The 72089-nt window shown below is 37.5% G+C and overlaps 2 protein-coding genes, 3 long non-coding RNA genes and 1 other non-coding gene across 7 annotated transcripts; 3 read left to right on the top strand and 3 right to left on the bottom strand.

The window, feature by feature from the left end:
* Positions 1-438: 438 nt before the first annotated feature.
* LOC135156662 (uncharacterized) lies at positions 439-8932 on the bottom strand. Its single transcript, XR_010295718.1, has 4 exons — positions 8606-8932; positions 3326-3463; positions 2590-2735; positions 439-2128 (listed from the first exon to the last, which is right to left on the bottom strand). It is a non-coding gene; the product is annotated as an uncharacterized LOC135156662 (long non-coding RNA).
* A 4464-nt stretch (positions 8933-13396) lies between these two features.
* On the top strand, positions 13397-40135 carry LOC129276156 (spermidine synthase-like). The gene is made up of 8 exons (XM_064109289.1): positions 13397-13543; positions 15557-15677; positions 18129-18221; positions 18997-19150; positions 24868-24951; positions 32086-32231; positions 33851-33973; positions 35376-40135. Exons 2-8 carry the CDS (start codon positions 15633-15635, stop codon positions 35421-35423), a joined length of 693 nt encoding a protein of 230 aa, XP_063965359.1. The 5' UTR covers positions 13397-13543; positions 15557-15632; the 3' UTR covers positions 35424-40135.
* Positions 40136-40850: 715 nt separating this feature from the next.
* Positions 40851-44868, bottom strand: LOC135156614 (uncharacterized). The gene is made up of 2 exons (XR_010295663.1): positions 42594-44868; positions 40851-41390 (listed from the first exon to the last, which is right to left on the bottom strand). It is a non-coding gene; the product is annotated as an uncharacterized LOC135156614 (long non-coding RNA).
* Positions 44869-49797: 4929 nt separating this feature from the next.
* On the top strand, positions 49798-49959 carry LOC129276958 (U1 spliceosomal RNA). Its single transcript, XR_008586149.2, has one exon. It is a non-coding gene; the product is annotated as a U1 spliceosomal RNA (small nuclear RNA).
* A 1278-nt stretch (positions 49960-51237) lies between these two features.
* On the bottom strand, positions 51238-64279 carry LOC129275752 (uncharacterized oxidoreductase YrbE-like). 2 transcript variants are annotated; one of them, XM_064109401.1, is made up of 7 exons: positions 63901-64279; positions 62541-62611; positions 61963-62071; positions 60120-60247; positions 58891-59114; positions 57139-57304; positions 51238-56296 (listed from the first exon to the last, which is right to left on the bottom strand). In XM_064109401.1, the coding sequence occupies exons 1-7, from the start codon at positions 64122-64124 to the stop codon at positions 56175-56177; spliced, it is 1044 nt and encodes a 347-aa protein (XP_063965471.1). In that variant the 5' UTR covers positions 64125-64279; the 3' UTR covers positions 51238-56174. The 2 variants fall into 2 exon arrangements, with proteins under 2 accessions (XP_063965471.1, XP_063965472.1); XM_064109402.1 differs by having other exon boundaries at positions 56234-56296; positions 57054-57304; positions 63901-64177.
* A 1242-nt stretch (positions 64280-65521) lies between these two features.
* On the top strand, positions 65522-70771 carry LOC135156626 (uncharacterized). The gene is made up of 4 exons (XR_010295680.1): positions 65522-65630; positions 68920-69009; positions 69377-69597; positions 70115-70771. It is a non-coding gene; the product is annotated as an uncharacterized LOC135156626 (long non-coding RNA).
* Positions 70772-72089: the final 1318 nt, after the last annotated feature.

Genomic DNA, 72089 nt, shown 5'->3' with positions numbered 1-72089 from the left:
CCTTACTATTTCTTTTTTTTTATTGTTTGAAAAATACAATATTTCATTTATTTGACAATAATGACCAACTTGACTAAACCAATGCTAATTCTACATGTTCAGGGAGGAATTAATTGTTGTTTCTCTTGACAATGAGAAGAAAATTACATTTCATATTTCATATAAATAAAATACAAAATAAATAGTGAGCGAATGACGTTATCAGTCTCCTCATTTGCATACCGATCAGGATGTGTATATAACTGTTTTGTGAAAATTAAGCGAAACTTTAAAATGTCATAACTTTCTTATTTTACATCTGAATTTGATGATATTTTCAGTGTTATGCTTGTTGGATATTTCTCTTTTGTTCAAATCAACTTTGTTGTTGGGGTGGATTTGTTTTTTAAAAGCAATACCAAGTGAGGTCTGGCCCAATAAATAAGAGCAACACTGGACTTCATTTTGTCGACATCTTTATTTTGAGTTTAGTTCAGCTCCAAATATATTTTAGGTTCTTCAGCAATCTACATTATATTTGTTGTTGAAAAAAAAGTGATGCTCATTAATTTATTACAGAAAAAAATAATACGAGATATATAAACAACAAAAAATGCATGGGGTGTCAAAAAATTTCTTGAAGATGAATGTATTCTTTTTATTTCACAATCAACTTTCTTTTGTCAGTATTCTTCATGTCCAGGGGCCCATTTCAAAAGTACTTTAACATTATGGCAACTACCATGGAAACCACAATTATAATTGGATGTTGCGCCATATTAAAGACAAAGTTATGATAGTTGTACCTCTCTATGAAACAGGCAACAGGAGTGTCATTGCCATTCTGTTTAGAGATGAAATTTTGTTTCTAACATTTTGTCATATTTCAAACAATCCTAGATCTCTGTTTCCAAAATAAAACATTAGTCCAGAAACGTTCCGTCCAGTACCCATCATTTTTATTTTCACAGTAACTGGTTTCATGTGTTGATATTTGATAGTGCATTACTAGTGATCATGTTAATACATGTATTTGCATGAACCAAATTTCTGTGATGTGCAAAATGCTCAACTTCTCTTATCTGTGAACAAATCCTGAATTTAAATTCAAGTATAATTTAAGAAATAAATATATTTTTAATAAATGGTGAACATGCTCAGACGATATTTTCCAGATCTACAAAAGAGGAAGATCATAATCCTTCACAATCGTAATTTCTGCAAATTGAGACTGACTTGCAACTGTAACAATGGGAGATGTACATTGGCGGTGGAAGCCAAAAAATAAAAAAAATGTTATCAACTAAAAATTTAGGGGGGGACCTGTCCCCGCTTCCGCTGCCTATGGAGATGTCAAAGTGAAAAATTCAAGTGGAAATTAGAATAACACATTTAATGGTGTCGTTGTTTATAATACGATATCATTAAAGTTGTAGATTTCCTGCAAATGATTTATTTCATATGGATTTATCATAAGTAATTCAGATGTAATCATATATACACCGCTTTTAATTTGTTGGTGATGCTGCATGTCTGACATTGCATCTTTTATGTTACAATCGAAAGAGTATTGAGTGATGTCAGAGCATAGAGCTATTAGCTCCATGGTCAGAGGGAATAAGATATCAGCTCTCTTTTTAGCGGTGGAGCATAGCAAGTTAGAGCATTTTCTGTTAACTTTTTTTTAAATCTACGAAACATATTTGGATTCTTAAATTGTGAGATGTTTATAACATCAATAAGAATCGACTTGGAGTTAGATGACACAAAAACTTTAATTCCTATAGTAGTATGTTCAATGTTCAGACGACCGAAATTTAACCTCATAGCAATGGAGCTGGCATTGAGGGAACTTTTACAGTGTGGGACAATGGGGGACAAGCTGGAGAAAAATTTATCTACAGTTATGTTGTCACCATGACTATCAGTGCTTTGAAAATACTGCAACATTGTGTCCTCGATTTGAAGTGAAGTTGGGACTTGAAGACTGGACTGATGTTGCGGACGTGCCTGAGGATGATGACGAGGAAGCCTGACCCACGTTGTGGACAGATGTCACCCACCATTCTCCTGCTCAGTTTTTTTCTGCTTGGTACAGGCTTCTCCTGGTGTGTCCACATCAAACACAGGATCCAAGATTGAACTTGTTCTGTTGACAGAAAAATCATATATTCAAATTTATTTCATATGTTTTACTCAGAATACTGAATACTAAAAAATCGTGACAAGTCGATACAGTCTGTCTGTTCTTCAATTCATTAATATTCTTAACGTCTGTAGTTTGATTCTATAATATTATTTTTTTAAGGGGCGGGTTATTTTTCAGAAGGCAAATGGCTTTCACTTCAAGGAAATGCAACACCCAATAACCTGTACTATTTCAGTTTGCACAGGTAGTCAGGTACAAATATGATCAATCATATTGAATGAAAATGTAGATGTATATAATAATTACAGGAAACGGGTTGATGTAAACATGAGAGAATGAGCCAAGCATCAATAAAATTGATTCGTATAGTTTGTACGAGAGCTCTCATATCCACCCTGCAGAGTGCACAAAGTGCAAATTAATACCATAGCTGTTGCCTGACCGTCTTCTGGCTAACTTACTCTCGATTATGTAGGTGAGGAACTAGGAATTCCATTGCCTCACTGTACTTGTATTTACGTGCTGTGTTTGAGGGAGCTCCGTCACCACTCTTCCTCTCCATTTTCTGTCGGTTTTTAGGAAGTTGTCCCTCACCTCGCTACGTCACCTAAAGATGATTTTTTAAAAAAAACACGAAATCTAATTCCTATAACCTTTGAAAATTTTCTTTTCTGTTTATGACTCATCTCAAGCCACACCCCCCCCCCCCCCGAAATATTTTAATGGGAAAATGGACAACGTGCTTTTGAAAGTAAAGAATTTTGCCTCCTTCTTTTTTTTTGCTTGTAAAAGTGACGTGATATTTATATTACGTATTTGTGAGGAGGGGTTGGTATAAAATTTCTGGTCCACATCACAAAGCAAGGTCTCTTTCTGCATTTACACACCCTTGCTCTTATGTCTCATTTACTTTCCGTTATTTTTTTTAATTAAAACACTATAGACCATCTTACACATGTGGAAACAATTTTTGAAATAGCCATAAAGACCAAAACTTACTATTGATATTCATTGAATTACAACAACCGGAAGTTAGCTACAGTTGTTAGATTGTGAACTTGATTTGCTATCAAACATCCACATACAAATATAACTCTTTTCTAAAGATGTACATTGTACAATATTTTTCTTCAAATTGATAGTGAAAAAAATCGTGAAGTTTGAAAAAAAATTAATATGACGTTAAACAATACCAACCTGAGATTACAAGCTGACGCCCAATGTCATGTCATACATCGTTTTTTCTTCTGTATCCTTGAACATCTCCAATCTCTTGTCATACAGGATTGGATTTTCCTACACTTCTAGGATAAGGGCTTCCTCCATGTCGGTTATCTGTCATGCAACACATTCCACATAAATTTTATTAGCAAATAATAATAATAATAATAAAGGTTTTAAGGAAGAATTGCAAAAGCGATTAGGGAAAGGCCAGTGTCCAATAAGCATTTTCTTACATTTACATTGTAACTGGATGGCTTGCTGATCAGGGTCCCATTTTTTTTAATGCACAATAGAAATTCTCCTAATCAAAATGATTTTGTTGTAGAGAAAAGTCATCGTCTAGAAATTTCTTCAAGAGCTTGAAATAATACATTTTATCATTTGAAAAGTACATAGGGTCATGCTAAGAAAAAAAGATAGAAGCACAATTTTTTGCCTCCATGAGGGCCTATAACTATTATTTATAAGCTAAGTCATATAATGTTTTTTTTTAGGCATAAAATGTTTGTTGAATAAAATGTCAACAAATTATGTCTTCTCTGTAAGGTATACATACCCAATCACTTCAGCCCCACCCCCCAAAAAAATATAATACTAAATAAAATAAAAACCAATGAAAAAATGAAATTACACAAATAACGCAATCAAATTTTGGGACAGAAATGTGCAGATTAATAAGTTATGCCAGCACACAAAGGACATATTTCATATTGAAAAGGGGTCACTTTTGTTCTGGGGGATTTTTTCGGGCAAGCCACACTGTAAAAAAATGAAGTGCTAATTTAGTACTTTCAGTGCTTGTATAGTGACTGCACTAGTGGTGATTTTTAGTTCAAATTTAAACTAGAAAATCAGCACTCGTAGTGCAGTCACTATACAAGCACTTTAAGTGCTAAAATAGCACTCCGTTTTTTATAGTGCAGTGCCAACCCAAACCCCTTCCCATCGCTCCCAATTGAGCTGCCCCTGGATAAAGCCTTAATTAAAGGAAAGTGCGCTCATTTTAATTTCACCACTCAATTATCCATATCCCCTCTTATTCCTTGCCACTCTCCTATCTGCCACTCTTGCTGTTGACAAAACGACCCAGTGCCTCTCTCAAATACTAGGCTAGGCTAGTCTATATATCTTAAAATTCATCTTATTCGTTCAGAGCCTGAGGTCTAACTTACTTAGCCTCTTAGGTCTAACGTTAGATCTAGAGACTAGACTAGACTAGGCCTAACAACGTACAGGTCTAACTTTTGTTAACGTTATAGCCTAGGTCTAACCTTAGAATTTTAGATCTAACTCTAAGTTAGGATCTAGTTCAGCCTAATGTTAGTTAGATGTTGTTGTTGTTATTTTAAATAGGCAAACTAGTCAGTTTTGACAATTGTTGCCTTGTAAATTTGTAAGATTCCAGTCTAATCTAGATCAAGTCTAACTTTCTCTAGTCTAGGTTAGGCCAATCTAATGCCGTATCGAGTCCAACATAAACTTCATAAAGCCTAACGAGTAACGTTAGACCTTACATTAGATGTGACTTAGGCTATAGCCTAGGCTATAGGATAAATATCTAGCCTATCTAAAGACTAAGTTAGATCTTAAGTTAGGCCTGAGTTTTAAGTTTAACAGTTCTAACGTCAGACGTACCGGTACCGTACCGTACTACTACTACTACTACTACTACTACTACTACTAGTAGATCTAACTAACAACGTTAGACCTAACCCAGGGAGCTCCCGCCCGCAGGGCTTACCGTGTATTTTACCATACTCACGGGACTAGGGTGATTTATGGTCTAAATATTTCTCCAAATGAATTGTGAAAACAGAAATTATGCACTTACCACGATTATATGGATGAAGGTCTAACGAGTGGCAGTTTCCTGACATCTGGGCACAAACTGGAACCTCAAAAAAACGAATAGTTCTCTCCTTCTACCCCAGTCTCGATCGGCCATTTTGTTACAATTCATAACAAAAATGGCCGATCGAGACGAGGATAGAAGGAGAGAACTTTTCGTATTTTGAGGTTCCAGTCTGTGCCCAGATGTCAGGAAACTGCCACTCGTTAGCAGACCTTCATCCATATAATCGTGGTAAGTGCATAATTTCTGTTTTCACAATTCATTTGGAGAAATATTTAGACCATAAATCACCCTAGTCCCGTGAGTATGGTCAAATACACGGTAAGCTCCTGGCACGTACGTGCATAGCGCCAACTTAATGTGTTCCGCCATCTTGCTTGTTGGTTGCCGATAAAATGCGCATTTTCAGATTTTTTAACGCTCAGTTATTATCCATGACTGAAACATTGACCAATCAAAAACTAAGATTCTACAAGAAATATGAATATTCATATACGAAAGTATAAACATAGATAATTCAGTTTTATGTGAAATTTAAACCCAATACTTCAAAATATGGTTAGTTTTATGTCTCTAAAATGACCCTTAAAACCAGAATTTTATTAGTAAAAAATAAAGGTTTTCCCAAGTTGCCATGGTAACGCGGTCTGAGATATAAAAGCTTAGCAAACACTTCATTTCAGTGATCGAGGATGTATTTGTTTACGGTATACGTCTACATGAATTATAACATTTTTTTCCAGACCATGGATGAACTTTCAAAAAGAGACATTTTAGGCAAGTTTTTACGATTTCCGGCAATTTTCTGACACAGGCACTTTGAAGAGGTAATTTTTACAGAATTAGAAGAAGACATCATGGATTTTCCTAATTATCACGACGGATATGCAACTTACTTGTAAACAAATCAAACAAAGTCTATGATACATTTTCGATAATGCAAAAAGAGACATTCAAGTCTCTGATTGAGAGCCGCAGATTGAACATTCGCACGGCGCAATGGTAGCGTTTTCGCCGAATTCGTCGGGGCGAAAACTCCAAGAGAGCCGTACCACTCACCAGTCCCGAACGCTGCGCTGTATGTTTGATGATTTATCTGGTGCCATTTCGTGCTTATAAATTTGTTTTTTCTACAATGCCACTATCTCATTAAAATTGTTTGTCATGATAACATTGGAAATATTATCGTTTAATGGCCCAAAGGATCGACTGTAATAAAAGATACTTTGAAATATTGTCAGAGAGTGATTAGTTGGGTGATGTTTATGGTCAGAATTTAGTCATGGCTTCGGGTGAACTTACGCGAACGCGGTCACTTGCTCACGGGGCGAGTCGGCCTGGCCCTTTGGTGGAAGGCCGTTAGGCAACGTGCAGTGCAGCTAGAGCAGAGTTGGGGAGTTATAGGTATAAAAATACTTTGAAATAAGTAATCTGCAAATATTTTTTATCCCTTTGGATTACTTAGATAAGAAATTCAAATTCTCAAAGATTAAATCAAATTTTAGACAGTGACAACAAAGAGTGGTGCTGTATGGGGGGGGGTGGGGTCTTGCATGCCCCCAATTCACGAACAAGAAAAAAAAGGAAAAGGTAAGAGAATCTTGCGAAATTGTTCAATTGGATTTTTGTAACCAAAAGTCAAAATTATGCTTATGTCGCTTGCTTGCAACTATATATTTTATAAATTTTGCCTGATACGCCATATCGTAGCACCCTCAATTATTTTCACTTGTTACGCCACTGACATGACTGATATAACATCTACTAGTTTATATGATAACATTATTTGGTTGCGGGATCAAAGCATCAGCTATATAGCTAAACATTTATACTTTATGCCTGTTCAACTTCCAATACAGGTTTAGGCCTGTATTTATGAGATGTTAAGATCTATGGGTGCCTTTATTATTTTCATTTTCAATTAAAACAATTATTAATTATGTATTAATTTATATAGTATTAACCTCGATGATACATTTTATTGTATTAAATCGTACAATTTCTGTTGTATTAAGCCCCTTATTAAGCCCTTTTAAAAACATGCTCAGTAGCAGACCCCCCCCCCCATATATAAAGACAATAGAAGTGTATATAGAATTAATTGAACCCCCCCCCTTATTGAGGACAAAATGAAAAAAAAATACTCAAAATAATCGACCGCCCCCCCCCCTTTGACGAGGCAGCTGTCGGTGGCCTGATGTCTTCATTGACTTCTTTTTGCTTGTAAAAATAATATTAAAGAAATAGGGGCTACTCTAAGTGTCCCCTGTGAAAATTGATTTGGATCTGCAAGTGCATGAGGCTGCGCCCCCTCCAACGTCATAGCTACCCCATATCTTTAGGTTCTAGCTCTCATATTTTTCAGCTCCCTGGTTTTTTGGAAGAAAAAAAAACGAGGCGAAAGAAAAGAGTGAAATAAATGAAATACGATTAATCAAAATTTGAGTTGTTTGAAAGAATTATACTTATCAGAGAAACTAAATTAAATTCTACAACCATGAAGAATAACAGCAATCTTGATAAATTCTGTTTTTTTTTTCAAAATCAGAACCAATCAACCTTTTTCTGATTATTCTGTCACTTTCCATATTTTGGAGAAAAAAATAAAAGTGTTCATCGACGCCCTGTACTGCATGATGAAACTGTATCCCCACTCGGCCCTCGTAACCCCCCCCCCCCCCCTCTCTCCCTCTCCCCCTCCCCCACCACAATGCCCCTTGCTCATTTCTCTTATCTCACCTTGACCTTAATTAATTAATCTTAACTATTTGGCGGTACAGTCAAACGTGACTGGTCGCCATCATAGTTTCATCCCCAACAAACAAGGAACAAACAATAACAATTCTATTTTTCGACCCAACATCATTCCTTTCAATACGCGTAAGGCTATACGTGGGCATGCACAAACAACGTGGGTTAACAAAAACTGACCCGCGTTTGGACTAAAATTGTGATTAAAATAAAAATGTTATAAATATGAAAAAAATATGTGTATAATGAAGGATATCTGATAAACGGAAAAACATCAATCGCTAATTCATAAAAATGCTGGAAAAGATTTGACAGAGGTTTTTAACAACGGTAATCAAGGGGAATTAGTGTATGGGTGAATGGCGTTCGAGCTTTAGCCGGAGAGGGCGCGGGCCAAATCTGCCTGAATCTGGCAATATGGCGTCGTCCATTAAGCTGACGTTAGCCAGCGGCGACTGCACGTACGTGGGCCTGGCCTGAGTTCCCTGGGTTAGGTTAGACCGAGTCTAACTAACATAGATCTAACGTTAGGCCCTATCCCAGATTATCATTTCCGGCCTTATATTACTTGCCCTTTATCTTGTGCTCTACTTTCTGGGGCTCAGTTCTACAGTATGCGAAATGACACTTGTTCTTAATTAGTTGCTTACCAGACCAAGAATGGCAAGTCCTCCTTCACCTCTCTTCAGCAGGTAATACACGTAGACCTACGTGTACGTGCGAGTTTGCATTTAACACGTAAACTCCCATAGACTATCACCGCAGGCGATTTGTCGCTTGATCAGAAAATATGTGGGCAATGACGTAATTTATCTGGACTGTGATTGGCCAGAAGTGAAAAAACCGTGTGCCGTGCTCTGAAAATGGCTTGCTGATCGATCTGCAAATCCGGCAAATTACGCCGTGTTGTACAATACGGCACGGCACCGTTGAAGTGGAAACAGTTTCATAGGATTTAGTGGGGATCGATTTTGTTTGCCGTGCCGGATTGCCGTGGTGCCGTGCACGGTCGCCGTGCCGGATGCGGTGTAAACGGGCCTTTAACCTGAGGTTAAGTTTTTGAAATGACATCATAACTTAGAAAGTATATGGACCTAGTTCATGAAACTTGGACATAAGGTTAATCAAGTATTACTGAACATGCTGCTTGAGTTTCAGGTCACATGACCAAGGTCAAAGGTCATTTAGGGTCAATGAACTTAGACCATGTTGGGAAAATTATTTTCAAAATCTTAACCGAAGGTTAAGTTTTTGAAATGACATCATAACTTAGAAAGTATATGGACCTAGTTCATGAAACTTGGGCATAAGGTTAATCAAGTATTAGTGAACATCCTGCTTGAGTTTCAGGTCACGTGACCAAGGTCAAAGGTCATTTAGGGTCAATGAACTTTGGTCAAGTTGGGGGTATTTGTTGAATTACTATCATAACTTTGAAAATTTATGGATCTAGTCCATGAAACTTGGACATAAGGTTAATCAAGTATTAGTGAACATCCTGCCTGAGTTTCAGGTCACATGACCAAGGTCAAAGGTCATTTAGGGTCAATGAACTTTGGCCAAGTTGGGGGTATTTGTTGAATTACCATCATAACTTTGAAAATTTATGGATCTAGTTCATGAAACTTGGACATTAGGTTAATTAAGTACCACTGAATATCCTGTGCGAGTTTCAGGTCACATGACCATGGTCAATGGTCATTTAAGGTCAATGAACTTTGGCCGTGTTAGGGGTATTTGTTAAATTACCATCCTAACTCTGAAAGTTTATGGATCTAGTTCATAAAACTTGGACATAAGAGTAATCAAGTATCACTGAACATCCTGTACGAGTTTCAGGTCACATGACCATGGTCAAAGGTCATTAAAGGTCAATGAACTTTGGCCGTGTTGTGGGTATTTGTTGAATCACCATCCTAACTCTGAAAGTTTATGGATCTAGTTCATAAAACTTGGGATATAAGAGTAATCAAGCATCACTGAACATCCCCTGTGAGTTTCAGGTCACAAAACCAAGTGAAAGGTCAGTTAAGGTCAATAAACTTAGGCCATGTTGGGGTAATTGTTGAAGTGCCATCATAACTTTGAAAGTTTATGGATAGAGTGAATGAAATGTGGACATGGGTGTAGTTGACAGTCTTAAGTCTCTATTCAAATGTCATTTATGGTCAATGAACGTGGTATTATGTCATTATATGAATGATGTTTTTGTGAATAATTATTTTATAGTAGTTTTCAAAGTTAGCACTGCTGCTATATTAAATTGCGTAATGCAGGCGAGGCTGCCAGAGGCGTTCCACTTGTTTATTTTAATTTTTCCTTCTAATTTTTTTTTCCGTATTCCTTTTTTCCCTCCCTTCCTTCAATCCTTCCTGTTTTTCTTTGTTTCTTTCTTTCAAAGAATGAAGGAAACACTTTTCTTTCCTCTTTTTTTCTTACTTTCTTTTCCCTTTCCTTTATTTCTTCCATATGTTTATTAACCTTCCCTTTCTTTTTCTTTCTTTCTATATTCATTTCAAAGAATGACAGAAACCTTTTTTCTCTCCTTCATTCTTTCTTTCATCCTTTTATTCTAACTTTCTTTTTCTTTTTTTCTTATTTCCTTCATTTTCCCCTTCATTTTTGTCTTGCCTGCATAGCAGAGCGAGACCATAGGCGCCGCTTTGAAATCTTAACCAAGGTTAAAGTTTTGAAATGTCATCATAACTTAGAAAGTATATGGACCTAGTTCATGAAACATGGACATAAGGGTAATCAAGTATTAATGAACATCCTCCCTGAATTTCAGGTCACATGACCAAGGTCAAAAGTCAAATGGTCAATGAACTTAGACCATGTTGGGGGAATCAATATCGAAATCTTAACCAAGGTTAAGTTTTTGAAATGTCGTCATAACTTCTAAAGTATATGGACCTAGTTCATGAAACTTGGACATAAGGGTGATAGTGTATAACTAAAGATCCTGCCTGAGTTTCAGGTCACATGACCAAGGTCAAAGGTCACTTAGGGTCAACAAACTTTGGCCATGTTGGGGTTATTTGAGGAATTGTCATCATAACTTTAAAGGTTTATGGATCTAGTTCATGAAACTTGGGCATAAGAGCAACCATGTATCCCTGAATATAATGTGCGAGTTTCAGGTCTCATGACCAAGGTCAAAGGTCACTAAGGGTCAACGAACTTTGGCCATATGGGGGTATTTGAGGAGTTATCATATCTTTGATATTTTATGGATCTAGTTCATGAAGCTTGAACATAAGAGCAATCAAGTATCCTTGAACATCCTGTGCTAATTTCAGGTCACATGACCAAGGTCAAAGGTCATTTAGGGTCAACAAAATTTGGTAATGTTGGGGGTATTTGTGGAATTGTCATAACTTTAAAAGTCTATGGATTTGGCATGAAACTTGGACATAAGAGCAGCAGTGTATCCTTGAATACCCTGTGTGTGTTTCAGGAACATGGCCAAGGTCAAAGGTCAATGTACTCTGTGTTGGGAGTATGGGTGGAATTGGCATCATAACTTAGGAAGTTTATGGTACTTGCTCATGAAACATCGACATAAGGGTAATCAAGTATGAATGATAGTTTTGCACAATCCTTGGGTCACATGATCATGGTGCTACATAACTTTTTTGAAGCACTTGCCCAGTCGGGCAAGTAAATTTTCAAATAGTTCGAAAATACTTGCCCGAATATAGATTTCACTTGCCCGAAAAAATCCTTCAAAACAAAGTTTTATTGCTTCAAAACAAGTTATAGCCTTATAGTTTTACATACCATACCATTGGCGGCTTTAAAAATACATTTTTCAACCTGACTTCTGATGTACCTTGTAGTAGTATTTCTTTTTTTTTATGATTTTTATCTTGAACATCATGACAAAATATATGGTAAATATGCTCTTTAATTAATTTCCTAATCTCATATATTTTCCATATATTTTTGAGGGGACTTGGACACACAATAAAAAAAGGGGAAATCACTGAAAATAACCAGAGAAAAAAAAATAAGAGAGGGGGAGAGAAAAAAAGGAAGAAGAAAGACAGAAAGGACGAAGAAATAAAGGAAGGAAGAAAGAAAGAAAAAAGAAATAAAGAAAGAAAGAGAGAGAATGGCTGCGGGGAAGAGAAAGATGGAAAGAAAGAAAGAAAAAAAGAAAGAAAGGAAGAAAGAAGGGAAAGGAGAATGGAAAAAAAAGAGAAAAAAAAAAGAAAAAAATGAGAGGAAGGAAAGAAAGGAATGAATAAAAGGAAAAAAGAAAGAAAAAAGGTAAACAGAAAGGAAGGAAAAGAAAGAAAACGAGAGAAAGGAAAGAAGGAAGAAAGAAAAGGTATAAGGATAGATGGAAGGAAGGAAAAAAAAGAAAAGATAGATACAACGAAAGACAGAAAGAAATGAAGGAAGGAATGAAGGAAAGAGATGAAGGAAGGCAAAAAGAAAAAATAAGGAAGAAAAGAAAGGATGGAAAAAAAAAAGAACAGAAGACGAAAAAAAAAGAAAATCAGAAAGAAAGAAGGAAAGAAAGGAAGAAAGAAAGAAAGGAAAGAAAAAAAATAGAAAAAAAAACTGAGGGGAAGAGAAAGGAAGGAAAGAAAGGAACGAATAAAAAAAGAAAAAGAAAGAAAAAAGGTAAAAAGAAAGTAAGGAAGAAAGAAAAGAGAAAAAGAAAAGGTAAAGGATTGATGGAAGGAAATGAGAAAGAAAGAAAACGAGAGAAAGGAAAGAAGGAAGATAGGAAGAAAGAAAAGGTACTAGGATAGATGGAAGGAAGGAAAAAAAGAAAGAACGATAGACAGAAAGAAATGAAGGAAGGAATGAAGGAAAGAGATGATCGAAGGAAGGCAGAAAGAAAAATAAGGAAAAGAAAGGATGGATGGAAAAAAGAAAGATTAAAAGAACGAATGACAGAAATAAAGAAAGAAAAACAGAAAGAATGAAAGAAGGAAAGAAAGGAAGGAAGGAGAAAGAAAGAATGAAAGACAAAAAGAAATGAAGGAATGAAGGAAAGAAAGAAAAGAAAGTATGAAAGGGATGAAGAAAGTAAGGAAGAAAAGGTAAAGAATGGATGGACGGAAGGCAGACAGTTAGAAAGAATGAAAGGAGGGGGAAAAAAGAAGGAAGGATTAAAGAAATAGGTAAACAAAGGTTGGATGGAAGGAAGAAAGATAAAAAGATAGAAAGAAAAGAATGACAAAAAGAAAGACAGCTATAGTAACAGAAAAAATGAACAAAAGAAGGAAATTTAAAGAAATAAAGAGAGATTCAAAAGAAGGAAAGATAGGCAGAAAGAAAGAAAATAGAGAGGAAGAAAGCTCAAACTATCCAGTCATGAATAAAGAAGAAAATTTATCAATTTCCTTGGCTAAAAAAAATAGTTACGAAAGAAGCCACGTTTTATCAACATACACACAAATGCATATGTGAGACTGTCAAACAATGTATTTCAGTGTGTGCGATACAGACGATCATTCGAAACCCGATCTTTTTTAAGCATAACAGAAGTGAAAATTTCTCCTTTTACTGCTTACAAATGACAGAGCTACCCTCAATTTTTAGGAAATATGACACTACAAGAATTTTCATTGGTAAGAAATGTGAATTTTGACAGTTCTGTGGGAGATTTCTTCCAGAGCAAACTTTGTTCGTGCAGCACCGTACTCCGTTGAAACTTAACTACATGCATCGGCTGCGTGGACTAGGTGCTAGCTAGCTAGGTATGCTAGACTGCCATTGATTCTGTGTGTGTGTGTACGTCTCTGAGCTGTGTGTTTATTGCAGAAAATGGCGCAAATTTTGCAATTCGAAAGAAGAAATTAATTATATTGCTTTTTTTTTGTCTCTTTTTCTTTTCTATATTTTGATGGTGAAATATGGGGAATCTTTCTAAAATATAATTTCCATAGGAGAATTTTGCTTGCCCGATTCGGGCCCGGGGGGGGGGGGGGCACTCGACCAAAAAAGTGGTAGGGGTGTGCCGCGGGCGAGGCAAAAAACAGGGGCCTTGGAGCGGGCTTATTGTAAAAAGGAGGGTCCTCGGAACGGGCTTCGGAACTACAATGTTTGTGAAAACGGGGGTCCTCGGAACGGATCTCCGTATCTCTGTGAGTGCGTATGCATCCCTATGGAACGGGCAATCGTGCATGACGCAGCTAGCGCGGCCTCCGCCGGGTGCGCTCGCACTTAGGCGATGGTCGAAAAGCGCTCTACGGCTGCTTTTCACAAAAATTGCAGCTCCTTGTAGCAGATCAATGCGACCGGAACGGCGTAACGAAAAATATGCGAAGCTTTGGAACGGATTTCTTTCTTCTTTTTTTCTCGATAAGAAGGAAATGCTATGCCTTGGAGCGGCTTTCTTTGTTCTTTTTCTCAAAAAGACAAAAATGCTATGCCTTGGAACGGAAATTTGAGTGTAAAAATGGGGGTCCCCTCCGCGGCACATACCCACTATGCATTATATACTGAGTGCCCCCCCCCCCCGGGATTCGGGCAAGCAGTTTTTGTCTTTGCTTCAAAACACTTGCCCGACTCTAACTTTTACTGGCCCCGGGCGATCGGGCAAGCGCTTATGTCGCACCCTGATGGTCCAAGGTCATTTTGGGTCAATGGACATAATATTTTAATATCTTATTAATGTTTCTTCTGTGAATAATTATTCATAGCTGTTTTTCAAAGGAAGCAATGCTGCTATATCGAATTGCATAATGCAGGCGAGACTGCCAGAGGCGTTCCACTTGTTTATAGATTTGACAATAAGGACCAACTTGACTGAACCATATAGCATTAAACAATGCTAATTCCACATGTTCAGGGAGGAATAAATCGTATCACTTGACAATGAGGAGAAAATTAGAATATTTCATATAATAAAAGACAAAAAAAAATAGTGAGTGGATGACATAGTCTCCTTATTTGCATACCAGCCAGGATGTGCATAAAACTGTAACTATGAAATTAAGCGAAATTTTAAAATGTCATAACTTTCTTATTTTACATCCGATTTTGATGAATTTTTCAGTGTTCTGCTTGTTGGATTTTTCTCTTTTTAGTCAAATCAACTTTTTGTTGGGGTGGACTTGTCCTTTAAATATTGTTACCTTAGACATATGGTTATGTTTTGGCATTGGATGCGGCATTCAGTGTACAGAGAGTGATGAGTTTGGCAACGAAGAAACTATCACATTTCATGACATATTATCTTTTCAGTAAGACGTATGGCAATGTTTTGGTGTTGGATGGTGTCATTCAGTGTACGGAGAGAGATGAATTCAGCTACCAAGAAATTATCACCTTTCATTATTGGTATTGGTGGTGATTTTTTACCTGATTGCTAAGAGAGCATGAATGCTTGTAAGCAAGCAACCAGAGGACCGACGGCTTAAGGTCCTCTCCGAAGGACCTGGTACTGACGATTAATGCCTTACCAAAGGGCACTAGCGCACCAAGTGGGAATCAAACCCGGGTCACCGGAATACGAGTCCCCCGCTCTACTGACTGAGCTAACGCGTAATGTTTTGGCGTTGGATGCGGCATTCAGTGTACAGAAAGTGATGAGATTGGCAACGAAACTATCACATTTCATTAACCTATTATCTTTTCAGCAAGACGTATGGCAATGTTTTGGTGTTGGATGGCGTCATTCAGTGTACAGAGAGAGATGAATTCAGCTACCAAGAAATGATCACCTTCCTTGCCCTGAACTCTCACCCATGCCCTGAGAAGGTAAGTGTGAACTTTAAAGGGGAAGCTAACCTTGGTCATCAAATGTTGTATTGGAAAACATAAAAATAAGAAAAACAGAATAGTGAAAGTTTGAAAGAAATTAGACAAGCAATAAGAGAGGCTGCTTTGAAATTGAGATCCCTAAGACTATCTAAATTCCAAATTGGCAACTGGGTAAGTAAATAATGACAAGGGGCAAGGACAACTTTCCCATAGGCCATGTACTTGATAATCAGGATTTTGTGGTTTTCTCCTAATTACCTATTCCAATGGGGCAGTAATCTAAATATAATCAAGGCAGCATACTGTTTTATGTCCTCATGAAAGAAAAAATTAATTTGAAGTAAAACTTATGAAAAAATTGACATTTTGGCCATTTTATACATTGGAGTAAAAGGAAGAGTAGTCCTTGCCTTACATCAGTATGACATCATAAATGCGGCCAATTTGAAGTCTCCGTGGGTGTAGTAATTACCGCTTTTTACAACTTCAATACATTCATAACTTTCTTATTGTTTGTCCGATATTGTTCAAACTTTCAGTTTCACGTGTCAACTTGTCTGATTTTTCTTTTTCTTCTAAAAACAACTTTTTATTTGGGTTGGATTCCCCTTTAAGATTTGTGCTTTAAAGGGGGAGCGAACTGTGTCTGTGTGTGGTCTGTCATTGACTGTATGCATAAATAGTGTAAGCTGGTAATTTTGTCTTTTTCTTTATACATGTATCTTGTGTTTTCTTCTCATGCGGTTTTACACTTCAGTTTAAATTGTCTGAGACTTTTTATTATGTTTCATCAATGTTTCATTTTTTCATACATGTGTAAATGATGTGTCTCCATTATGATGAAATGAGTTGCGGCAATAAATAACTAATGCACTTAATCAGTTGTCAATTCAATTGTTTAAGTTCTTGGTAGAAAATTTTTGAATAAACCTAACTTCATATAATAAAATACAAAAGAACAAGTGGGGATATGACATTAGCCCATCTAATGAATATTCATAAAGACGTGCCTAGAACTGTTTCACCGGAATAATGCAAATTCAATAACTTTGTTTTTTGTTATCCAATTTTGATCAAATTTTCAGCATATTGCTCTGTGAAATTTACTCTATTTATTGAGATATAAATATTTCCAGCCTGGACCATCCCTTTTAAACACTGTATCACATATGCTTTTCTGTATTTGTGATCATCAGAATTATCGATTTTGGGATAAGATTTCATGATTTTACAATGATAAGTTTACATTAATGTACCAGATCTATATGTATAATAATATTTTGGCAATTAAACCTGGATTTAATAGACTTTCTCATGAAATAATTGTTTGCTGCAACTACTGTCTTTTACCTTTAAAAGGGAAAATCATCCTGATAATGAGTTGGTTTTTTTAGGGATGATCCGGGCTTAAAATATATTTATCTGAATAAATAGAATAAAATTCACAGAGCAAAATGCTGAAAATTTCATCAAAATCGGATAACAAATAATGAAGTTATTGAATTTTAAAGATTTGCATTATTCCGGTGAAACAGTTCTAGGCATGTCTTTATGAATATTCATTTGGTGGGCTGATGATGTCATATCCCCACTTGTTCTTGTGTATTTTATTATATGAAATTAGGTTTATTCAAAATTGTTCTACGAAGAACTAAAACAATTGGATTGATAACTGTTTCAGTGCATTAGTTATTTATTGCCGCAACTTATTTCATCATAATGGAGACACATCATTTGAAATGAAACATTTATGACTTCATGTAATAACATAAGAAAAGGGAAAGTGGGGATGTGACATCATCAGCCCACCTAATGAATATTCATGACGATGTGCATATAACTGTTTTCACAAAATATTGATAAACTTTAAAATTCAACAACTTCATTATTTGTTATCTGATTTTGATGAAATTTTCAGAATTTTGCTCTGTGAATTTTACTCTATTTATTTAGATATAAATATTTTCAGCCTGGACCATCTCTTTAAGTGAAAATATTGAAAGATAATATCGAAAAAGATGTGATCAATATCCATCAAAGATTAAGAAGAGAGTTTTTTTTTTTGGGGGGGGGGGGATTTGGGGCAATTCTAGAAATGATGGTCACCCCAAAGGATTCAATTTTGGGAATTTTAACGGCGAGTGGGATGCCATAAGGGCGACATTGCCCATCGCCCTCATGTAACCTGATTTCTCACCAGACGCATGAAAGTCTGTAGTTTGATCCCCGGCCATGGCACTTACACCAGTAAGCAAGGCATTTAATCAACAGTACTCTTATCCTGCATTCAAATAAATGGAAATGTACGCATTCTGCATACATGTAACTATCTGTGCATTTGCTTAAAAATAAAAATCCTACTCTGCATCTGAAAGAGGGTCTGTAGTTTTCATTATGACCTACTAGGCTACATGTATGCATATGTCCATCTTTCCTTGCTACTTTCAGGTTCTGGTAATAGGCGGGGGTGATGGAGGGGTCATCCGGGAGATCGTCAAACATCCAGATGTGGACTCTGTTACACAGTGTGAAATTGATGGGGTAAGGAATTATCATGGAATAAAAATTCATATCTTATGTCTCCTTCCATTCCTAGAACATGCATTAATGATTCTTAAAACACAGCCCTAAGTCTGGTGAGGAATTTTCAAAAGGCCAAATGTTGCAATCCAAACATTAAATGCAGGATGTTAAGAAGGGGCTGCATAATACTACAAAAAAAAGATTATTTAGATTTTTTTTTATTTTGCAATTTTCATACCTAAAACAGATTTTTTTTTACAACAGATTTATATTTCGGATGTTTGTAATAACTTGTTGACAATAGAAGATTTTAAGCTTTAAACATATTTTCTGGCATGATGATTTATATACTATATTGTTTTCACATGAACAAGGTCAAAGGTCATTTAGGGTCAATGAACTTTGATAATGTTGGGGATATTCGTTGAATTGGCATCATAACTTTGAAAGTTTATGGATCTACATATGTAGTTCATCAAACATAGACATAAGGGATATCAAGTATGTTTTGCACACGTCTATTGGTCAAGGTCACACGATTATGGTCAAAGGTCGTGTTTGGTCAGTAGACGTAGTATTATATCATCATATGAGCATTTTATTTTGTGAATAAGTATTCAAAAGCTGGTTTCAAAGTCAGCACTGTTGCTATAATGAATCGTGTAATGCAGGAGAGACTGCCATAGGCGTTCCACATGTTTAAATTAAAAACCCTGTTCACTTGTAAAATTTTGAATTATCATTTTTTACTTTTTGTCATTTTTATCCATCTCGATTTTCTTGAAAATTTCAGTGTGTTGTAGAAGTTTCCAAGAAGTACCTACCTAACATGTCTGCAGGATATGACAGCCCAAAGCTTACACAACATATAGGTGACGGGTTCGCCTTCATGAAAGAGAACAAAAATGCCTTTGATGTCATCATCACGGATTCATCAGATCCTGTCGGTGAGTGACTTTGAGAGAAATCTTTTTTTAAATGTACCCTCAAAGACTCCCCACCCACCCCTCGGGGGGTGGGGGGGGTAGCATTCCTGCAGGGAACCAAAACTACTTGGGGGTGGGGGCTAGAGGAGGTGGTTGAAACTATAAGATTCCTGAGTGAAGTGTGTTTTCTTGATATCTTGTAACTATTCTTCAAGTTGAATAACAATAACATCGAAAGCATATACATGCCTATCACAAAGACATTTATAAAATACAATCTATATTGATAAAATGGCTAAAAAAATATTTAAAAAAAAAGATTCCTGAAGTGACGCCGGAATGCAAGTAATTTCCTGAGGGGCACAGCCCGTATGGAAAATGGTAGCATTTTGACTCAGCCATATCAATTGGTCAAGCTACAATTTATCACATGGGTAATTTTATAAAATATGTACATGTATGATGGGGTGTCCAAACTTCGCGCACTTTTCAAAAATATTCATCAGGCTGATTTTTTTTCACAAAATATTCATAATTCATACAAAAAGAATTCAAGAAATAGTTACCACATTGACGGCAAGATCGTAAAGTATAAAATCATGGACGAAAATGTGAAGTAGGTCAAGGGCTTTCGCCGGTATCGCGATCTCAAAATTCTATTCCGATCGGCGAATGCGCGCTGTGCTGGAAAACCGTTCAGAAAAAGTGTGACCTAACTTCGCGGACCAAAGTTTTTGTGGAGATTTAAACAGAAACTCAAGCTGAAAAAGTGAAAAATTTATATCAGATTGATGGCAAAATGCTATAGAATCGGTTAGTACCATATTTAACTCACATTTTTGATGATTTATGCTTGCAAAATGGTGATATCGTGATGCTTGTTGAGAATATCAGATTTCTTCAAAACGGGCGCTAACGGCGACAAATTTGCCGATCTTTTGCCAATATTTTCATGAATACTGAACTCATCCTAAAGAAACTTACACCAAAGGGTAATTTTAGGTCGCTTTTCACGTTGGTGATGTCAGATTTTAAGGACATTGGCTAGTTTTTTAGATAATGACCTTCCGCGAAGTATGGACACGCGCGAAGTTTGGACTCACTGCCATACATCTCTGGATATAATCATTAGACCATACAGGAAATGCTCCAATTCAAATTTCATAGCTTGAGCAATTTGTGAAGGGAAGGAAAAATGGAGAATGAGGATTGAAACTGTGAGATATATATATATATAATCTAAAAAAGGTTGATATTTTTTGTTGGGGGGGCAAGGAATTTCCCACACGTTGTATTTTATTACATCGCACAGCATAGATGTAATCTTCTCTAAGCCACACAAATAAATTACCATGGCTTTAGCAAGAAGTAGTAAGTGGTGGATGGGAGTAGGAGAGTAGAATTGAGGGAGGAAGATGCACCAAATAGAGAAATGTGGAGTATGGAGTCAGGGTGACTACCCTCAGACTACCTATTGTTTACAAGGGCTCCCACTTAGAACTAACCATGATTTTGAAGTTGCATATCACTCATCATCTCCTTTTTTGTTCAGTTCAGTTGCTGTTTCATAAAGTTCATAAGCACTAAGCCTGTCCTTCCAATTTGTAGCAACATTTCCTTGGAAGCTAAGGGGTCCTGGGGGTTTCAAGTTCAACCCTGCCATTTTTGCTAAGAAAAGTTATCACTAACTCCTGACACCATGTGAAGTATTCATATACTTATTAGACACTGGTATCAGCCACGTGTCTGTAACTATAAGAGGCACAAAGAAGACGTCTGACTCAGGAGATGTGCAGAGTAAGAGTGAGGGTTTATTGATACAGCCTCTCTGGGCTTTCCCTGTTTCCAGTAGACAAAGAGAGTGATTGTTACATCATCAAGTTCGGGAAGCATGCCTATGAGCAAGCCCTGTGGTCGGGGTAAAGTCCAAATCGGCTTCAAATCTCAGCCAATGATGACATCATTACGATTTGGAATTTAATTTTCTTTTATTCCTACGGGGAGGCTCGAACTAGACTGAAGTTTTATATTAGTATAGTCCTACAACTATATTGAATTGCTAAGATTTTATTTATTGGAATGCTCATATCAAATGTTATTACAATTTCTTTGAAATTTTGATCACAGCGAATGGCAAAGTGTGCACTAGGCTTTAGTTTGAGTTGCTATTCAGTGCATTTTTAGCATTATTCCTGAATAGCCCCCCCCCCCCCCCATTCATCTTGCCAGGGTTCAGTGCAAGAGTGTCATTGAGGAATGATTAGCTGGCATTAAAACCCCAGACTCTCTGTCTGTTCAAAAGGCAAAACAGAACCACTCAACTGTAGAGCTGCCAAGAGGTTTCCTGTACAGCGCCTATTAAAATATACAGACGAATCCGGGGACCGTTTCATAAGTTTAGAGCGGCTTTAAGAACGACTGGTGATCCTTTCTTGCGTGCTGAATCATCGCCAATGGTGTGTACCATTTACCACAAGAGAGGATCACCATTCTTAAAGTCGCTCTTAACTTACGAACAGCTTTATGAAACACCCACCCGATCTCTTTAGTTCTCTGCTATTAATGGCGGTGAAAATCGGGGGAGGGGGACTTCCAAAGAAGAATAAAAGCACTTTAGATGGGTCATGCAATGAGCTAGGTGCATTTATATGTCAATGCATACATTATCTTTTGTTAGGTATACCTGCTTGAAGCCCCCCCCCCCCTCCAAAAATTCACAAAGCAAAATGCTGAAAATTTCATCAAAATCGGATAACAAATAACGAAGTTATTGAATTCTAAAGTTTATCAATATTTTGTGAAAACAGTTATATGTACTTCGTCATGAATATTCATTAGGTTTGGTTGGCTGATGATGTCACATCCCCACTTTCCTTTTTCTTACGTTATTACATATTTTCTTATGTTATTACAATTGATTTATTTTTTCATACATGTGTAAATGATGTGTCTCCATTAGGTTGAAAGAAGTTGCGGCAATAAATAACTAATGCACTTAAAAAGTTGTCAATCTAATTGTTTTAGTAGAAAATTTTTGAATAAACCTAATTTCATATAATGAAATACAAAAGAACAAGTGGGGATATGACATCATCAGCCCACGTAATGAATATTCATGAAGACATGCCTAGAACTGTTTAACCGGAATAATGCAGATCTTAAAAATTCAATAACTTTGTTATTTGTTATCCGATTTTGATCAAATTTTCAGCATTTTACTCTGTGAATTTGACTCTATTTATTGAGATATAAATATCTCTAGCCTGTATCGTCCCTTTAAGGGTTCCTTTAAGGGTTGCCTGACATAGTGCTATATTGCCACTTGGTCTACACTCACTTTGTCTGCTTTCTTTTGATCTCATCCAGCATGGTCCAAGCCTAGTTCGTCTAACCATTTGGTCTGAAAATGCCATGCAGCCCATTTTTCATTTTGTGCACTTGCCAGCAGGCAAAAAAAACCCAGCCGATTTTGGGGGCTACTATTCACAAATTACTGCCAGTCTGCTACATTGGATGAGCGTTAACATTGCAATGAAATAAATGGGGATTTTCTGGGGCTCTGTACTTGTAATGTCCAGGGCTGGAATTCAATTGGAAATATTGATTTTGTAAGTTTGTTACTTAAATGCTTAAACTCATATTAGGGTCTTATCTACGTCATGAGAGCCCGTCGGACTAATGCAATGAAAGTCTGGACAGCACAAATTTGACCGAACTCGTGATCGTTATTTACTTCGGGTCGTCGCAGTTCTAGTTTCCAACAATCCCAATTCCTAGACTCTTAGCAGGACTCATGATTGCTAAACCAAAATGAATAACCTCTGTGAAGTTACACGTTTCAGAGTGAAAACGTGCAGTTTACTTCTGGTTGGTTAGTTACTGTCTACTAACTAGTGCTCTCCTATATTAGACCTCCCAGACATGCCAACGTCTATTACATACCACCCCCAGGCATGCAGCCAAGTGAAAGACTTGAATTCCTTCTCTGGTCTGAGATTATTTGATTTCCCCATGATTTGTCAATGGAAGGTTGCTTTAACACATAGTGCATCCCACAAAAAAAAAAGGAAACCCATTTTCAGATAATCTTCTTTACTATTGATACTCATGGCAAGAGTGGAATCTCATCTCTAATTAGAAACTAGCCACTCAGCAAATCATTCACACATGGCAGATTACAAATGGTGAATACTGGGGCATATCAAAAACGATTTGCACAGAAACTCACGTGTGAATCTGAATCCTTTCTCATTTCAGGGATTAGTGAGAGAAACTTTAAAAAAATACAAAAGAAATGCTAATGAATGAGCCAGTCGCCGAATAAGCATGTTCATCGTATCACAAACCAATCTTGTCCAATATTTCTGCGCAACCTGGTTTTGACGTTAAAATTTAAAACTTGTTTTGCTCATTAATGCGTGATGTGTTAGTCACATATTAGGTATCAAAATATAAAAGAGGAATAATTGAATCTTAATTAATTTGCCCGGTTTCCTTTTTTTCTGGGATGCACTATAATAAATATAAAAAATATATACAGGCCTGTCACCTCGTTCTGTGCAAACAAAGTTTTGAGCACGTTCAAAACTATTCTGTGTGAAAATCAGACTTGCGTGCGCTTCTGCGGGCAACTGCGTGGGAGATACGTGCGAAATACTGTCAATGCGGGCGACCTGCGGGTAGCAGAAATAGTTACTCGCAGGTCACACACAAGGCTTGCACAGAAAAATGTAACAGGGCTTTAATAAGTGCACAAAGCACTTAGCAATATATAAAGACCCTGTCACGTCGTTCTGTGCAAACAAAGTTTTGAGCATGTTCAAAACTATTCTGTGTGAAAATCAGACTTGCGTGCACTTCTGCGGGCAACTGCGTGGGAGATACGTGCGAAATACTGTCAATGCGGGCGACCTGCGGGTAGCAGAAATAGTTACTCGCAGGTCACACACAAGGCTTGCACAGAAAATGTGACAGGGCCTTAACAATGAATAATTCTACTTTCCAAGTGCTTTACACTACAGTTACAATAAATGAAGTGGGTGTTTAATACAGAGAAAATAAATAGGTTTTAGCTTGTTTAATGAATAGCCGGGATGATGTTAAACGATCTGATAATCATTACCATCTGCTAATTCAATATGTGTAATTATATATATATAGGGCCTGTTAATGGTGTTTTAGGAATATTCTAGTCAGCATGCATGATTTGCCTATTCAATATCAGATTACATGTATAATATGAATAATGACCATGATAATAATAAGAAGAATAATAATTAATATTGTATTGCTTTTTTGATGGGATACAAAAAATATTCCACTCAAGAGGGACAATATTGCGCTCATCTTTGATTTATGCAACATTCTCCGAATCGATGAATATTTCTAGTATCCCATTCTGAGCTATGCAGTATAATATTACCATGGCAATGTATAATATCTACAGGACCTGCTGAATTATTATCATTTTTCAGCAAAAATCAATGCATTGCTTTGACCCCTCCACATGTAAAATATCTTTTTTCTTAATGTGAAGATGTATTTTTATTTGTGGGAAATGAAGTTGAAATTTGATTGATCCTAGAAGTGTTCCACATGTAAGGGACAACATAGCACTGATCTTTGATTCATGCAATGTTCTCTTTAAAAAATCTCTCAACTCGAATTTATATTTCTGGTATCCCCTTTCGAGCTATGCAATATAATATTTTTACCATGACATTGTTTAATATCCACAGGACCTGCTGAAATGCTCTTTGAGAAGGAATACTATGAGTTAATGAGGAGTGCTCTAAAACCAGGAGGAATCGTCATCACTCAAGGTAAGAAGCATGCAGAATACAACACACTAGGGCCGTCTGCACCATCCCGAGTTTTCAAATTAGCGCGCTATTTCTGACCCGGCAAATTATCTCGTTCTGAACAATCTCGAGATTATTTGCAATGGAGACGCAATTATCGCGCTAGTTCGTAGAATTAATCTCGATATTGCAATCCCAAGTCAACTTGGGATTATTTGCAAAATAGTGCGCTATTTCACGAATTATCGCGCTAATTCGTAGGTGCAGACGCACTCGGGATTATTTATTCACGGCTTCAGACCATAATGCATCGATGCCTCGCTCGAGCAGGAATTGCTCTTCTTGCGATGGTGGAGACGGGGTTTCTTGAATCTCGAGATTAATCGCGAAGATGGCCGATCGGGCTAAAATCTCGGGATTGGGCAAACTCGGGATGGTGCAGCACCGCCTTCTGAGGCACCAAAAAAAAGAAAAAAATGTTATATTGGAGTAACAGGTCATTGAAAAATTGGGCTTACAGGGCAGTAATGTTTATTGTTTCCCCCCCCATCTGCATGTGTGATACCACTATTTGCATATACACCCCCAACCAGGGGCAGATCCAGGATTTTTAGAAGGGGGGGGGGGCAATTTCCCCAAGGAAAAACTTTACAAGCTAAAAAAACACTTCTGTTTTGACAGCATTTTTACATTACAAATTTTAATTGTGCCTCTCAAAGGGGGGGGGGGGTGGCACAGGCCGGCTGTGCCCCCCCCCCCACCCTGGATCTGCCAGTGCCCCCAACACTCGCTGATGACAGGTTCATTTTGCTATGTTAAATGGTTACCCATATACCCCAGCCTTAGAAAGCTCAAGCACCGCCTCATATACACAACATACTAGGATGCCAGGTGGGTGTTTCATAAAGCTGTTCGTAAGTTAAGAGCGACTTTAACCCTAAAATGGCCGGGGGGGGGTTGAATCAACCCCCCCCCTCAACATTTTCTTAGTGAATTAGAGCAAAAAGTATGATTTATGCATAAATTAGCATAATTAATTCATATAAAATAAAATCTCATTATTTTTGAAAATTTTACCATACAGCCTTGTAGATTACATCGCACACTACCAGCGTGCAAATTTTTGCGGCGCTCGCGCGATCGGCGGCCGAGATCTCAGGGGGGGGGTTGAATCAACCCCCCCCCCCCCCGGCCACAGAACAGCCAAAAAAGCCCGGCCTAGTTAGGGTTAAGAACGACTGGTGATCCTTTCTAGTGGCAAATGGTATATTCATTGGCGATGGTTTAGCGCGTATGAAAGGTTCACCAGTCGTTCCTAAAGTCGCTCTTAACTTACGAACAGCTTTATGAAACGGCCCCCAGGAATACCTTTACTGCGTAACGGTAAGACGCCATGTTGAGGTAAACAGACATCGCTACCGCTAGGCTCACTAGCAGTTGTGCGTGTGTTGAGAGGCTGGCAAAGCTCTTGGCCTATATCGCATGGAGAGCATTGTACACATACGTTAGTAAGATTACTTTTCAGTCCCATGTTTTAAATTCCATTGCAAATCATCACAATACATGATATTGATACTATAGACAACAATACAAAGAAATAAAAATTAGGGTCTGATGTGTTATGCCAATCGGTGGAAATCTCTCCCAAAAGGTAGGGGGGACAAGGGGCTGGAAAATTTGACAAGCAAAAAAGAAAAAAAAAAGTTATCATCCCAAAAGTAAGGTCATCTTGTCCTAAAATACATGTTATATTTCTATTTTGAATGATAGACTTCTTACCATCATAAAAGACCAAAAATAGTAGGGGGGGGGCATTTGATATTGTGTCCCCCTACTATTTTGAGTAGGGGGGACACGTCCCCCCTGGGATTTCTGCCCAACCTGATGCCAATACAACAATCTTTTTTTTTGGGGGGGGGGAGTTGGGGGCCTTACATGTAGGTGTAAATTTACTGAGTTGCGAACTGAAAGGAAATAAGAGGAATGAAATCTTTAAAGCCCATCTAAATATCTGGTAAAGGTTCAGCAAAGTGAATTATACTGCAGTGTCATCTACAAATGTTCCAATGTCACAAAAATGCAGTAGGCATTGATTGTGTTTTGCAGCTGTTGGAATTTATATTTTGCCATTTGTTCAGCCGTTAAAGTTTAAATTTTGGCTTCTAGTGCCCTCTCATTTTCATTTGAAATACCCCTTTGAGCACTTGCTGTATGGATTGAGTGAGCAATTAAAGGAGAATGAAACTCTTGGAGCAAGTTAGCTTTTGTGAAAGCAGAAAAATCAAAGAATAAGATCAACAAAAGTTTGAGTAAAATAGGACTAGCAATAGAAGAGTTATGAGCATTTGAATGTCGAGATCACTAATGCTATGGAGATCCTCCCATTGGCAACGCAACCAAGATCTATGATATCACAGATGAACAACTCTCCCCTTTTGGACACTGAAAATATACCCCAAAACATCTCTTTTTGCTCATACGCATCATATGACAAACGATTCATCAATGATATAATGTTGTGAAACCTCTGTACTTGTCCTCTCATAAAGAGAACACCTCACCTTGTGATAGATTCTATAAAAGTGAGAATATAAGTGAAATAAGTACTAAAGCAATGAGGGAGTTGTACGTGTGTGACATCACAGATCTTGGTCGCATTGCCAATGGTAGGATCTACATGGCATTAGTGATCTCAATATTCAAATGCTCATAACTTTCTTATTATTCATTCAATCTTCCTCAAACTTTCAACAATATGTTTCTTTGATTTTTCTCTTTGATATGGATTCAGCTGGTTTCAAGGGTTTCATTCTCCTTTAAGGTATTAAAAAGCTACTCTTTAAAGTGCCACTCAGATATCTACATCCCTTAGAAAAAATTACCAGATGACAAGACCTTGGATCTCGTCATGTCTGTTACCTGTTGGAGAGATGATCAGATGACAAGAGCTTGGATGTTGTCATTTCTCCCATGGGATGTAGACATGATTACATCATATATGCATTTCACACTGCATTTCCTTAACCCCATACTATTTGCTTAGCCGGGGTTAATGCCTTAACCCCGGACTATCACACAGCTCATGAATAATGATGATATTACCAGACAGTGTGCGATTAACGTGCAATTTCGACTTCTGTGATTGGCTAATGCTAAGCCCCACTTTTCCTTAGCCCTGTTACGTTTCACACTGCATCTCTTAGCACCGCAATTGTGGTGCTAGCACCACAATAAGCTGGCTTACCCTGCTTTTATGCAGGGCCAGATAGTACCGTACTATTTGCCGTGCTAGCCCACTTTGCTAAAACATGGAGAAAATTGGTGCTAAGACCCCCCCCCCCCCCTTTGTCCCACCAATTTCCCAGGGTTAAGGACAAAAAGTGCAGTGTGAAAAGCATATAAGATCTTGTCATCTCATGTTCTTATCCAAGGATTGTAGACATGACAAGATGATTATCTGAACATCCGGGTGGCACTTTTAAGCTTCCATATTACATAGATTATATCCTGAATTTTTCAGCCCATTCCCATTCTTGAGAAGGCGTTTTCTATATTTAAAAAAAGACAAAAATATGCAGACAGTTTGTTTGATTAGGCATTAGATCGAAAAAAAAAAAAATCTGTAAATTTATCCAATAAAACACAATGGTAGGTTATAGCTTTCACATCATAAACGTTTTGGGGCACAATATGCATTCATATTAACTAGTAATCAATTTGAATAGTGACTGATTTTTTGTGGGGGGGGGGGGGGTAATTACCAAAACTGTAGGTAGGCTTTAATCATCAGTTGATTTATATAAAACAGGAAAAGAAATAGTATGGTGGGTAGGCCTAAGGTAAGGACTAAATACAATGTTCAGTCTGTTTATTCGAGGGGGGGGGGGGTTTACCAAAACTATAGGTAGGCTTTAAACATCATTTGATTTATATAAAACAGGAAAAGTAATAGTATGGTGGGTAGGCCTTATGTAAGGGACTTAAAGGCAATGTTCAATATGTTATTCTAGGGATGTTTTATTATATGTGAGGTCATAAAAAATTTTGCAGTCACTGATTCTTTTGTGATGTGTTGTTAAAGAGATTATCTCATTCAATGAATGGTGAATTCTTTCAAACTGTCACATTTTTTTCCTTTTAAATGAATTTGAATAGTGACTTCTTTTTTTTTGGGGGGGGGACCAAAACTAAAGAAAGTCTTAAATATTTAGTTCAGTTATTAAAAAAAAAAAAAAATAGATCAATAAAATGTATCAAAGTAGTAGATCAGCAAATGTTTTTAACAGATTTCAGTATCCGAATTTTTAGAATGATTGTTTGATTTTTCATTCTTATTTAAAGATAAGGGCCCTGTTTCAGCAAGACTTGTTAATAATAACAAATCCACAATTTCTGTAATAAGTTCATTTTCAACCAATCAGTTTGAATCATTTCAGTAACTTTAATTTGTTATTATACCAAGTTTAAGGGAATGGGTTCATTAATAATAACAAATCCACAATTTCTGTAATAAGTTTATTTTCAACCAATCAGTTTGAATCATTTCAGTAACTTTAATTTGTTATTATACCAAGTTTAAGGGAACGGGTTCATTAATAATAACAAATCCACAGTTTCTGTAATAAGTCCATTTTCAACCAATCAGTTTGAATCATTTCAGTTACTTTAATTTGTTATTATACCAAGTTTAAGGGAACGGGTTCAATATCTTATGTCATAGGTGTGAATTTGGAGAAAAAATCCACTTCAAAATCATAGTGATTTGGGAAATTATCATGTCACGCCTAAGAATAAGTGTATGTTATAAGGTTTTAAAATCTCCAAATGACCTGGAGGAGGGAGGGGGGGCCCACATACATTGAAGAGTGGATACCATGCGTGACCAAAAAAACACGTATAAAGGATGTCTTTAAAAAAGGGCACGTTACGTACGTAACGTAATAAGGGTGTCAAAAGCACTAAAATAATGAAAAAAGGGTATCTATTTCGCTAGGAAAGCTACGTGTTTAGGGTCAAATTTGCGAGGGTATAAAAAAGACAAATGCTTTATAAAGGATGTACTTTTTGCCCCAACAGTCAACATTATGTGTTTAAAGTCCAATTTGCGTGCGGTGTGGCCGTACTAGACCCAATGATAAAACCGACGTCCGTGACATATAACAATTAAAATATGGCTGTACTTGTTTAGGGGTTCAATTCAGGGAATACTTGCCAAGGGTATCGTTTTGTTTCCAATACTTGTTAAGGGTAGGGTTTCACATGCCAATACTTGTTAAGGGGTGCATTTTCAGAATATGGAAAATACTCGTTTTGGGTGCTTTTCGAGACCCCATGGCCGCGCATGGTATCCACCCGTATTATGTACTGCGTAGTGCACAGTACAGTAATGGGGAGGCCTAAATGTAAATGTAAGGGACTAAACACAATTTTCAATCTGTTTATTCTAGGGATGTTTTTGTTATATTTTTTAAATGTGTGGTCAGAAGAAGGGCAGTCTCTTGCAGTAACTGATTCTTTTGTGATGTTGTGTTCAAGGGATTACCTCAATATGAATTCTAGCAAACAGCAGTTGGGGTTTCCTCCAGGGCTCGTAAAGTATATCAACCGGAGCGTTGCTCAACGGTTGCAAGAAATTTCTCAAACATTTTTCATTGTCACAGAGAAAGCAGAAAGGTTGAAGATAATTAATTGTAAATCTATTATTTTCATAAGCAGTTGCTAGCATTTGCAAAATCGGTACCGTATCCCTGAAGCTCTTTTTGATTATCCAATATCCTAGCTACCACATGGCTCCTTTAAATTTGACCTTTTTATTTTGCAAACAAACATTCACAAGCATTTGTAACAATCATCAGAAAGATTGGTGAATCTAATATGGCAACAGTCACAAATACACAATGAACTTGAAAATTGTGGGTTTTTTTTTTACCTTCGCTCAGATGGAAGAGTTCTTAAATTTTTACTTATATTAGGGGTTACAGACCTAAAAGAGGGAGCCCTTTAAAGGCACCATAGCATTGTGTGCCCTCTGGGTGATATGTATCAGATTTACAGGAAGTATTAAATAATGATAATAATAAAATTACTTTGCAATGAAAATATTCATTTAACTATAAATGCTTTTCTAATCTTTTGGGAGATCAGCATTCAAATTAAGGTACAAACCCCAAAACTACTTCTTGTGCTACTCTTCCAAATTTCATTCATGTACATATATATGAATACATTCGATTCTTACAATCCAACCCTCTCACAAACCTGTTAAGTCCTTCCCAGAAAACCATGTACGATAATGAGTAGTCCCTTTCACTGCTGTAAATCTCATAAGTTTTTGCTATTTGAATGAAATTCAGCCAACCTGTTTACTCAATTTTTAATTGGATGAAAGTCTGCTTCCTCAGAACCTTATATATAAGGACAGCCCAAACCAGACATTATTAGGGTGACTGCTTGCAAAAATAACCAATGGACAAAGTTTGATTACTATTTCCTTTTTAAATTTCAAATTTTAATTTTAGTGTTAATATAAACATGATGCACAGGCATGAGTGTGTTTTAGTGGCAACACAGCCCACTCAAGGGTATTTACAATGTGCTTTTGCATCATATTGTGAATACTGGAGATGCCTGCAGTGTCACTAGCATCCCACATTGACACCTGTGCTTTATTTGTTTTATATAATGTGTCTACAATATGAATTTGTAGTGGAAAGCTTGTTCAAAGCCCTCCAAATTTTCTTTGATCTCACAGATGAAGAGATCAAACCTGTTTTCTATTATGAAATCACAGGTACGCTGTAAATGCATCTAAATCATTGCCATAGCCTTTTCTTTGAAATAATGTATTTCAGATTGCCTCTCAGATTTTACATGCTAGGGGGGAAAATGATGCACCTAAATGACCAGTCCTGCACTTAGATATGCATGGCTGGAAGATTGTGGGAATTTAGCAAAATTTCTGAGGTGTTGAGTTACTGTTTAGTGGCCCAAACATAGTGTAGTAGTAGTAGTGCGTGTGTAGCGCTTTATAACCGAAAGGAAATGGCACTACATCATGTGACTATTGGATTGGAGTGGATTGAACATGTGACTTGCATACTCACTTGCTATTGGCTACATCCTTGAACCCGTTTTTTTTTATCTGTTTGTTTTCAGGAGAATCATTATGGCTCCACCTGGAGCTGATCAAGTCAATGCAGAAGTTCTGTCGTACGTTATACCCAGTAGTAGACTATGCCTTCACAACGGTACCCACGTACCCTTCTGGTCAGATTGGCTTTACTCTCTGTAGTACGAATCCAGTAAGTAAATGTGATACGATACTGTCTTAGTTTAAAAAATCAACTTATGTTAATAGGTCTCAAGGGGGGTTGATTCAAAGAGGCTGTTCTCACTACGTTCCTAAAACTAGTTTAGTGGAAACTAGTTTAACGCGTATTGAGAACGGTCGAAGCGGTCTTGGAAGCGATTTTCCAAACAAGTTTGGAAAACCACCTCGCGATGTAGTTTTCAAGATCGCTTTGCCTCGTTAAACTGGTTTTAGCGTAAGTGAGGACACAACCGTTCTCCGGGAAGCGATCTTCGCACATTTTGAGCGCGCTACTCCACACGACAGGTGTAAAATGACTATGTTGCGGATTCGAATTTCGCGCGAAACGTGTTACCCCACTGAGAGCGTTTCCATAGCAACAAGAGCGATTTACGTGAAGTGATTTTGAAAACCACTTTCGTGAGATCAAGTGGGAACGCTAGCAAAGCGATCTTCCAAAGTGGTTTCCTGAATCGGTTTCCAGTAAACTAGTTTTAGAAAGCGTAATGAAAACGGCCTCTAGGTCTTCGGCCAGAGAACAGCCAGAAAAGCCCAGCATGGTTAGGGTTAAAGCCCAATGGTTTTCCCTCTCCTTATTCCGCCATCCTTTCTGGACTGGTCACATGATAAGCCAGAGGCCTCTTCTACATTTATGTGATTCTGTTTATTCTTATATTTATGTAATGATAATACCTCATTTCGTCAGTGATTTTACGAACTGGCTCAAACCTCCTCTGGTCTCCAAAACATGATTTCGAGATAATCACGTTCAAAGTTTGAATGTTTTTCAGACCCCTATAACTTCACGCTTTGAAAGAAACCAGATCAGGTATTTATACCAATTTAAAGCATTCATTCTATTTTATAGTATGCAGAATTTTGTCCGCAATTCGTATTTGAAAAACAGGGGGTTTGAGTTATTTCGTAAAATCATGCACACTGATTTTTAGCGGCACAAACCCTGCGCAATCCACGGTTTGAGCCAGTTCGTAAAATCTTTCATGCGATGAGCATGATTTTTAGAGGCTCAAACCCTGTGCAAAGCACAAACGCGCAGCATCTAGAATAAAACGAATTTGGATCTGAAATTTGGCAAATCAATTGAGCGAATCACAGACTTTCAGAATATACAAAAAAAAATTTTTTTCGAAAATTAGGTTTGAGCCGGTTCGTAAAATCACTGACGATTTGTCAAGTCCACCAGTGCAATCTTTGTTTCATTTTATGTTTAGTCATGTGCACAAGTACAATTTTCTTGTTAATTTGATATGGTGATGGTGATATTTTTTTCTCTCTGATTGCTGAGAACCCATGAATGCCTTTGAACGAGCAACCAGAAGACTGAAGGCATAAAATCCTCTCTGAGGGACCTGGTAATGAGGATAAATGCCTTACCGGGTGGTTGTTGTCTTGTAAATGGTATATTCATGGGCGATGGTTTAGCGCCTAAGACAGGATCACCAGTCATTCTTCAAGTCACTCTTAACTTACGAACAGCTTTATGAAATGGCCCCTAGAGGGCGATAGTGCACCAAGTGGGGGTCAAATCTGGGTCACCGGATTTCTATACCTGAAACTCGAATTGTGATTTAATTTTCTCTTTCACCCCAGGACACGAATTTCGGAGAACCTTTGAAGAAATTATCCGACGAGCAGATCAAAAAGATGGGACTAAGGTATTACAACTCTGACGTACACAAAGCTGCATTTGTTCTTCCTCAGTTCGCAAGAGAGGTGAGTTTTTCGAGGTTACCACCGCCGACCTGGGGGCGAGGGGCAAAGTGTGAAAAATATGTGGTCGTGTGCCCTGAATGGGACAATAGTGTATCATGAGATCCTTACTGTAAAACCGACGTGTATTCTGCCAAATACCAAAAATGACTGAACACTTTCTTCGTTGGGATAATAGCAATTTTTTTAAAATGACGTATGAATTAATCAGTTCAGTTCATTTATTTTCCATTAAAAACTTAATCAAAATAAATACATACAAAATTCATGAATAGAAATCGAAAGGACCCCAAGAACAGCATAGTTTGCAAGCATGGGGCCCTGTACAATAATTGACAATCATGCTCATCTCGATGATTTAGAAAGCACTATTCCTGTTTGCAAAACAATATCTAGTGGATTAAATAATAACAAGTTAATTTGTATATCATTTAATGCTATTTACAATCAGCTAGCATCAGAAAGAGTAAATGACAATTTCACTTGTCAGTTTAGACCAAATTGCCTTCTAAAAATCTTCAAAACTCTAATCGTGGTGCCACTATTTTCTCCCACACCTGCTAAAAATGTATGTCATACAAATGACAGAATAGCAGTTTGTCTTCAGACTAAGTCTATATCGACGTCATTAGGAAGCTTTAAATTTGTGACACAACTTCTATGACATGGATATTTGGCAAAATTATTTTTATGCACTTGCTCAGAACAGCTCCTCCTTGTCTTGTGCATCCACATAACAGTGTTGTTGGCCAGATATGGCATCACTTTAATAATAATAAGAAGAATAATATGTTCCATTTATATAGCGCAGCTACTATAATTGCATATACTCTACTGCGCTTGATACTTGCTCTCATGTTATTACCCCTGCTAAAGCGTCAAGGAATAAATCCTGCCGGGTACCCATTCACTTTACATGGGTCGAGTACAGCATGTGGGTGAATTTCTTGCTGAAGGAAAACACACCATGACTGAGATTCGAACCCACGTCCCTCTGATTGAAAGAGGAGGGTCATAACCACCTGACCACAACGTCCCCACTTTAAAGTGCCATCGACTTCTTGAGATGGCAAGCTACCCCATCTCGACATATAACGTATGTCAACATGAGATGATACATTATTTCGCCGAGTAGCCTATCACGCCATGTGGGCTTACATGAAAAGTTCTACATGTGCGCCAACATGGCGAGATACATTATCTCGCCAAGTACACATACATCTTTTCATAAAGTCAACTTGGGAAGACATTACAACATTTTATATATTTACTTTAAATTAAGATCTCATCATGAATATGATGTGACTTGAAAATAGCTTGATTATTAATGTAATACATGCTTATAAAACAAATAGAGAAACAGTTGTGGAACCACTGTGTTTATTTTTATCTCTTCTGTTCATAGGCACTCCGGGAGAGCAGTGAAAACGGAGCTATGGAGGACGATGCCTAATTGGACAAGATAGATCACTTACATGTACATGCTGCAAAGTGAGACCACACTTTTTCATCTCGTATCCTGGTCCTGTTTCATTGAGGCTTGTTATGAGAACAAATATACACGATTTCTGTGACAAGTTTACCATCAGCCAATCAAATTGAATGATTTTAGTAGCTTTAAACTGTTATTGCAAGTTTGTTTTTACAAGAAGTTTTATGAAACAGGCCCATGAAGTCAAGCTAAAGCTTCGTCTTGAAGCTGGAATATTGTTATGGGAGATTCCTATGACCCTGTTCTCATTGCAGTCCTAAAACTAGTTTAGTGGAAACTACTTTAAGGTGTAATGGGAATGCTTGAAGCAGCCTTGGAAGCGATCTTAAGTGGTGTTCCAAACCAGTTTGGAAAACCACCTTTCGATGTGGATTTCATGATCGCTTTGCCTTGTTGAACTGATTTTAGGGTAGGTGAGGACACAACCGTCTTTCGGGAAACGATCTTCAAACATGTTGGGCGAGCTACTCGACACGTTGTGTGTAGAATGTCTATACACGGCAGTTTTGAATTTCACGTGAAACATGTGACCTCATTGAGAGCATTCCTGTAGCAACAAGACCGTCTTACATGAACTTTTGGGCCATTAAATGGGAATGCTAGCAAAGTGATCTTCCGAATTGGTTTCCTGAACCGGTTTCCACTCTTCTAGTTTTAAAACTGTAATGAGAATGGAGTCTATATAGTGGCCCCTATGTCACAGTTACAACAGCAAAATTGATTGATGGTCTATCTTTAGAAATAATTATCCGTTCTGTCAGTTGAATTTGGTTCCACCTGTGGCATTATTCTGAAATTATTTTCTTGTTCTTGCATAGGGTTCAGGTATTTTTGCTCAGGAACTTGAACTTACCTTTTGTTTACCAGTAGGATGGGAAATTTCTAATTTTTCATGAAAATAAAAATCATGGAAAATAATTTGTTCAATATTTTTGACAAATATATATTTTTTAATTCATTTGCATGAATAACACTTACTTAATATGGTCCGATGGTAGTGGGTTTGACCCCTCTCAAGTGTATGAATTCACATTGTGATAGTATTAAATATCAGCTCTGTAGATCTGAGTGTAGTATGACCTTTCATGTGCATGTTCTTGAATATTACAAATAAAGAACTTTTCTTGTGTTATGGTGACTGTATTGGCTTTGAGGCTTTTTAACAACATATATGTTAATATTATTGATAACAATGTATTTTCTTTTAGGTGTATTTGTTTTTGCTTCGGTGGTGAAATTTCACTCATTAAAAAATTGGTTTCCACAGGTGAGGATATCATCCCCCGGGGGGGGGGGGGCACTCAAATTATTTTTTGATGGGGGTGTGCATATTTGTTTTTTGCTTCGGTGGTGAAATTTCGCTCATTAAAAGATTGGTTTCCATAGGGGAGGATATCATCCAGGGGGAGGGGGGTGGCAGTCAAATTATTTTTTGAAGGGGGTGTGACTCACGAAACTCTGAAATGGGGATCTAAGGAACTGACTAAAAAGGTAAAGTACAGGGATCTTGGGATGGGAAGTAAATATATACTGCGCAGTGTGAAAAACGGTCTACGGAACGGGATCACGGCACTGTAGGTACGGTGCACCATAGCGCTCTGCATGCGCCAACCATGCATGGAGCGGCTACTAGTTACCGGTATATGTAGGGAGTTGCGAAGCCGTACCGAATGTGCATCTCTCACATGCGGTGCGGGGCTGGGCGGCTTTTGTCATTTGGAGTATCTAGAGAACTGAAAATTAGGTCTGAAAAAGGGGGTCATATGTGAGAGCCCCACCCCCCCCCCAGATATCATCTGTAAAAGATATCTTTATAGGTTGGCATGGTATACATATTATCAGAATACCGCCCCCAGTTTTGCCCCCACCCACCATAGGTGGTTGCCGGAGGCATTGGCCTGAATTCACAAAGGTGGTTTTGTAAACCTACGGTTGAGTCCATGGTTTATGCAGATTTACTGTATAAATTACGCTTATTTACAGAGTATATTAAAAAATGTCCATTGATGATGCGCGCTTTTGTCACAGTGCACCAAATTGATGCCTCTTACCATAGTTAAAGAGTGGACTCATTAATTCTAAACAGTGGACTCATGAATAAAATAGCATGGATAACCATGGCAACAGGCGTCAATTTGACGCACTGTAAGAAAAGCGTGGATCAGCATTGGACATTTTTTAATATACATGGTAAAATAACCGTAATTTTAACAGGAAATCTGCATAAACCATGGACTCAACCGTGGGTTTTCAAAACCACCTTTGTGAATTCGGGCCATAATGTTTTTGAGTTGTCTTTCCTGATTTCTTTTTCGATATCGGTTCAGAGAACTATTCATGTATTTGAAATATATTCTGAATATATTCAGTCAATTTATTTCATACAAACTGTTTAATTTTTTTTTTCTTGGAAGGAATTTCATGTTAATGTGGAAACCCACTCAGGGATTTTTTGACTTATGAGAAGTCAATCCTAACTGTTTGTGAAAAATATACTCAACTGGTTCACCTTGATGAATTCAATTTAAAATTGGTATTCAAGGTCAAGCAATGTGAGAAACAGCTTGTTAAAACGTCCATACATGTCTTGATTTGGTTTGGTTGCATTGTGTGCATCACACAAGATTTGTGTATTAAAAGAAGAAGTTTATGCTAAAAAGAGTGCTCTCTCTTATTTTAGTTTTTTTTGTATTTTAGGAAATGTTACTCTTCTTAACAATGTCATTATATAATTGAGAGATTTATTATTATCTTATTTTATTATTTTTTTTTTTTAGGGGGGTATATGCAGCTATGCTTTTAATGTTCTTAATGTTCAGTATTTTGCAATTTAGAATGAAGACACGCTGGTACCACTGTAACATATCGAAGCATGAGAGTAAAAATTCTCTACATGACCCGGGAATAGTTACAGAAAGAGATCATCATGAGAGCAGCAACTAAAAGAATTCAAGCACACAGAGCTCTGTCCTTTTGTTACCATTCCTTCATGTGAGAATATATCGTGCTGACCAATTCAGTAATCATGTAACGTAATGTTTAAAATGACCATGATATGAATGTCTAGATATTGAAGGACCCGATAATGGGCAGTGCCCTGTGTAATGAAGGGTTGTGATCGATTCATCGATTACAAATATGCAGAGCCTGCAGTGCCAACGTCTAGAAAGTATACATCAGGGACTCAGGGGGGGGGGTGTTTCGTAAACTTACTGACTTGTGACAGTGACTTAATGTGTGATGTCTCTGGTGATGTTTTCTCAGGAGCTACTAATGATAAAATGGACTTACGACCCTTTCTTGTAGTAAATGACAGGGGCCGCTGAAGCGGGGGGCTGCAGCCCCCCCCCCCCCCACTTTTTTCCAAAACCATGTACAAAAACGTAAAAAATGACTAGATCTATATGATTGTGATTTTTGCATGGTCAGCCCCCCCCCCCCCCACTTTGTAAACCGTTCCGCGGCCCCTGAATGACATATATAGGTATATAATATGATATATATATTCATACCTTGGTCAGCTCGGTCTACAACTGACAGTTTCTATCAGGCAGACAGATATACATGTATATATATCTTCAGATTTCATTTATATTGATCATTCGTAATTCCGAAGCTTCGTTATTCCAAAGGTTCGGTTATTCCGAAGCTTCGTATTTCCGAAGCTTCGTTAGTCCGAAAACGAAATGAGGTTCGTAATTCCGAAGGTTCGTTAATCCGAAACCGAAACGAGGTTCGTAATTCCGAAGGTTCGTTATTCCGAAAACAAAATGATTAACGTACCTTATTTTGTTTTCGGACTAATGAACCTTCGGAACAACGAACCTTATTTCGTTGTTGGATTAACGAACCTTCTGAACAACGAACCTTATTTCGTTTTCGGATCATCGAACCTTCGGAAAAATGAACCTTCGGAATAACGCCACAAATGTTCGGATTAACGAACCCTTTTAAGTTTTCGGATTAACGAACATCGAGGTATAGGCAATTTACGTGTTTCGGAATTACGAAGTGTAACCTGATCATTAACTATAAGAAAGGGTCAACAGTCATTCATAAAGTCACACGCAACTTACGAACAGCTTTATGAACCTTCAATTAATTTGTAAGTATGATCTACTTTTATGTATGTATCATTGATTTAATTGTGTGCTATGCTTCATCAAAATTGTTCCCTGTAACAAGTATTTGACTGTAATTTTTTTTTCCATTTTACCTCAAGAAAGGATCGCCAGTTATTCAAAAAAGTTTTATGTACATCCGAACAGCCTATGACACACATCAGTCATGCATTATGAAATATTATTTATTTAAAAATGTATGTTCATATCCATCGAAAGAAAAAAATATGTAATATCCCTTGGTCAGTAGAGTTACCCTGGGAAATAACATCCTCTATACTTTAGCATTTTCAAATATTTTTCTTGAGTTATTAATTTATATACCCTTATTTTATTTCAGTATTGCTATTTCAATACAGGGTTGTTCTTTACTTAATGCATTTTTTTAAGGTATATAGACTTTTGTCTCTTTTTTACTTCCCACATTCCAAAGATGTGGTCAATTAATTGCTGAAACTGGTTGAAGGGAAACTTATTTTTCAGCCTCTATTTTCCAAAGGTAGTGTTTATTTGTAATAATCGTGACATTTAATAAATATATACTGCATAATATTTCACTGATGTTTATTTATTTGACATGCTTCACAGGGGTTGGGCCAGGACGTGACACAACATTTGCTAGTAGTCCACCCCAATAAAAAGTTGATTTGAATAAAGAGAAAAATCCAAAAGAAATAGTGAGTGATAGACCCCGTGATAGACATCGACTTTCTTATTTTACATCGAATTTGATGAAATTTTCAGCATTATGCTAGTTTGATTTTTCTCTATTTATTCAAATCAACATTTTTCTGGGATGGACTTGACCTATAGTATCTCAGAGGGCATAAGGTTAGAACAAATGTCACGGAACAGGGCCAATTCACCACACACCCTTAATCACATCTCCTTCAACTCCATCTCAGCTGAGATGGAGTTGAAGGAGATAGGATTGGGATGAGTGGTCTACACAGCATTGTAGATAATGGCCGGATTAACTCCTTCCACCCAATCGATTCGTACCAACAGTCTCAACCACTCCTCACTGACTCACTCACCCTTCATCCATATCCAATCTAAAAAACGCACCCTTCGTCTATTCCCATCATGACCTCCTGTTATCCCAACCCCCATTTAATTACTCGCTCGATTTACTCTCATTCCACACTCCATTCTTTGTCAACTATCTTCCTGGAAACTCTCCATCCATTTCTCATCGATTACGCCCAATGCAGGTTCTCTTTCAATACCAAAACACATAAAAAGAAATTCGAAACACTGTAATGAGTACTATGGAAATCCATTTTATTATTTAATACTCTAATCAATGCAAATCAAGAGTCTATGAATCCATCAATTCCAAATTCAATTATTAGACAAATTAACAAGGAAATAGACACAAAAATAACAACAGGTGGGTTTTTTTTATAAAGCTGTTCGTAATTAGAGCGACTTTAAGAATGACTGGTGATCCTTTTTTGACGAAAATTGTAAATTCATTAGCGATGGTTAAGCGCGTAAGAAAGGTTCACCAGCCGTTCTTAAAGTCCCGCTTTAACTTTCTAACAACCTTATGAAACGGCCCCCAGGTCTTACTGATACCTATTGTCTGAATTTATAATCAATAAAGCATACAAAAACAAAATATGAAAATCAGGCTGAATGAAGAATTTATTTCCTATCGGAAGAGGGCAAAAACTTTTGCTTCATCATTTTCTCTTGTTTCAGTTCAACTTAACTATTTGGAGGCCCAGTGACACTTCCGTTGTTCTGTCGGCGACACATGCGTATTTTGACAACAGCGAGAACTTGGCGGCAGACCGACACTCTGCAAAAAAAAAAAGTAAATACAAAAGCAGTAAAGTCAACAAAAAATAATGACAACAAAATTTAAAAAAACATGCATATATTGATGAAACGTATCAATTGAAATATACTATTTACCAAAAGTATCTCATAGCTTGGTGGACATGCAGCAGCCGCGCTGGTGTCAAAACAGATTGGGCTAATGGGAAGCCAATAACAGACAACCTATGTGATAAACGGATTATTCGCCTATAGCATACAAACACATTCAAATATACTTCAAAAATAACCGCAGATCAAGAGATATAGAGGGAGATAGATGCCCTAGCATCCTCCGTATTCATAAATCACATATATCGCGAACTTCGCTGCGTCAGTATACCATCGACATTGAAGTGACGGAAGATCTTGGTTCGGCAGGGCGCACAAAGCCCATTTGCGCTAAGAATTCAAGTAATATATAAAACGATGATTGATGCGTCAATCCATCTTATAAGCCTTCATGACTGCTCCACGAACGCTGCGGTAGTACCTCAACATGCCAGCGTCATTAAAGTGAAAACCGTCCGACGAAAAAAGCTTGCCGTGGTTAAGCGCGAAAGAACGATGGCGCCAAAAGTGCACGTTCGGTACACTTTCCAGAAACTTAGCGAGCAGACGGTTGGTGTCCTGCACGATCGCGTTGAAATTCGGCTTCCAGTTAGGCACAAACAAACGCGGGATGATACCACAGACGAGCACATGGCGGACGCCGGGTATGCGCGCAATGCGAAGCGCAAGATCGACAATGGACAGGACGGTGGAATCGGTAGTCGCGCGTCCGTCACACAGGTCGTTAGACCCGAGGTCGAGCACCACTGCGTCTGGGGAAAGATTCCAGACGAGATCGAGCTGCGATGCCGCGGAGAATACGCTGCCAGGCTGGTCGAGGCCGACATCATGCATAAAAGTGAGAACGGAAGATCTCTTCAGGCCGAGATTATCCCTCTTGGGATCGCGCGCGATGTACTCATTAAGACGGCTAATATAACTATGACCTAGCGCGAGAACGACGGGCGGTTCGTAATCAGAATCAGATGAGCTGCAGCTAGAAATGCTAGAAACCGACATGATGAAATAAAATCCAAGTAAAATTTGAAATGTGCTTCAAAAAGAAGTAGGTATCTGATAGTGATACCGAAACAGAAATCGTAAAGAAGACGATTGCTAAGGTTTTGTACTATACCAAGGCTGTGGTGATGAAGAGAGGTTGGAGCGATGGTATTGAAATATCTGACAAAAATTGACGTAATATTCTTGTCAAGTCCAAGGTTAGACTGAAAACTGAAGAAAATTGTGGTATTTATAGAGCAACTCTACATCTCCAGCAAAGGAGCAATTAGTGGTCGAGCTCTCTGATAGGTAGAGACTTCGTACCAATCACAGAGCTTATTATCATGAACAATACCCCACCCCCGCGGGGCCAGTTAACGCAAATAGGGGGGGAACCGGTGATTGGGGGTAGACTTCGCTCCAATGAGAGAGCTTATCTCTAAACAATAGGCCCCACTTAAAATTCCAAGTCTTGTTCGCGGTCATAAGAATTGGGTGCGAAAGTTACTTAATTGCATCCCATTTGTCTCGGGGGTTGGAGCGCAACAACATCCGGTAACGCCCCCTAATTAAGTAATCAATAACACCCCTCCCCCTTATCACTCCTTATAACACCAGCATCCTATTAACACCTTATTAACATCTTATTAACATCTTATTAACACCTTATTAGCATCTTATTAACACCAGCATCCTATAGCCAAATTACGTTTGATAACTAATTTTTCGAGATTTTGGTGTGTTAACTTAATTTTTCATATCAATTTATTTTTTTACTCCATACACTCGACCTGAACATTATATTCAAGCATTATGTTACGTTGATACAAAGATGAGAATGATACGATGAAATTAATATACCATCACGAATCTAATATCGAAGTAATATCCTAAAATTACACTGGTAGAAATATTGTTCTCTTTCTGAAGAGAACCAATAATTTCAAGAAGAAAACACCAGCAACATAGCCTGTGTTTACCAATATTTTCTGCGTTTTTGTTTGGAAACGGTAAATGCATCTCATTCACTATGTACATAATTTGAATTATTATTTGAATCAAAGTACAGTAAGAAGTTAACAATTTTAACATTGAAATAATGCAAGTGTAATTAATATCCCACCACGAATCTATCATTGTTCTCTTTCAAAAGAGATCTAATTTATTTGGGTCATCAGTCTTCTGGACACAGAAAATCACCCTTCTTTCGTATCTTATATATAGTTATGTTCAAAACTATGTTGGATTTTACAAGAAATTACTAATAAGAAATTAATTTAATTACCATAAAACAGTTCTTAAAACTAAGAGCATGACCTTTTTTTATATTGTATTTTTTATAAGATCAGGAACGAGTATGGATTTTTTATTCGATTCATCTCATTCCCGTTTCATATCATTAAAATATAGATATGAAATATTGAGAAATTCGTTAAGTGTATGTGATGTACAATAATGCTTCGCCTTGAGCTATATGCATGCATGCTTTAAGAAAATATATTGTGTGCTTACAGAAAAATGAAACCTTTGAAAAACGATAGCTTGTGTGAATACAGAAAAATGAAAGAAACAGAACAACGAAAGTTTGAGAAAACTTGAATAAATAATAAGAAAGTTATGAGCATTTGAGGTTTAGATCATTATTGTGATGTAGATCCTTCAGTTGGCAATGCGACAAAGATGACTGTGTGATGTCCACACATCTTATATTTCCGTGAACGACTTTCCCAGTACTTTTGTATATATTTCACTTAAACTGCCTTTTTATCACTTCTATCAGTAGATCATGTATTCTTTCTATAGGAGGGCATGTAATACATATTTTCAAAGAATGGATAAAGAGTTTGTATCACCTTAAGAAAGAGCAAAAAGAGACGTTTTGGGGTATTTTATAGTCCCCCCCCCCCCGGGGGGTCACTCTCCACATGGCCTGCTACGCACCCGCGTCCAGAAAAGGCGTCGATTAAGGGTCCCGTTTCAGGCACCCAGGCGTTGTCGACGTCTTTGGCAAAAAGGTTGCCTTTCAACACAATTTACTGGTAAATCGCCTGTTTGGGGATATTTCTCTCGCTCTTCACGCCATTTAGGATTGCTAATTTGGTTATGAAAGATTACGCCATTTATAGGGGTGCAAAATGAAATTAAATAACATCTACGCCATTTAGGGTTGCAAATTTGAGGAGAACCGGGAACAGACCTCAGCCATAAACACCATGAAGGGCGTGAATTTAAAGGACAAGTCAACCCCAACAAAAAGTTTATTTGAATCAAAAGCCAAATAAATCAAGCATGACGGTGAAAATTTCATCGAAATCGGATGTAAAACTTTAAAATTTCGCTTAATTTCACAAAACAGTTATACGCACATCCTGGATTCCATTTTTTCAAGTTTTAATAAAATTGATAAAACAAATGGTAAGTGTATATGCATCACAGTCAGTCAAGGCAAGCAATATCTCTCAGTTGCGTTCATTAATTTAGGCTAAAACGATGGCTATATATAGGGTGTCCTTGAGAGTATATGTTGGCCTTACTTTCAATAATTTCACAAATGGAATGTATACCTGTTTAACATCAGTCATCAGTATGGTATCAAATTAATCGATTTCGATGTTTACGCCACTTATCGGGTTTTAAATAAAATATTTGCGATCAATCGCAAATATTCTGTTGCAATTTTACAATTGATTGATCACTTTTAATTATAGCAAATCAGATTACCCTCTTTGTTTCATGGAGCAGATTAGCAATCAATCGCAAATTTGCAATTAATTGCACGGCATATGCTTAATTTCGGGAACGAAAATAGACTTGCAATAGTTGATCGCAAGTTTCTTGCAACGCCCAATTAGGGTATCAAATTAGGGGATTTCCCTGTTCACGCCACTTAGGGTGGCTTTTCTCATTGGTTACGTCATTTAGGGTTGCAAATTTAGTTAATGTAAATGCGTTATTTAGGGTGCGTTTCTGAGGTTGTCGGACACGGGTGGGTAGCAGTCCATGTGGAGAGTGACCCCCTCGAGAGTCCATCACAGGGAAAGTTGTTCACATGTGACATCACATATCTGTGTCGCGTTGCCAATAGGAGGATCTCTATATAGCATTAGTGATCGCAATATTCAAATGCTATAACTTTCTCATTATTTCAGGGGCCGCGGAAGCGGGGGCCGGCTTCAGCCCCCCACTTTTTTCCAAAACCGTGTACAAAAACGTAAAAATTACATGATTGTGATTTTTGCATGGTCAGCCCCCCCCCCCCCCACTTTGAAAACCGTTCCGCGGCCCCTGTATTTGTCTGATTTTTCTCAAACTTTCTTGGTCTTATTCTTTGATTTTTTTCTTTCAACACAAGCCCACTTGTTCCCCTTTAAATTCCCTCTCACCCCTCCCCCCGTCGTCAGCGTCCTATCCTCTCAATAAGTCAGCAATTAACTTTGCACCAATGAGAACGCGTTTCTTCCTGACAAAGGGATCCAATCTAAAGTCATTAGACACAGCCGGGCAATGAGTTTAGCCTATAATATAACAATAGAGATTTCCCAGTCTGCTCCTCAGATTGAAAATCAATCCGTTAGATTAAGGACAATGGGGAGAAAATTAGAATATTTCATATAATAAAATACAAAAGAAATAGTGAGTGATTTACATACCGACCTGGATGTGCATATAACTATTTTGTGAAATTAAGCGAAACTTGAGAATGTCATAACTTTCTTATTTTACATCCGATTTTTATGAAATTTTCAGCATTATGCTTGTTGGATTTTTCTATTTCTATTCAAATCAACCTTTTGTTGGGTGGACTAATTGTCCTTTAAATGTCAATACTTTTTGAAACGGTGTACAATGTATATGCTTTCAGTATACACAAAAAAAATTGTGGTGTTAACTGGTGTACGTATAGAGGACCACACCAGTTATTGTACATCGATGAACACCTAAAGGTGTTATACAACACTTTTGGTTGTTACATTTACACTCTTTGGTGTTATGTTCAATATTTAGGGTGTAATTTTAATACCTCAGGGTGTGGTCCTCTACTAACACCAACTGGTGTCAGTTTTAACAGCAGTTTTTTACAGTGTAAAACACCCGAAGACGACTGCTTCTTAAATCGATATGTTTGAAAATCCAATTTTGTTCATTATTTTGTTGTGATTGTCATATATTTTGTTGCGTATTCAACTTTCATCATTATAGTTTATGAAAAATAAAGAACGGACTCGATTGTGGAAATATTTCATCCGAATGTCATGCCAAAAGACCATATTAGTCTCCTAAAATGATTGTCCCCATTTTCAATTGTAATTTCCCGGGGGGCCACACTGTTAGAAAATTTATCATAAAATAAAAGAAGTTCCTGCAGCAGAGTCCCCGAGGCAGAGTCTCGAGAACACCTGTAATCTTACCAGATTGCGTAATCTTACAGGAAATTGGTATTTGGTGTATGGAACCTTACAAATTTCCTTTTTCCCCTTTTTAAACAGACCTGTTCTGTTAAATTGCAAAAAAAATCCTGTTTTATGAATTTACAGAATGATTCTGTTATTGCTTTTTGCAAAATCTTCTTTTTTTCCCTGTAAAATCAGGTGTTTTTTTAACAGTGCACTTACATTTCAGGGGCCGCGGAAGCGGGGGGGGGGGGGGGGAGAGGCTTCAGCCCCCCCCCCCCCCCCCCCCCACTTTGAAAACCGTTCCGCAGCCCCTGCATTTACGAGTGGATATACCATGCGCGACCATGCTGGGGTCTCGAAAAGCACCCTAAACGAGTATTTTCCATATTCAGAAAATGCACCCCTTAACAAGTATTGGCGTGTGAAACCCTACCCTTATATTGGAAAAAACGATACCCTTGGCAAGTATTCCCTGAATTTAACCCAAACGATGTTGTTATATGTCACGGACGTCGGTTTTACCTAATACCTACATGTATACATCATTGGGTTTAGTACGGCCCCACCTCCTACATCTCGCGCAAATCGGACTCTAAACACGTATAGTGTTGACTGTTTGGGCAAAAAGTACATCCTTTATATAAAACATTTAATCTGTTACATACCCTCGCAAATTTGACCCTAAACACGTAGCTTTCCTCTCGAAATACACTCGGCAAAAAAAGTTCTTGGACACTTATAAAAGTTAAAATATTCCATATAGATATTTGATTAAATGCAAATTAGTGTATGTCAACATGACCACTCAATGTTCCTCTTCCAGTATGACATGACATGTGAACAGTCATGCATGGGTGGTTAAATACTTTAAACAATAGCAATGTCAGTAAAAGAAAATTGCGAGAAATGGACCCTTGAAATGCTAATGATCATTACCATCCTGTAGGCATACATTCAACAATTTCAACAGATTGTTATCATTTGAATTGAATGCTTAGGATGCATAATGAGATGGATCATTTGGACACTCACTTTCAAGATGAAGCTTTCCAACCAAGAGCGTGCAAGAGCAATATGAATGTTGCAGTCTGGGCAGTCATTTAGAAAAGTGGCTCGATATTTCCAAGTTTCACCAACAACAATTTAAAATTTGAACCAGCGGTATTTGGCTACTGATGAAGTTAGAGACCGCCCTAGGAGTGGTCGACCTAGGGCCACCAGCCCTGCAGAAGATAGGAGGATAAGGATAATTTTCTTTTGCTTATGCCAAGATACTAAAATTTGACATTTTTTTCTTCGACTAACTTAGACTTAGAATTCCAGTGGAATAGTGATGCATCCAAGGTGGATAACTTTCTCTTCACTTTTAGAGTGGTATTTGACTTTAAGTTTGCTTTTATCGTTTAATGGATATTTATGCCATACAAACTTTCACAACTGAAAGAATGACTGATCGTTTTCTTGCAATTTTCTTTTACTGACATTGCTATTGTTTAAAGCATTTAACCACCCATGCATGACTGTTCACATGAAAATGTCATGTCATACTGGAAGAGGAATATTGTCTGGTCATGTTGACATACAATAATTTGCCTTTAATCAAATATCTATATGGAATATTTTAACTTTTATAAGTGTCCAAGAACTTTTTTTGCCGAGTGTAGATGCCCTTTTTTCATTATTTTAGTGTTTTTGACACCCTTATTACGTTACGTATAAAAAGACATTACGTTTTTTACGTCTTTTGTTGGTCGCGCATGGTATATCACTCGTCAATGTAAGTGGCCCCCGGGTGTAATTTATGTCCAATGCATGGTTAAAGGGATGGTCCGGGCTGAAAATATTTATATCTAAATTTATAGAGTAAAATTCACAAAGCAAAATGCTGAAAATTTCATCAAAATCGGATAACAAATAACGAAGTTAATGAATTTTAAAGTTTATCAATATTTTTTTGTGAAAACAGTTATATGCACATCGTCATGAATGTTAATTAGGTGGGCTGATGATGTCACATCCCCACTTCTCTTTTTCTTATGATATTACATGAAATCATAATTGTTTCATTTTTTGATATATGTGTTAATGATGTGTCTCCATTATGGTGAAATAAGTTGCGGCAATAAATAACTAATGTACTTAATCAGTTGTCAATCCAATTGTTTTGGTTTTTGGTAGAAAAATTTGGAATAGACCTGATTTCATATAATAAAATACAAAAGAACAAGTGGGGATTATGACATCATCAGCCCACGTATTGAATATTAATGAATACATGCCTAGAACTGTTTCACCGGAATAATGCAAATCTTTAGAATTCAATAACGTCGTTATTTGTTATCCGATTTTGATCAAATTTTTCAGCATTTTGCTCTGTGAATTTTACTCTTGACTATTTATTGACATATAAATATCTCCAGTCTGGACCATCCCTTTAAAGGACCATACAATTAGTAACAAATATTTTTATACTAACATGACAACGCTCATGGTAATGGGTATATAAAGAGCGTCTATGCAGAAAATGTGTGGAGATTACATTTCCTTTCATATTTTTGATTTACGAACACCATCCGTCTTCAGCATACACGTACACCGAGCACGCACTGCGCACACGGAAATATTTCCGTGACTGCGCATGAGTGAACGATGACGTACGTCGTATAAAATGAATATTCATAAGTGGGTTTCACAATTGGCATTTCGAAGACCATTTTGCAGCAAAATTGCATCATTTTCATCAATAGCCTTCAACAAAATCCACAAAACAGTACCAAATAGCGAGATCACAGTATTGTAAATGAGATTTTGGATAAAATAAACCAACAAAATATATAATTAAAAAAAATAATGAACATTTTGAAGACAGGTTTGGTTTGTTTATAACTGTTACTACAACGTTCATATACAATGTACAGATAACCTGCTTCTTTCTGTTGAAGCATACTTACCTGGCGCAGGGGTCGCATTGATCAAGAAGGATGCACCCCCAGGGCGAGGCTTGCCATTGCACTCCGGCTTGCTGAACCTTGCGATTCCCCCAAACGTGGGGAACTCGGGCGTATAATTTATGGTAGCGGAGATCTGCGTTCGCGCTATCTCCTACAACCGAATTCAAAAGTTAGAACACATGCACACTCATCTCAACCTGTACTTTCATTTAATTCCATACGTAGCTAGCTAGCTCGGCATATCTCGAACACCCCGCACCCAGGGGGGGGGGGGGGGCATTTCAATTGACACCATGCGCGACCCCCAAAACACGTAAATATATCTTTTTTTCAAGATAGGGCACGTTACGAAAGGATATAAAAAAACACCAAAATAATGAAAAAAAGTTATCTATTTCGCTAGGAAAGCTACGTGTTAACGGTATAATTTTTTTTTTATTATTAATTATACTTTATAAAGGATGTACTTTTTTTTTGCACCAACACGGGAGCGAGCGGGAGATGGAGTGGTATACCATACGTACCCAGCGGCCTTTACTTTAACGCCGACGTACGTTACCCGGTGTGTTTGTTTCTCTGCCGGGTATTCTCAAATGTCCATACACATACTCTAGAAAAATATTGCTGCTAATGCTGGGGCTGCTGTTGTCGCTGTAAATCTACTTGTTTAGGGGGTCAAAGTAAGGGAATACTTGTTAAGGGTAGGCCTACCGTTTTGTTTCAAATACTTGTTAAGGGTAGGAATTCACACGCCAATTCGGCATTTTCAGAACATAAATGCTTTTTCACGCATGGAATCCACTCGTCAATTGATTATTAAATGCCGTATTTCTGGTACATGAACAGAACTTAATAAAAAAAAACCACAGTAATATGCAGAGAAGTTGATGCAAATGACGGAACAGATGACGTCACACGCATTCAGTGTATTATGAGATGAATAAGTTCACCATGACAATAAGTTGGTTTTAATAAAATCAGACATTAAATTTGAGAAAAATATTGGTGAAGATTAAGTGAAAATCAAATAACAGGGTTTTTTTAAGTTTTGTTTTTTGTGATGTAATGTGATAACAAAAATAAAATAATGAAAGTGGTTTTATAAAATGTGCGGATGATATATCTTTTAAGAAAAATTAATTTTACATTACATGTACACGGGAGCTGCTCGCATGCATATGACGTCAAAAATAAGAAATTTTATCTTTTCATAACTCTCTTATTCTTTGACCAATAATGAATATATCCATGAAATAATATACAAAATAGTGTGTGTCATTTGATTTTTATATGTATTTCAGTGTTATGTGTGCTTGATATTTATCTTTTTATTCAAATTCATTTGATGTGGAGATTGACTTGGACTTTTACATTCTTAATTAATTGAAAAAGCAGAAAAACCCTGAAAACAAATAACACAGTCTCAGACTAATTTAATTCTCTTAATTACTTTATTCTCGATAAGTACTTGCATGGACTTCACACACATTGTTCCAATTCAAAATTATCCTGAGACATAGTACTTTGTTGTTATTAAAATTGTTAAAATATGATAAAGTAGATCAATATGATATCATTCTTCTTGAAAATACTTTGGTAATCTCATAATTCCTCACACTTAACGAAAGCCCTGAATTTATTAATATATTAATACAACATTCAGTACATTTTGTACACATACAAGTATTTTGTGCTACATTAACAAAATAACAATAAACAATAGTTAATCACCCCAATCACAAGTAAATCAAACAAATTTACATGAACCTGATATAAAAATAGTTAACTTTGGTCATTTCGATTAAATATTTATATCATAAAATTATGAAAATCAATAAAGATTTCAAAAGATAAAAAATAAAGTATTTGTATTTGCCAAGATCCACATTCATGCAAACCTTAAAAGAGTTGCCACTTGTTATCCTTATACATTATACAGTTCTGAATACCTGTGACGGATTGTCCAATTACTGAGATTGACAAATAAATGACATGAAATGTCTGAGAAAAAAATTAGTACTCCATTTTGAGATGCAATGCGTGGTGATTTGTATGCCAAGTTATCCTTAAATTGACTAGAGTCTCAAGTATTCCGTATTGAAAAATGAAAATTCTGTGGTGTTCTAACACCGAAATATATGACCTTGGATAATGATAAAACAATTGCAGTAAAGGGTGAATTTTCTCTATTTGAATTTTAAACATGCACTGCAATATATGCAGATTTCATAATTTTCTTTGAATTTCAGTAATTCAAATTCTTGGTGCCTAATAAATTGCATTTTCTGTGAAATTCTGTGTTCACTCCTAAATCCATGAGATTTTTTACTCTTTTCTGTATAGGGGAAATCTCAAGATTAGTATGAGGCCACAGATTTATGCCAGTGCCAAATATCACCTTGGTCTGGTGGATTTAACGGCGGCTGGGCCAGGGGCGGATCCAAGATTTTCCAAAAGGGGGGGGGGGCACATTTTTCCGAGAAAAAGTTTGACAAGCAAAATTAAAAAATTAAGGCACGGGCCGGCTGTGCCCCCCCCCCCCCCTGGATCCGCCAGTCGGCTGGGCCTAATATCTACATGTATTTTGGCCTTTTAGTCAAATGATCTTACCTGGATCTTCGGATCCCTGAGTTAGATCAAAACAATAAGAAATAATTAGTACCATTAGCTAAAACAAGATGAATGCCTCTGGCCGTCTCACCTGCATCACGCGATTCAATATAGCAGCAGTGCTGATTTTGAAAACTACTATAACTCGCACAAGATGTTCAGTGATACTTGGTTACTCTTATTTCTACGTTTTATGAACTAGACCCATACACTTATAGAGATATGATGGTAATTCAACAAATACCCCCAACGTGGCCAAAGTTCATTGACCTTACATGACCTTTGACCTTGATCATGTGACCTGAAACTCGTACAGGATGTTCAGTGATACTTGATTACTCTTATGTCCAAGTTTCAAGAGAAAGATCCATCAACTTTCCAAGTTATGATGGTAATTCAACAGATACCCCCATTAAGCCAAAGTTCATTGACCTTTGACCTTGGTCATGTGACCTAAAATGCGCAAAGGATGTTCAGTGATACTTGATTACTCTTATGTCCAAGTTTTATGAACTAGACCAACACACTTTCAAAGTTATGGCGGTAATTCAACAAATACCCCAATTTGACCAAAGTTCATTGACCCTAAATGACCTTTGACCTTGATCATGTGACCTGAAACTTGCACAGGATGTTCAGTAATACTTGATTACTATTATGTCCAAGTTTCATGAATCAGATCCATAAACTTTTAAAGTTATGATGGTAAATCTACAGATACCCCCAATTCGGCCAAAGTTCATTGACCCTAAATGACCATTGACCTTGGTCATGTGACGTGAAACTCATGCAGGATGTTCAGTGATACTTGATTAACCTTATGTATAAGTTTCATGAACTAGGTCCATATATTTTCTAAGTTATGATGACATTTCAAAAACTTAACCTTAGGTTAAGATTTTGATGTTGATTCCCCCAACATGGTCTAAGTTCATTGACCCTAAATGACCATTGACCTTGGTCATGTGACGTGAAACTCATGCAGGATGTTCAGTAATACTTGATTAACCTTATGGCCAAGTTTCATGAACTAGGTCCATATACATATTAAGTTATGCTGTCATTTCAAAAACTTAACCTCAGGTTAAGATTTGGTGTTGACGCCGCCGCCGTCGCCGTCGGAAAAGCGGCGCCTATAGTCTCACTCTGCTATGCAGGTGAGACAAAAATGACCAACCTAATCTGCTACATACAACTGTAGCTGTATAGATTAAGCTATATACTTCGAGGAATGGAAAATCTATACTTTTGGAATGCACTTTCTGCCATTTCCATTGCCACAATATTTTGATCATCTACATGTATGTATAAATGAATATAAAAAAAGACACAAATTCCCATATGAAAAGATATGACTATATGTATGAAGTTATATATATTTAACTGCTAGACTCTATTTTATAAGTACACAAAAAATATTTTGAAACTATACATAAAAACATTTCGAACTTATATCATGATTAAATTTTCTCATATTAAAGAAAATAAACATATATTGTTATGCTGTTGCTAGATTTAAATTGCCATCTTCCAAAAAAACAAATGAAACAATTTGTGCACTTGGATTGTACACATGACACAAGACAATTGGCTATGATTTTAAATAAATTTGGCCTTTAGTCTAAAGTAATGGCTTGCAATTATTAACAAAAAAATTGATACTAGTATTCTTACATATAAGATTTAAACCTCAAATAACAATAGATTATATTCATTCATATTTTCAGTAAACAACCAAAATGGGATCTTTCCAAGACAAGATTGTAGACCAGTTGTCGGGTGCATGCTAGCCTAAGAGATGAGTTGGATCTGTTTCCATCAGAGTGCACAAAACTCACCAAATTATGGGTTTAATATATAGGCATGATAATGCACATCTGTTAAAATCCAGCCTGTAGCCTAAGTTAAAGTATATAGGGAGTTTTTACTTCCATGTTGCATGATGGGTTCAAATCAAAACATAGCTACTATATTGTCAAATGCCCTTCATTACAAAGCATAACCAAGTAGTCTTTGTCGAAAATTCGTGAATCAAAACAGCAGTTTCGTCCTGGACTTTGGACAAACGCCATATTTGCATTTTTTTCATCATCCCTGAAACTTGGGACGAAACTGCTGTTCCAGTACACCGCAATTTCCGACAAAGACCTCCCAGCTGATCCTTGTCATTTGACGGGCATTTTCAATACATTTACTGTGTTCTTGAATCTGTCCTTGCTGCAGTTGCAAAATCTCCCCATTAGAATAATTCAGAGTCCTTAAGTCTGATTGTCTCTTTTGAGTATGGTTCCTATGATTGTCGATTATTCGATGGCAAGTTACCTAAGTAACTGATGGCAAAGTTTGTCAACTTCAAAACAACGAATTTATTGGACTTTCCTACACACACAGTACCTATATACATGTAGAAGATCTTTAGAACGTATATAGGCTTAGTGAAAGGGATCATCTTGAAATCATTCATTATTGGTGGAGCATTTATCGGATCTTCATACCCACATGGAGGTAGATCTTTAAAACGTAGGCTTGGTGAAAAGGATCATCTTGAAATCATTCATCATTGGTGGAGCATTTATCGGATCTTCCTACCCAAACAGTGGTAGACCTTTAGAACGCTGGCTTGGTTACAGGGATCATCTTGCGAGCATTCATCCATCATTGGTAGACAATTTAGCGGATCTTCCTACACACACGGTGGTAGAACTTTAGAAGGTGGGCTGGGTGAAAGGGATCATCTTGAAATCATTCATTATTGGTGGAGCATTTATCGGATCTTCCTACCCAAACAGTGGTAGACCTTTAGAACGCTGGCTTGGTTACAGGGATCATCTTGCGAGCATTCATCCATCATTGGTAGACAATTTAGCGGATCTTCCTACACACACGGTGGTAGAACTTTAGAAGGTGGGCTGGGTGAAAGGGATCATCTTGAAATCATTCATTATTGGTGGAGCATTTATCGGATCTTCATACCCACATGGAGGTAGATCTTTAAAACGTAGGCTTGGTGAAAAGGATCATCTTGAAATCATTCATCATTGGTGGAGCATTTATCGGATCTTCCTACCCAAACAGTGGTAGACCTTTAGAACGCTGGCTTGGTTACAGGGATCATCTTGCGAGCATTCATCCATCATTGGTAGACAATTTAGCGGATCTTCCTACACACACGGTGGTAGAACTTTAGAAGGTGGGCTGGGTGAAAGGGATCATCTTGAAATCATTCATTATTGGTGGAGCATTTATCGGATCTTCCTACCCAAACAGTGGTAGACCTTTAGAACGCTGGCTTGGTTACAGGGATCATCTTGCGAGCATTCATCCATCATTGGTAGACAATTTAGCGGATCTTCCTACACACACGGTGGTAGAACTTTAGAAGGTGGGCTGGGTGAAAGGGATCATCTTGAAATCATTCATTATTGGTGGAGCATTTATCGGATCTTCCTACCCAAACAGTGGTAGACCTTTAGAACGCTGGCTTGGTTACAGGGATCATCTTGCGAGCATTCATCCATCATTGGTAGACAATTTAGCGGATCTTCCTACCCACATGGAGGTAGATCTTTAGAACGCTGGCTTGGTGAAAGGGATCATCTTGAAATCATTCATCATTGGTGGAGCATTTATCGGATCTTCCTACCCAAACAGTGGTAGACCTTTAGAACGCTGGCTTGGTTACAGGGATCATCTTGCGAGCATTCATCCATCATTGGTAGACAATTTAGCGGATCTTCCTACACACACGGTGGTAGAACTTTAGAAGGTGGGCTGGGTGAAAGGGATCATCTTGCCCTGATGCATAGACTGCTCGCATAGCTCAGCAATCCACGATATACTCAACGTGTCTTCCATCGACACATCCAACTTCTCAATCTTTCCTGCAATAATAATAAAAATGTGATGAGAAGGTTCCTTCTTGAAGCCTATTTATATACGAGAGAACTGATGCTGAGCTAGCATCATGAGCCAGCCCCATAAGCGTCTTCGGATGGTGTGTGCACTCTACAAATCTACACTTGTATTATTATTATCATAATCATCCTCATTACTATTATCCACTTGGTGGACTCATTAATATAATAGTTCTTTAATATTGGCAACAGGCATCCATTTGGCACAACAACATCAACATCTGTAACAAAAGCATGCATTAGCATTCGACAGTATCACTGGTTGTAGCTCTAAGCTAATGATGGGAAATAAATACCTACCTTCTACAGCTTCAAGGAAGTGGTCCATCTCATCGCAGTGCGACTACTGTAGCGCACAGGGAATGATGGAAAATAAGTACCTAACTTCTACAACGTTAAGGAAGTGGTCAATCTCATCGCCGTACGACTGGCTGTAGCACTCAGGGAATGATGGGAAATAAATACTTACCTTCTACAGTATCAAGGAAGTGGTCCATCTCATCGCAGTACGACTGGCTGTAGCGCTCAGGGAATGATGGGAAATAAATACCTACCTTCTGCAGCATCAAGGAAGTGGTCCATCTCATCGCAGTACGACTGGCTGTAGCGCACATGGAATGATGGGAAATAAATACCTACCTTCTACAGCGTCAAGGAAGTGACCCATCTCATCGCGGTATGACTGGCTGTAGCGCACAGGAAATGATGGGAAATAAATACCTACCTTCTACAGCGTCAAGGAAGTGACCCATCTCATCGCAGTACGACTGGTTGTAGCGCACATGGAATGATGGGAAATAAATACCTACCTTCTACAGCGTCAAGGAAGTGACCCATCTCATCGCAGTACGACTGGTTGTAGCGCTCAGGGAACGATGGGAAGATCAGATCTAGAAGTTCTCCCTGTTCATTGTGCTTTGTGAGAGGTGCCTCTATTCTGTTCTGTGATTGCAACATACCTTTGGACCCTAAAACCTAAAAAGTACAAAATAGAAAGATATCAAGTAATTAATTTTTGTGTTGTAAACAGAAAGTAGTACTAAAACGGAACATGCTTTTGGCAAAGGGCACTAGATCCGTGCTTGAATAAGCACGATAGTTTGTTAAATCTTCATAGTCCATGGTTTTGTGACATGGTGCAATCGAAACTACCTTTGTGAAATCAGGCTATAGATGAGATCCGACCGGCCAGTTCGGATATCTAACCATGTGAAAACACAGGCCATTTGCACCAAAATCTAAAGTGCACAGACATGAAACCCTTTGAGGATTGCCTAATATAGCAACACTCAAACACTCAATACTTTATGCAGATTGGATTCCAGACACCGAGCCTCAATGGGGGATTTCAAGTCTAGTGTCAGTGTTGCTGTTGGAAGCACAATTTGAATTGCGTTTCCTAGCTCCAAAACCTCTTCTGAGTTTACACAAATGATCCAGATCACAAATTTACAGCTCAACACCTAGTGAGTGACTTTCAGGCCCATCTTCATTCCATGTTTGATGTTTATACTAGTGTAAAAATTGACCTTATACCAACATCAAAGGTCAACATCGAATTTAAATGACCCACTGATGATGAAAAGCGCATGAATAGATTGGTTGTTGCTAGATACTTCTTGTAGCTAAAAGGTGCATGCATAAATTGGGATGCCATACACTTAAGGGCCATCTGCACCAGCCCGAGTTTTCAAATTAGCGCGCTAATTCTGATCCGGCAAATAATCCCGATCTGAACAATCTCGAGATTATTTGTAATGGAGACGCAATTATCGCGCTAGTTTGCTGGATTAATCTTGAGATTGCAATCCCAATTCAAACTTGGGTTATTTGCAAAATAGCACGCTTTTTTACGAATTATCCCACTAATTTGCAGGTGCAGACGCACTCGGGATTATTCTTTCATGGCGTCAGATCATAATGCATCCATGCCTCGCTCGAGGAGGAATCGCTCTTTTTGCGATGCTGGAGACGGGGTTTCTTGAATCTCAAGGTGAATCACGAAGAGGGCCGATCGGGCTAAAATCTCGAGATTGAGCAAACTCGGGCTGGTGCAGCACCGTCTTTAGTCTATTGCTCACCCATGGTACATCCCATGATGTCCAGACAGAGCCATCCCATATTCAAAAGGAGATTAAAAGCAATTCATGAGGCATTTTTGGTGCTTTCTGAGTGCACAAACATCCACAATTCAAAAATATTAAATGGACATTAGAGGTCATTTGTGACATGGGCCAACTACGAACCGGGTCCTCTCTTACAAAGACTGGGAGTCGTGATTGATCCAATCAATCTCAACTATACAGAAATCCATCATCATCATGTTTTCCAACAGGAAATATGCCCAATGTCTTTTGTAAACAAAGTTGAGCACTCTGAATTGTCCTGACAAAAGATGGATATATGAGTATGCATACTTTCTAGAAAACAAATTGAAAAAAAAACATGCATTACAGATGTGGGCGTTACTTGCTTTCCATAGTTGTGGTTGATCGGATCAAAGGCAATTCTTTATAAGACGGGGCCCAGGTCTATTTCCTCCCTTGAGTAACTCGACTTGCCTCTATTCGTTGGTCGTAACCATACACAGCGTCACGGTTGAGGTCGATAGTTGCGATTATGCCACTCGGAAACTTGAGGACGATGGCAGCCTGGTCGACATCGTTCATGGCTTTGATTTGGTGGTTGAAGGCGTGGCCCTGAGCAAAGATGCTGGTTGGCTTCTCACCAAGGATCCAGAGAACAAGGTCGATGTCGTGAACAGCGCAGTCATGGTAGAATCCACCTGTAACAACAAGATTGTATTTCTAATGTACCAGAGCAGGGTGCTACATAACTTTTTAGATGAACTTGCCCTGTTGGGCAAGTAAATTTTTAAATAGTTGGAATATACTTGCCCGCAAATCTATTTCACTTGCCTGAAAAAAATTCTTGAAAAAAAGTTTTACTTCTTCAAAAGAAAATATTATGGTTTTAGAAACCAATGACCTTTTTTTTCTCTCTTTTGACATGAACTGATGTACCTTGTTCTTGCATTTTTTTTTTACGAAGTGATTTTATCTTGCCCGCCATGACCAAATTTAGGGTCGGTATATCATATCGACCCCAATTTAGGTAATTCTACTGTGAGAATTTTGCTTGCCCAATTCGGGCAAGTAGTTTTGGTCTTTACTTCAAATCACTTGCCCAACTATAACTTTTACTTGCCCCGGGCAAGTGCTTATGTAGCACCCTGACCAAAGGTTAAATGCCTCTGCACATCTGTGACCAGAATTTGGAATAAAACAAAATACAATTTGATGCAAATATTGAGACATGCCCTGTGTAAAGTTCTAAATCATCATAAGAATAGCGCAAGTACATTTCACTATATGCATCGTGGTCTAGTGGTTCTGACTCTCGCCTTTGAAACAGAGGGTCGTGGGTTTGAATCGTAGCCATGGCGTGTTTTCCTTCAGCAAGAAATTTATCCACACTGTACTGCACTTGACCCAGGTGAGGTGAATGGGTACCCGGCAGGAGAAATTCCTTGCATGCACTGAGTGCCGGTGATGGTAGCTCGAGATAAAGCCGGGGTAATAATAGCAGCGCTTTGTATCCTCTGGCAAACAGCGCTTTATAAATCCAGCTATTATTATTATCTTATCTTTGCTACACGATATAAGGGGAAGCTGCTCGCATATGACATCACCAATCAGAAATTAACATATCAGGAATTAATCTAATAACTTTTTTTATTCTTCGATGGATTTTTTTTCAAACCATCACCTATTCCCCTCTTTATACTCACCTGATATTTTAAGGTATTCTATAGGAGGAAAAGGGGCATCCCTGGCCGTCGTCTTTATACACCTGACCTGACCTATCTCCCCATTCTGCACCCTCTGTCTCAGCTTACGGATAGATGGATCAAACCGCCTGAAATGGAAATGAAATAACCAGTAAAATGGTTCAATTTGTGATTAAAAGTAGCTTCTGAAGGCAATTATATTATATTGGATGGCTTAGAATGGAATACCAGAAATATTCCAAGAGTTTGGGCAAATATTCCATGAATCGAAGATGAGTGGAATATTGGCCCTAACGAGAGGAATATTTCTGGTATTCCATGAATTAAGCCATCCAATATAATTATTATCATCTATCCCACCCCCCCCCCAAAAAAAAATAAAGAGAAATTTGGTTGAACAAGTGATATCACTTATCGCATCATCACTTCATTAGGATCAATTTTGTCGTCGACATGCGACTTACGTGTAGTTCATTATGACGTCATTGAGCGTAGTTGTGCTTCTTTGCTGCGCATCACATTGCTTTTCTTGTTGTATGCATCGTATATTTCACGCATGCGCCCTAAACTGTTGAATAAGCTCTCATATTCAATAGCAAAGTTTGTACAGGAGCCTATGGGATATTCGTCGGATTTCGGTCCTTATTAGGGATACGCTCTGATACTGCATGAGCAATTGATGCAGACCAAAATACGCGTTTTTAATTCATGGCTAAAACACTCTATATAGATGATAATAGACATTATTAACTGACATCATCACACCGCCATCTTAGAGGCAAACATTGCCTTGTATGCGTTGGTGATCTGCAGTTGGTGCACCACTGAGAGCTTTCTTTACTTGAATTCCTGTATCCTCTGAGAAAGGGTGCTATTAGTTTAAAACATTACATGCATCAGGTCTATACTTCAATTTGAAACAATATTTGATAATATCTACATACATGTACATACAGTTAAATGCTTACCATTTTATACAGTGCATCCCACAAAAAGAAAAAAGGATAGATTTCACAATTATCAAATAAGTTTTTACATTGAATTTGATACTCATGGCAAGAGTGGAATCTCATCTCTAATTTGAAATCAACAGCTTGGCAAATTGTTCACGCATGACAGATTACAAACAATAAATATTGAGGCATATCTGAAACAATTTGCGCAGAAACTTACATGTGAATCTGAATTCACTCTCATTTCAGGGATCAATGAGAGAAACTTAACAAAGAATAAAAGAAATGCTAATGAGCCAACCGTCGAAGAAGCACGATCGTCATATCATGAACCAATCTTGTCTAATTTTTTGCGCAACCTGGTTTTGACATTAAAATTTCAAACTCGTCTTGCTCATTAATGCGTGAAGTGTTTGTTTCATATCAGGTATCAAAATAAAGAGGAAAAATTGAATTATATGATTATGTAATTGAAATATCAATATTCATTTGCCTCTGAAGAAAAAAAGACATTGGAATCCCGGTTTCCTTTTTTCTGGGACACACTGTATAATGGGTTGGCTGGCTGATGATGACATAACCCCACATTCCACTTTTATCACGTTATTCCATAAAAATAATTATATCAAAATTTCATACATGTGTGAATAAGTAGGGATATGACATCCTCAGCTTGCTAATTGCACAATACATATATTAATGAAGACAGGCATACATACCGTTTCACCAAAATAATTCAAAACTTTAAAATTTCATAACTCGTTTATTCCTTATCCGATTTTGGGGGAAATTTCCAGTGTTTCGTTTGCCTGATTTGATTTTGTCTGTTCAATTAAATATCATTTTCAGCCTGAAGTATCGCTTTAACCTGTCAGAAGAGGTATTTTTACCTGTTAAAAGCACAGAAGAGAGGCTTGCCCACCCTAGCAGCCTTGAGGTAGCATTCCCTTGTGTCGGTTAACTTCACAGCGATTGGTTTCTCCACAAATATGGCCTTCCCTATCATCAACCAGACAAATCAAATTGAAATATTCCATATTTCATATAATAATATACAAACAAAATAGAAAAACTGTGTTATCTCATTTGCATATCATCTGTGTTGTGCAAATAACTGTTTTGCAAAAATAAGCCAAAGTTTAAAATTTAATTACTTTTTACATCCAAATTTGTTGAATTTTCTAGCATTATGCTTGTTTGAATATTTTTTTTTTCCAACTCAACTTTCTATTCAGTTAGTCTCCCCTATTGAAAGATATCCAACCCAAGTTTTGATAAAAATAGAAATAACAAGTGGTAATTTCATTCTCGTTGGTAATTGTATTGTATGTTATATATTTCTTAATGAGAATTTGAAATTAAATGAAATAAAATGATGGATGGATGGATGAATTAATTAATGAATCAATCAATCAATTAATCAATGAGTGAGTGAGTGAATGAATGAAATAGATAAGTAATAACTTACCCTTATCAAGCCCTTTCAGAATGATAGATTCATGAAGTAAAGTTGGTACACAAACTACAATCGCTTCAGTCCTAAGGGAGAGAGAGACAGAGACAGAGACAGAAAGAGAGAGAGAAAGGTAGAGAAAGGGGGAGAGATAGAAGAGGGGAAAGAGAATAGATATTTGATTGATCAACACTTATCATTTTCATTATCAGACAGAGCAATACAAGTTTTTTTTGCATTTGAAAATTAATAACCACTGCTCCATAACAACAAAATAACTATCTCAGATTGACAGCTAATAATACCTTCAAAAGTATATGAAAACGCATATATGTACTCTGTAAAGATATCAAACAATTCTTCTGATCACTTGTTCAATATGATGTATGAAAAATATAGTTAGACCCTACCATCATCGTATGTATATCCTGATTATTTTCTTTACTAGCATTTAAACATGAAGCCCATTTTTTGCATCCATCACGACTGGACACAGCTGAGATAACGAACATGCAGGTGTTGCGCAAAATTTTGGTTTTCATCTAAATCATGGGTGAATTTTGGACATGAAATTATCTTAAAACATGTAAAATATATATATTTCCTACTTCTCCTTTCCTTTCAAGCAGAGCCTCAGTAAGAGTTTGTTTACACTTTTATGTAAGATAATGATAAGTACAGCTGCAATCCAATTTACCATAATCTCTCACGGGAGCTGCAAGGCGCTGACCACTCTTTAAACGAGGAAAACGTTTGCCATACCAAACCAGAAATACATAGGTTCCTGTGTTATAGCAGTGGGGTAAGGCAGGGGCGGATACAGGATTTTTCGAAAGGGGGGCACATTTTCCCCGAGGAAAAATCTTCTCTTGACCTCTTCAAAAAACATCTCAAAACACACTTATATAACCATAAACCTTAACTTGTCTCATGCCATCAACAGTGCTTTGTATCCTCTGGAAAAAGCGCTATATAAATCCAATTATTATTATTATTACAAAAAAATTTGGCACTTTCTATGGCATTTTTACATTAAAAATTTTAATTGTGCCTCTCAAAAGGGGGGGGGGGGCACGGGCCGGCTGTGCCCCCCTGGATCTGCCAGTGGGGTAAGGGTTTAAAGACAGATGGACCCATAATGCAGGGGTCGCGGAAACAGGGTTGCTGGGTGGCTTCAGCCCCCTCATTGTTTCCCAAGACCGTGTACAAAAATGTAGAAATTACCATCTGATTGTGATCTTTTGCATGGCCAGCCCTCCAATTTCAAAACCGTTCCGCAGCCCCTGTAATATGGGTGACTTTGGTCGGTGAGTGGCCCTTCCACCTTCCCCCCCATCTATCAAATCCTGGATCCACCACATGAGGGCGTACTTACTTCTCGTCATTCCACACCTTATCAGCTTCTTTGTTGGAGATGACCGGAGTATCGTAGAGATAGAGCTGGTCCAAGTACGGCTTGACCTTCTCGACGTCCTCCTCCACGATCCACCTCAGCTCGACGCGAGGACAGATGGCAAGGTACTTGATGTGGATGGCTCCGGCACGCCCTACGCCAAACAGGGCCACTCCTATCTTCTTTCTCTGTGCATTCCCGTTCATGGTTGTTCTTTAATCTAAAAACAAGGGAAATTATCAAATATCATACAGTTGAATTCTGATATCACACTGGAAAATCCATTAACAATATCTGTACTTTCGTAATTGGACAACAGCCTCGAACCATGAAGAATAATCCCTTTCAGCACCTCCAAATCTATCCCGGGATGAAATCATTATGTGTATCAGTGCGAGGTACCACCATTATTTATTTTTTGGGGAGGTGGAGCAATCAAATGATTATTATGGTCCAAATTAAACATCCCTGGAATGGCATATGGATATAAACATCACAAAAGCTCCTGGATCTATGGGTCAAAGTGCAGCCTCTAATAACATCATGTCATTGGTTGAACAATTGGGAGCATTTTGACTACTCTTTGTTGGAATACTTCCCAGGGAGTGAAGCCCGTGCACATTTGTACCATATTTACACTGCATGTGGGCAAACCAGAATCCAAAGACCAGGGTTATAATCTGTAAAGTGCTTACAAATAGAGACACTGCTCTAATGTGATTTCAAAGTGCTGATATAAAAAGAGAATAATCATTATTCATTATTTAGATTTTATCTTTTGCAGCCCTCCCCATTTAAAAGGCTCCTGAGCATTTTGGAGTGATTAGCACATTCTACAATGTGGTGTAATCAGGAGAAATCTCTCTTCAACCACCTTGAGAATTAGATCAGGGCCCTGTTGCATAAAAGTTACTTTTATGGTAATTTTTTTGTATTTATACGTTTTACGGGTCAACACAGACCAAGTAAAAACAAAAATAACAAATTAAACATAATTAAACTATTTACAAGTCAACATCATTAGAAAAAACAAAAAAATATATAAATAATAATATTAAAAAAAAAAAAAAGCGGTAAGTTTTACGCAATGGCACAGACGTGATATTTAACACAACTTTGATGGCAAGTATTTGTATGGTCATACACAGTAAACAGTATACATACAATGATACATACATGTGCAGATGTCAAAAATTATAATTCAAATTTCCATTTCTTGAAATGGGCCGTGAGTTTGTGTCTTTTTTTTTGCCACACTTTGCCATCCATTGGTAACTACTGTACCATGGTAATGACGACCAACAGCCAATCAGAATCGAGGATTCCATGTAATTAAGTTACCATTGGATGGCAAAGTTACCACATAGGCCCGAATTCTCGAAGGGTGGCTAACTTAGCCCATGGTGCTAAATCGCGTCATTTGACGTCATTTAGCCCATGGTGCTAAATTTTGCATTTCTCGAAGCTCGGCTAACTTAGCCCGGGCTAAATCGTGGGCTAAATCGCGTCATTTGACGTCACAAATTTAGCCACCCCTTTGGCCATGGGCTAAATCGTGGGCTAAATTAGCCCACTGATTTTGACCAATCAGAAAGCAGATTATCAACATAAACAATAATTGTTTTATTTTCTGCATCGCGAGAACGAGCCGACGATATGGACGGGAAGGGGGTCGTAATGCCGTATTTATCTTCACATCTTCGAACAAAACCGTAAGTATGCATTTTGACGTAAGAGTTTTGATCATTGTAGAGCCTTCGGCTGATTTTTCATTTATCTGTGCCAACGCGAAATATCAGAATATGATTCGGAATACCTGATGATGCGGAAGTCTTACATCAAGAGTTACAGCATGAAGTAATGACACAGTCCCATACGTTCAATTTTGTGTGTGACTGACTGACTGTCCTGTGCAGTCTGTCCATACACACTCCAAGGATCACGATCGACCGCGTTCAGAAAAACTGCTGTAAATGAAGTGAACGGTGTTCCCAATATCATGATAATGTCCTTATAAAGCTTAGATCTGCATGGCATGGGCCATTGGATAGGCGGGGGGGGGGGACCTGCCCCCCCTGAAATGTTTGTTCCCCCCTAAAATTTAATTTACTATAATTTAGGTTGATGACTTTTTTTTTTTTTTTTTGCTTGTCAAAATTTTTTGCGATCCCCTCCTAAAATTTAGGTTTATAACCTTTTTTTTTGTCTTGTCTTTCCGTTAATGCCCACAATCATTATTTTGATTATTATGGCATATGAATGTCAATATTGACTTGACCTGAATTTTGCCGGGACCGGCAGGTGCAATACACCGGGTGAACACCCTACCGTACTCTTTGACGAATAGTGACGGTGTATTGGATTTAACGTGCATAGGTTGGGTTTCTCCTATACATGGGACCAACATTTGCGTCCTTTCCGATGGACGGAGTGCTTTCCAACTGCATTCACACCTGCACTGAATACAGTGGTGAGGCACGCTAACACACAACACTAAATAGCATCAGATTTTTTTGTTAGACGCGTTTCGGCATGAGCGGGACTCAAACCCCTCACGAGTCACGTTGAGATCTACGATCTTATCCGAAACATGCGCTCTAACCGACTGAGCTACGCTGCCTTTTTTTGGGCTTGTCAAATTTTTTCCGTGTCCATCCAAAAATTTCAGGTGGCCCCCCCCTTAATTTTTTGGCTTCCGCCGCCAATGTAGCTATGGCCATGCTGGCCAGGGCAGGGTTATCATAAATGACTAGGCCTAGAGTATAGTAATTACGGTATGGCAACTGCAAAACTCACTCGGTCACTGGCATCGCAAAGACAAGCTAAGTAAAGTGACCTGAAAGTTTACTTTAAAGTTTGATGTTTTCTTTATTTCAATTTTTGAGTCATTACTCATCACTCAATCAATGAACAAGGTCATGATAGAATGATTACTCATTTTTTGGGGGGGCATTCACCCAGGTTAAAAATAGTGGTGGATTGATCCACATGATGGAGCCTGTGTATAAAACTATAAAAAAGAACTGCCCACTCATCAAGTTTTGTCCCCAACCCCTCCCCCCCCCTCCAAGAAGAAAAAATACTGTGACTTTGTGTTTGGGAATGTTGATGTTTCTTTGAAAAAAAAATAAATGCACCCGTGAGGCCATGACTCATCATTATAATTTATAGACCCCTGTATTTCTTATTTTTTTGTATTAATCTCTTCTATAAAGTTCTAAAACTTATGTCACCTAGTACTGTGTATAGATCTAGATTATTTGGAATGACCTTTGTTTCTGGGGATTGTTTTCTTTAACAATTTTTTTATTTACATTGGGAGGCAGTGTAGCTTAGTAGGTTAGAGCGCATGTTTCAGATAAGATTGTAGATCTCAATGTGAGGGGTTCGAGTCCCGCTCATGGGCGGAAATCTGTCCCGAAAGGTAGGGGGGCAACGGGCTGATCCAGCCTTCGCCAATGGGGGGGGGGGTGAAAACATTTTCAGCCATATGTTAATCCCTGATCGGCTGGTTGAAGGTAATTTTTGTCTGTTTCATTGAAGGAGTAGTCCTCATGGTCACTTTTTAGCTTTATTCTTATAAATCAACATAAATATATGATATCATTGTCCTTATATAATGCTAGCGCGAAGCGCGAGCAAAATTTTTTTGGAAAATTTATGTATTTTTTTCCTAAAATTTGAACATTCTGGGCAATGTTTGTTATCTTGAAAAAGATGTATATACAACTGAATATATATTACGACCGCGAAGTGCGAGCAGAGATTAACTGATGGAAAAGGTACCTGTTAAAGACTGTTTGCAATTAGCCATGAAGACGTTACATATTTCAACAATCAAATAATGCGAGCGCGAAGCATGAGCGAAAATTTTATATAGTGACATGAAAGATTGTTTTTATTTTCCAAGTTTTTCCCTCATCTTATTTTATTCACTCTGGAAAATTTGACAAGCAAAAAAAAAAAAAAAAAAAGGGTTTTCACCCAAAATGTAAGGTCATTTAGTCCAAAATACATGTATTATTTCGAATGTTAATGATGCATTTTTCTCCATCATAAAAGACCAAAAATAGTAGGGGGGACATTTGATATTGTGTCCCCCCTACTATTTTTGGTAGGGGGGACATATCTCCCCCTGGGATTTCCGCCCATGGTCCCGTTCAAGCCAAAATTTGTCTAACAAAAAATCTGATGCTATAGCATTGTGTGTTCCTGTTAGCATGTCTCAGACTCTCATCAATGTATTTAGTGCAGGTGTGAATGCAGTTGGAAAACACTCCGTCCATCGGAAAGGACGCAAATGTTGGTCCCGTGTATAGGAGAGTCACAACCTATGCACTTTAAAACCAATACACTATTCGTCAAAGATGGGTGTTCACCCAGTCACGGTATTTATTGCACCTGCCGGTCCCGGCAAAATTCAGGTCATTGAGGTCAAGTCAAACTTGACGTTCATATGCCATAATAATATAATGATTGTGGACATTAACGGAAAGACAATGCTACCATCAATCATCCCCACTGTAGAGCCAAAGAAGTTCAGCGGAACAACCAATATACAGAGAGTAGAGACTGAAATTTTTGGTCTACCATTTAATTAACATGCAGGTAGACAATTTTGAAGTCATTGTGCATGTTTATTATTTCTATTTGATCCCTAGATCAAATAAATCCCTTTAAAGTACCAACAGGAGCACACAAAATATTACTATTTGTACTAACAAGTAGATTCTAGATTAGACCAAAAGCGTCAGTCTGCGACTCTATCTATGTACATTGGTTGTTCCGCTGAACTTCTTTGGCTCTGCTTACCAATTGGGATTATAGTAAAATGTCAGAAATTGTTGAATAAATCCCCCAAAACAACAGTTATTCCTGTCTAATTCTTGATAAAGATAAATATCATACAGTATTACGATATCAGAATTTATCAAGTCTACTACTGATTGTTATTCATATCATAGTAAGATTTTTATTTCCTTTTTATTTCTTCATTATTAGGCACTACCTAAGCCACAATACTGAAAATGGCTAATGTTCTCCAACAGTGTCGTCACTCATCATTGTTGAGTATGGAGTATGGAAAGAGAGGTTTGTTTCATTTTTTTTTATTTCATTAATTTTCTAACCATAAGAAAATCTTGATATATCGGTTTCCTATTTTATGCCAACTGTAACCAATTATATTTTAGGGGCCATCTTTTTTTGTTATCACAATAAATGAAAACCTGTTTGATGGATAACTGTAATCTTATTATGTTACACTTACTGCAGAACATATTAAAGTCATTTGTAATTTCCTTTCCATTATTTTGATTGGGTAGGCAGTTTACCTTTAGAGTGACGATGTTCGGAGTATGGCAAAAAAGGTGATGATCTCGGAATGCATGTCCACAATCCATATTATTTAACTCGTCCACATTTTAAAATTTTATTTTTTACTTTATCTAACCCACAGATACTTGAACATGTTGGAATGTCACCTTGAGGACCAAGATATGGGGAGAATAATGCTTGAATGGTGCACAGATGAGTCTTTTCAACTCTGGTATGCTTCTCCAAGAAAACGGCCATGCACATCACCAGAATGCTAGAACAGGATCAGGGAGTGAATATCTGAGGAAGGGTTCTTTTCCAGTACTTTGATACAATTGTCTTCACTTCATTTTTTTGCTGTTGGTGAGTTATTTCCCATCTACTTAATGTCCCATGATAATGAGCTTTTGTCAATAGTATGTTTTTTTTTTTCCTTAATACAATACAAATCAAACTTATGTAAAAATAATCCAGAATAAAGACAAAATAGTCATAATACATTATGAATACAAAATAACGATGTGAGCTTAAAGCCATCATGAGCGGTTATGCAACTTCACCCAAGCTGACATGATCTTACTTGTATGTATGCAGTCAACTTGGCCCTTACATACTGTATTTCATCCTTTTTCAGTCCTGTTGTTAGTCAAATTTTATTATAATTTGATTCTCTTCATATGTACGATCAGACAATTTTAAAGAGTTAACTGCAAAATTTTCTATTGCAGGAGAAATGAGAAATCAAAAAGAAAATGCATTTTGCTTCTTCAGGTAAAAGGGGTATTACTATTAATTGTTACATCAATGAAGATATATTTCTAGAAAGAATACTGAAGAGCAATTTTTTAAATATGTATTCTGTTCTTGATCCTTACTGCAGGTATCCTTTGCTCTTCTTTTTTTATGAATTCCTGCCTGCATTCTCTCGTCAATCAATCAAGATAGCGTGCTATTTCGCATTCCATTGGCCATGTCATAATCTACGCATGAACATGGACACTGAGTTAAAACTGGTAGCTTGCTCAATCCCGTACATCTCTTGACTGTCACCAGCTAGTTATTCCTAGAGGTTTTAAAGCTACTGTACCACAGCCAATTTGGACAGCACCATCTCAAGACATAAACTCCTGTACCTTGTAACACCAGGATGTAATAAATTGACAGGTTTATTACTTATTTGCAAAGAAAATAATATTTTCTTACAGTAGTTGTTGGGGTGTTTCCACGCATTCCTGTATTTCAATAGTGATCTAATGACCATCTTGCTTTTAAAACCCAAATTCACAATATTTTTCTTGTTTGATAAAAGGTTAGGTACTTCTGGGTGGATATAAATGACACACATGTTGGGTTAATAAGCAACAGTTGTATCATACTTAACTCAGTTTTGCCAAGAGATGGACTGACTTTAGGTCATTCTTATTATTCAAGTCTATTGTCTCACTTATCTTTTTTTTAATTAAGAATCAATGCTTAAATCCTCATGGTTTCAATTTTAACCCTATAGACTGGGCTATTTCAACGTCTAAGAAGACTGGGGGGGGGGGCTGATTCAGCCCCCCCCCCCCGCCACCCCAGGTCTTCTTAGGATTAAGACCTGTTTATTCATAAAATAGTCACTTGCCTTGGCATGTGCAGCTCCCTAATGTGTCAAAATAAATCATATAATTTCATTTTGGTGAATTAATATCCTTTTACTTTCCAGCTTTTCGTAGGCACTTCGATACACTGAAATGAGCACTATATAAATGCAAACTACCAGTAATATTATCAATTTAATATTACTATTATTATGATTGAATCATCCTTCTTTAGTGTTTTTCAGAAATATATTTGACATTTTTTCCGAGTATCTTATCATTCATAGTGATAAATGTAGACAGTAAATTAAATTTTTTGTGTCATATAAACGACTTTTGATCTAATTAAAAAAACAACAATGTACTGAATAAACTAATCTATCTACTATAAATGTACATACGTTTTGTTTATATATTGTATTCCAGGTGTGTTATCAGCAGAAAACATGATTTTTTTTCTCTCTCTCCATGTGCCTGTGTTCAGTTATTACAGGAGGCAAAAAATAAATTAATATAAGAAATACTTTATTCACTTTCAGATTAAAATTGTGCCAAGGAAAGATTAAGGTTATGTGTAAGGCAGGGGTGGTAGTAATGTGAATGATATGTTGGTAAAGGTTGTGTATGAAGGAAGTAAACTGACTGCTTGTGCAAGAGGATACAATTAGAGAAAATTGCTGTAGTGGGTACTACAATGTTATTTATTATAAACTTTTAATTGGGAGAAAAGTTTTTTGGTATGTAAAGATACATGATAAATGTGCATGTGATGAAAGCAAATGAGAAGTGAAAGGAGGGAAGGTAGCTATATCACTGAGAGAATGACATGTGGGGTTAGCATATCATAAGACTTTGTTTAAATGTTAATTTTTATTGTAGGAATTGTAATCCCCTCAGAAATGATTTTATTTTTTTTCTTTAAAAGCAGGGGCATTTTGACCAAATATCCCAAATTAAGCAATTGGTCTTCGGGAGGGGATGGAGGGGGGCAAAGTTATTACAAGGCAGGGGCTGCGGAACAGTTAATCACAATCGGTCAAGGCCCTCCCCCCCCCCCCCCGGTTCCGCAGCCCCTGCAAGCTGGACACCAGGCTGATAATTTCAAAATTGACCATAATTAGCAATTATCTTTCAATCTAGGAGTACCTTGGACATTTTGTCATAATTTCCCCCAATTTCAAATATATTTTTATGATCGGTGGAATACCGTTTTTACTCATCCAGGGTTCATAAGTCAACATTTTTCTGGCTAAAATACTGTATTGCCTTTGAAAA

Source organism: Lytechinus pictus, chromosome 14 (genome assembly GCF_037042905.1).
Source record: "Lytechinus pictus isolate F3 Inbred chromosome 14, Lp3.0, whole genome shotgun sequence".
Classification (NCBI taxonomy): Eukaryota; Metazoa; Echinodermata; class Echinoidea; order Temnopleuroida; family Toxopneustidae; genus Lytechinus; species Lytechinus pictus.
Note: the sequence above shows the minus strand (reverse complement) of the source record. Positions and strands in the feature narration are given on the sequence as shown.

Excerpts from the sequence above, each read along its gene's own strand:
- LOC129276156 (XM_064109289.1), top strand. The coding sequence starts at position 15,633 with ATGATCACCTTCCTTGCCCTGAACTCTCACCCATGCCCTGAGAAG. Across the intron at positions 24,952-32,085 it reads AGGAATCGTCATCACTCAAG|GAGAATCATTATGGCTCCAC; the intron begins GTAAGAAGCATG and ends GTTTGTTTTCAG. Across the intron at positions 33,974-35,375 it reads TTCCTCAGTTCGCAAGAGAG|GCACTCCGGGAGAGCAGTGA; the intron begins GTGAGTTTTTCG and ends TTCTGTTCATAG.
- LOC129275752 (XM_064109401.1), bottom strand. The coding sequence starts at position 64,124 with ATGAACGGGAATGCACAGAGAAAGAAGATAGGAGTGGCCCTGTTTGGC. Across the intron at positions 62,072-62,540 it reads TCTGAAAGGGCTTGATAAGG|GGAAGGCCATATTTGTGGAG; the intron begins GTAAGTTATTAC and ends GGTTGATGATAG. Across the intron at positions 56,297-57,138 it reads CTTCCTTGACGCTGTAGAAG|GAAAGATTGAGAAGTTGGAT; the intron begins GTAGGTATTTAT and ends TTATTATTGCAG.